The 71,943-nt window shown below is 40.7% G+C and overlaps 1 protein-coding gene across 1 annotated transcript; it reads right to left on the minus strand.

Moving 5' to 3' along the window:
• Positions 1-6,699: 6,699 nt before the first annotated feature.
• Nipa1 (NIPA magnesium transporter 1) lies at positions 6,700-56,932 on the minus strand. Its single transcript, XM_021652642.2, has 5 exons — positions 56,730-56,932; positions 32,194-32,241; positions 31,124-31,214; positions 13,690-13,850; positions 6,700-9,010 (listed from the first exon to the last, which is right to left on the minus strand). Exons 1-5 carry the CDS (start codon positions 56,887-56,889, stop codon positions 8,499-8,501), a joined length of 972 nt encoding a protein of 323 aa, XP_021508317.1. The 5' UTR covers positions 56,890-56,932; the 3' UTR covers positions 6,700-8,498.
• Between the last annotated feature and the right edge of the window lie 15,011 nt (positions 56,933-71,943).

A 71,943-nucleotide genomic window follows, 5' to 3' on the forward strand; every position in this document is an offset into this window, starting at 1 on the left:
GAGAGAGAGAGAGAGAAAAGGTAGAGGAGGAGGAGGAGAAATTGTTTCTGTTTGTCCTGTGCAGGTTAGATTTCTGCTGTAGTTAAAGAATAAGTTCCTATTTATCCTTGTGTTAGGTCCCTGAGAGTTAAGGTTTCTATTTGTAATTAAGAATAAGTTTTTGTTTCTTGGAGCTGATATAAACTGCTTACAGCTCCATTCACATGATGTACATCCTTACTTTTGTTCTTTCCCTTTTATTGTGTCTTTTTTTTAATAATTTATCTTATGTGTATTGGTGTTTTGCCTGCATGTATGACTATATGAAGATGTCAAATCACTTGGTGCTTGATTACAGACAGTTGTGAGCTGCCATATGGGTGCTAGTAATTGAATTCAGGTCCTCTGGAAGAGTAGCAGTGCTCTTAACCACTGAGCCATCTCTCTAGCCCCTCATTGTATCTTTCTAACAATATACAACAGCTCTCTTACCCCTGTGAACACCTTATCTCTCCTATAAAAGGGACTTCAAGGGGACAGCAGGAGCTGCTCTCTTAAGACCCAATTTAGGGTAAGACAGTGGCTAGTTAGCTAGTCCCAGATGCATACCAAAATACAGCTTGCTTTTTTGGACAACCATGGGTTTTGTCTTTTCTTCTCATGAATCAGGTTTAATGGTAAACAAATCTAGCAATGTTGTCCACATGGTACTGGGTTTAGAGATATGGAAGATAAAAAGTTGAGGGGTTTTAGGTTCTTCCTTCACATACTGAGAGACTCACTAAGGCCAAGCCATGTATGATAAGGTTGGAGTCCCTGAGAGGCCACTTAGTGAAGTTGTGATGATGAAGCCTATGTTAAGATAGAAATACCAAGATGTTGGGGATCCCACAACTGTTAGACATCTGCCAAGGAGAGCTACATACAAGGAGTAGGACCCGCCCAAGAGAGAAATTTGTGTTTTGGAGAACAAAACTGCACAGGTAGAATATCTAAGCTCTTTGAAACGGAAGACCCAGACACTGACATGCAGCTACAGAGTTGGTGCCCCCAGGGATCTCAGTCTGGCTTTGGTCCAGACTTCCCTCGCTATGTCTCCCTCCCACTTGTGCAATGGAGTGTGTATTCTCTCCCTTAATATTAGTTATACATATATGTAATTTCTTTTTAATTTTACTGGGGTAACAGTTAAGAGGTTGACTTGAGCCTGTAATCCCAGCATTCTGAGAGGCAGAGGCAGGAGGATCACTGTGAGTTCGAGGTCAGCCTGGTCTAAAAAGCAAGTCCAGGACAGCCAGAGCTACACAGAGAAACCTGTCATGAAAACAAAACAAAACAATAACAACAAAAAAAGAGAGTGCCTTGAGTTTCAGAAGAGACTTTGGACTTTTGAGCAGTGTTAAAACTCTTAACAAGAGAGTAAGGGAGCTTTTGAAGTTGGACTACATATGTGGAGATTTGAATGAGGAATGTTGGCTCATGTAGTTGTACATTTGCTCCATAAATGGTACTGTTTGGGAAAAATATAGAACTTTTAGGAGATGGAAACTTGCTGGAGCGAAATTATGTCACAGGGGGTAAGCTTAGAGAGTTTATAGCCTTGTCTTACTTCTGCACATTCTCCCTGCTTCCTATGTACGGATTTAAAAATGTGATCAAAATGGGTGGTGGTGCACACCTTTAATCACAGCACTGGAAGGCAGAGGCAAGTGGATCTCTGTGAGTTTGAGGCCAGCCTGGTCTAGAGTGAGTTCCAGGCCAGCCATGGCTACACAGAGAAACCCTGTCTCGAAAAAGCAAATAAAATAAAATAAAATAAAAATGTGATCAGCCAGCTCCCTGCTTTACTTACATTCCACACCCCCCCCCCCATGATGAGCTCTGTATCCCTCTGGAACTGTAAATTAAAATAAATTATTTCATTAAACCAAAATACACTTGCTGGTCCTTAACGTAATTGTATTTTATCACAGTAACAGAAAAGAAACAAATACATTCTCTAAGACAGATACATAAGTAATAAATATCAGGTTCAAGAGAAATTTTTTTTCCCCAAATTGTGGCAGTTAGACAAAAGCCAGTATCCCTCCAGAGCTGTTTTCTTACCCCTGGGAGAAGGGACATATGACTACCTGTCTTTTAGCATACCACAGAGCCTGCTGGCTTCCAGGCTCCTTCAGTATCACAGGTACCCAGCTCTTCTCACCTCCTCCCCTACCTTAAAATTCCTCCAGTTTAGGAGCTTCCCGCTCCCCAGCTACTCATTTCTCCCTATAACCCTGCGATTTCAGCTAGACACCCCTCTCTCTGGGTCTTCTCCTCCTCCTCCTTTATCTCTCACTCCCCAACCCATGGTCTAGGTTCAGTCTACTACTTTCTCTCTCTGCTCTGGACTTTTCCAGATGCCTCTGGCTTTTCTCCCTCAAAACTACAATAAAAAACCTTCTACTTAACCATACCTTGGAGCAGTCATATTGTCTGTGTATACAATAAATACTTGTTGCATTGTGGGCTGGAGTGATAGCTCAGTAATTAAGAGAACTTGCGGCTCTTGCAGAAAACCAAGGGTGACTCTCATCACTGACATTCAACAGTTCACAACTGCCTGAAACTGCAGTTCCAGGAGATCCAATTCCACTTTCTAGTCACCTTGGGCACGGAATGCGTGTAGCAGACCTAAGTATGGTTGGTTACTCACATATACACAAAATCTTTTGTTTGTTTTTGGAGATAAGTTCTCTGTCCTAGAACTCACTGTGAACTCACGTGTTGGCCTTGAACTCAGATACTTGCCTACTGAGCGCTGGGATTAAAGGCATACGGCACCATGTCCAGCTTGCACATAACTAAGACAACAAAAATGTGACACGTTGGTATGATTTTGAACCTGAATGTACATAAGAATTCCAAGCAATGGGAAAAGTCAACACATAACTCAGCTAGAAATTTTACTTTATTTTAAAACATATACAGAATAATAAATATTATTGTAAAACTTAAGAGCCTTTTTAATCTACATATGGCAATTATAACATGCTATGACTACATCTATGAAGCAAAACATAAGCAAGTCTTAGACACTGATAAATATGTATGTGTACAAACTAGAAACATTTTCCCCTACTACATTTATGTGAGAAAAAATTTTTATGCAACCAACACTTGGCATTCTTTTTAATCTGTTTCTTTCATTATATTCATATCATGAGGAAATAATTATCCTTTTAAAAAGCAAAAACAGGAATACAACTGAAAAGCTATACCTTTAAATTTCTGTAAAGTGCAAAAACACTGTTGGAGTGAAATGCAAGGTATTGTAGCAAATAAAAGAAATATTCTAGATTTTTTGAGGTGACTCTTTGGCATTAGTGTTTTGGGAGCTCCTGACATTCACCTGGTGTAAGAGAATTCAGTATCAGGGTTAAGGTACTTAGAAGCTGGAAGTTCAGTGTTTCTCATGACAAATTCAATGCAACAGAATGGATGGGTCACATAGATTATATATGCAGTAAAAAACCCAAAGTAGAACATAAAAGGAACTCATCATGCTATCATAATTTGCTCTTTCAATTTTTTAAGTCCATGTTTTATTTCCTCATTGTACAACAAAATATGTAAACCTTTAAAACAAAAGTTAAAGTCTTATGGAACCATGCAAACTTCATATCCAATGTTCCCTTTGCTTGTTTGGTGTTCAAGGCTACATGCTCTATAGCACAGTCTTGATCAGACTCCAAAGTCTGCAAACTGAGTTTCATCATGCCTCTTCCAGAGCCGATCTGAGCATGGTGCTCCTAACTGCAGTGTTTAGGGTGCTATGCAGTGTACTCCAAGTTTAGAATCAATCAATCTGGAGAACCCTTCCACAACTTTCGAGGTAGAAAAACTGAGGCACAGCAAGGTTAAAAAAAACTCACATAAAAAACTCATATTTTCACATATCAGGAGAAAATTCAGAAAATAAAATAAGTGCCTTGGGGCTAGAGAGATGCGATGGCTCAATGCTCCAAACCACTTGCTGTTTCCGCAGAGGACTCAAATTGGGTTTCCAGGCCCACATGGTGGCGCACAAGCCACAGTAGGTCCAGTTCCAGGGATCTTCTGTCCTCTTCAGGCCTTGGTGGTTACTGCATGCAGGTGGTACACATACATACATGCAGGAAAATGCCCATACAATATGAAATAAAAATCAATCTTTTAAAAATGGATAAATAAATAATTCCTGATTCCATGGGCCTATGACTACATTTTTAAATTACTTTGGGTACATTTGAAATAGATGTTTATTTACATGTTCATTTTTTCTACATAATATCAATTTTTTAAATGTCTTTTGCTGCAACAGCTATCACTTTTAAAAATATTCTTTTGTTGCATTTAATAGCATATGAGAAATGTGTATGACAAAAATGAGTAGTGATATTAGGCCAAATGCTCATTACTATTCCTATAACTCTTAATCTTCTTGATTGTATAATACATATATGAATATTGCCAGATGTGAAAAATCACTTATGAGATAAATAACAGACCCTTAAAATTCACCAGTGATAACTATCATGTGTAAATGAGAAATACAAAACATTTAGGCCTTCTATGTGGTAAACTGGCTTGTGGTGTGATTGCTGTACCAAGTGGCCTTTTGTCAACTCAACTTAACAGAATCTAGCAATGAGTATTAAGTAAGACATAAGAAAAATGTGGCTATGTCCTTAGAAAGTCTATGCTAAGGAGCTAATAATACAGTTTTGGTCCCTGAGAAGGCTTAACACCAAGATTCTGTGCTGTCATTCTTAACAGATGAACAAGCTCCTTGATGTCAGACACATTGAGAATACTTCCTTAGACCTAATTCATACAGTCATGAGGTCAGGAATACTGACCAAGACACAGTGGGCATCAGAGAGGAGCGCGTTTCTGCTAGATCAACCTGGAATAAAAGTATCACCGCTAACAAAAATTCTAATATGCAGGAGGCCCAGTGTCATGACTATGCCTGTAATCCTAGCACTGGCGAGGATGGGGAATGTAACTGGGAGTCCAAGGCCAGGCTAGGATACATGTTAAGACCCTGTTAGGGGATAAAGAGAAAAAAAATTATGCAGAAGAGCAGTAGTCTATGCTCATCAATATTTGTTTCCACAGACCATCTGTTTTTCTACATCTAAAAATCACTGCATCTGAGTACTTTACAGAAGCCTAGGGACCCGCTTCTAAACGTTCAGCACAGCACTGACCATGAGCTATGCTGTCAGAATCAAAGATAGCACACAGTTCTATCAAAAGTATACATAAACAGGTTAGGGATGTCGCTCAGAGGTAAAACTCTTCCCTGGCATGAATTATGCCCATGTTCAATTTCCTACTACCACAAAAAGATAAGAAAACATGTGAAATTCGATGAAGAGAAAAGATTAATTAATATATTATTTCTGTGATAAACTGGAAAGCAAATTAAGCAGAACAAAATGGCCTGAACAAGAGAAATAGACTCTTGTTGAACAAAATGTACTTTCCTGATATTTTATTAGAAACAATACAGTGATAGTGTCAGCGATCAGCAAGGACACTGGGAAAACAGTTCTTCTCCACAGGTCCCAGTGTGGGCAGTTATGCCTTCCTCCTCTAGAACGCCACAGACACAGCCTTTGTGCAGACCAGAAAAATGCTCCGCATAGTATCCTGGATCTGCGTTCCAGTAGGAGTCCCTAACTGACCCTATACTTGATCAGTACTTAAAACAGGAAACAACCTTCTTAAATGTAAAGATCTTTATGAGAAAAGGCATTATCCAAGAAGAAGAAGAAGAAAGAAGTGGCCTAAATGTCTTCCAAGAGTAATTCTCTAAATTGGTACCAAAATTTTTTATTTTGACGATTTTAAAGACTTGAAAAAAAAGAACATTAGTAGGCATGTTTTCTTAAGTTTTATCAGACATAAAAACCTAAAACTACATAATAATGAAAGTGTTTCTTATGCACCCACTTTTGGAGAGACCAATAAGAGAGTCATTTGTATTCTAGACTTCCCCCAAAGCTCTTATTTGGGAATTTTTATTTTCTATTGCATTTACAAGTGAATTCTGAAAAACCGAATTTGTAAAATAGTAGTAAGTATACACACATGTACACTACAGTAAATTTGAGAATGAGACCCTATTCATGATAGTTACTATCATGGAGCTTACTATCCACTTGAGAAACAGTGATAGCTTGTTCCTCTAGAACAAAAGCATGAAGCCTACTGATGCAATCTGCTGATCAGATGCAAGCTTGGGCCATCTCGCCTTTTCAGTACCTTAGGAGAACTATTAATACTATGAAATTTTGCTTTACACACAAAATATTAACACCTTTGGATATTCACGATGTAACTGTGGATTAAAACTTCAGACGCATCAACCAGTACATTTAAACTAAGCTTCATGGAAAATAGCAAAAATGAACAAGGTAATTTCCACAGTAATAAATTTCTTCACTGTATTTTTACCTCATAAACCTTTATATTAAAGTTACACTGCTTCTGCTGCATAACACGTTTCACTTATTATTCTGTTAAATAAATTAAGCTTAATATTCCTAAAGATACCGGTGATTAAAAAATTTCAAGAGTTGATACAAAGAAGAATGAACTTCAATATTTACTAACTACTACTTTATGCAAAACATTGTTTAGATCATTTTGTTGCTGTTCTTAACAAATCACTGACTGACACACACCAAAGTTATCATTCATTTATTTCAATTTATTAAACCTGACAAATGAGCCAGAAAACCAAATTCTTTTATGTTAAACTAGTATTTTATTTACCCTTTTTATTCTACAGGTCAGTGAACTATTCTTTGTGTCTTTTTTTCTGGACCAGGGAAATTAAGACAGGGTTTCTCTGTATAGTCTTGGCTGTCCTGGAGCTCACTCTGTAAACCAGGCTGGCCTCAATTCAGAGACACACCCGCCTCTGACTCTTAAATTCTGAGATTAAAGATGTGCTCCACCACCACCCAGCTATTCTCTGGCATTTTACTTTAGAAACGCCCTTTCTATGTGGAAAAGCACATTTTTTATCTTAGTAAGACGTTTAATTGGGTATTATTAAAATTTACCCAAATTATTTATTGAACCCCATTTTTTAAACCTGGCCTATTCCATTTAGATAAAACAAAACATGTGAAATATACAATATCATAATATGGTGCTATATTGTATCACCTTGTACCTTGCTCCAATTTAAAGCACAGGGAAGATTACTATGGATAGAAGAATCATTTCTGATCAAAATACTGCATGATTAACAGCTATTTTCCACTTAAGAAGGCTGTTTTGTTTTGTTGTTTCTCTTCAATGCTGGGTATAAAACCCAGGGCCTTGCATACAGTCAGAGGTTTAGTAAGAGGCTCAGTAAGAAACTTTAGAAGGCTATACCATTTCAAACAAGAAGGCTACATTGTTTTAATCTGTGCTAGAAACTGCCTCCGAAAGTAGGCCTTTGTAGAAACAGTCCTAAGCTGTGTTCCTTTGATCTATTCCTGTATTAAGGTGCTTTTAACTAAACTCCTGCAGTATGTACTAAAGAGACACTATCTAATGTAACAACCTCAGTGTCAAGTTTAATAGTTTATTTCTTCTGAATGGACATAATGCCTCCTGAAACAGAAAGCAGGTGTTTTTCCATAACAATCTAAGTAACACAGGTTAAATGAAAATAAATCATCTCTTCATACTTATTCTGTTGTTCTTAATCAGACTACAATACACAAATGGGTTACAAATGGGTCACTTTTCGTTTTTTTTCTGTATCTTTAGTTTTCACTATCTTCTACTTATTACAGTATTTTTTTCTAACTGCTTTACATATCTGTGATTAGAACATTTAACTTATACACAGTAATAGTTAAATTAAGTGAATAATTTAAATGATAAAGGCACTGAAATTGATTTGAGCTATTGGAAGGTCACCCTGTCAATGGAACTCTGAATTACTGTCATTACTGTCCTCTCTCTGCTTACTACTGTTTGGGGGTACATGTAGGAAAGTCAGGTTGCTAAAGGACTAAAAACAACTCAATTCATATACCTCTTATTTGTACAATACCTGAATGCTATACATGCTTAACACAAGCACAAAGTCAGTCATGTTTACTGTACAGAGCAGGATTTTACGACAGTTTCTTCCTTTTCCAAGGTACTTTAAGAACATCTGCTCCCCTACAAAGACTAACTAGAAAGACCTCATCCTTATTTTCTGGTTAAATCATGTTAAAATGTTTTAAACAAGTAGTTATGAATGCTTCTAGGTTAATGGAAATGAAAACAGGATTTGTCTCATTAGAGAGAGTTGACACCAAGACAACCATTGGGAGCCTTGTGCTGCAGAGGTCTGGACCCCACCCTGGTGCAAAGCCAGGCTCTCTATTATCCACAGGCAGCTCTCACCAAGAGTCTCTTCTGCTTGACATCTAGTAAGAACCACAGATTCCCTTCAATGCCTGTTCCTTAAGCCCCCACTCCTTAGTTGCATCTTAGTCTGTTTTCATATTGGATTTGTTCATCTCCCCAAGGTTGAAGTTGAATTCTTTGAACACTTGTATAAGGACAATTCCCACGGAGACAGTTGTAAATCCACAGGCCATGCCTAAGAAGTCCACCAGGCCCACATTGCTCCACTCCCGGAAGAGGATGGCTGAAGCCAGTAGGACCAGCGTGGTAAACACCACGTAGTAGATGGCCCCAAACACAGAGGAGTCGAAGCACTCCAGGGCCTTGTTGATGTACCTGAATTGGACAATGATGCTGCAGCCCAGGACAGCCAGGAGCACCAGACACAGGCAGAGGGCTCTCTGACTGGATGGATTGTTGTGCAAGATGTCTTGGGCTGCCAGCCCAATGCCCTTGGTGGAAGGCACAGTGAAACTCCCCAGCAAGGAGCAAATGCTGATGTAGACCATGATGTTGGTGGGCCCGTGGGCTGGTGCAATCCAGAAGATCAACAGCAGCAGCATAAGCAGCACAATGCATAGGTAGCCCACGAACACTGAAAGACAGACAGCACAGAGTGACCAGGGAAGCCATCCCACCAGACACCACCCAGAAGGCAGAGCTGAATGAGTGCCTGATCCCTTTCTACCACCCCTTCTCCCCTTAGGGGAGAGAAACCTAAGGGAGAACAGGCAGCCACTCAACAGCACACTCCACAGACTAGTTCAGTGGTAGAGTACATGCCCAACATACTCAAGGCCCTAGGTTTGAACCCAAGCATGGTAAAACAAAAATGTGTAGCTGCAAGCTACTGCAGCCACAAGGGTAACATTAGGCCAGAAGAGTTGTCTTCATTGGAATGCCTGTGCCAATAAGTCTTTGCCTTGCATCCTTTACCATTAAAGACCCCATTATAATTCTGCTTCTGGTTGGATACAGCCCCATCTAACCAGGCTACAAGTACCCACTGCCCCTCCAAATGGATGGACACATACTCTAATGAAAAAAGGCACTGCTAGGGCTCCTGCTAGGGCCAAGCCTGGAATAGCTGAAAAAATTGTGACCAACTCCATTGATGGGAAGCCCCCACCATGGCTCCCAATAAAAATGTGAAACCTTGCCCCAAAGTGTCTTAACTACTAATGTTTATTTCACCTACTCTATCAGTACCATTAAAAAACCCAACAAAAACCGTTTTTTAAAGGTTAAAAAAAAGGTTGGGGATTTAGCTCAGTGGTAGAGCGCTTGCCTAGCAAGCGCAAGGCCCTGGGTTTGGTCCTCAGCTCTGGAAAAAAAAAAAAAAATAATAATAATAATAATAAAGGTTAAAAAAAAAACCCAAAGCTAGTCACATGATGGACTTAATTTTTTCTTACAGACTGGGCCTGTTTTGTCATTCTGACTGGTCTGGAACACCTAAGTTTAAAGGATCTTCCCAACTCAGCCTTTTTAGTAGCTGAGACTGTAGGTACATGCCACCATTGTACATGGCCACAAGATGGATTTTCTTACTTCCAAGTCAATTTCAACAAATATTTATAGAACATCTACCACAGACGGATGATACTAAGGGCATAAGCAAAGCAAGGATAATCTTAAATGTGGCAGTGTCTAGGACCAACGCAACTTCTAGTTCAGTGGTTCTCAGTCTAAGTCCTACGACCTAAGACCGTCAGACAACATGGATACTTACATTAAGATTCATAACAGTAACAGAATTACAGTAGTGAAGTAGCAACAAAAATAACTTTATGATTGGGATCACCACACTATGAGGAACTGTGTTAAAGGGTCGCAGCACTAGGAAGTTAAGAACCACTGCTTTAGGGGATCCATACAATGGGTATGGGTAGGATACAAAGAGCACACAACCATAAATTATCTTATATTTTTCACAAGTTCTGAATGTCTCTGTGGACTTCTAGATGAAAAATCTGTTTATTAAATTATAAATTATCAGAGCTATAAATTATATAACAAAGAAGTCCTTGTGCATAAATTTTTTACAAATACAACTTCCATGTAGGCTGAAGGATGGCTATTCTTTTTCTGACTGGGACGTCAAGAGTTATCCTCCATTTCAGAGGGTCATACCACTGATGGCAAGTGCTCATGCTGATGGCATATACTCAGAGTAAGTCACGAACATGACATCATGTATCAGTTTGTATCTACAACATCTTTTTTCAGCACTCACACACTTTGTGTGGTCTGCCAACTTCATCATGCCTTTTCATATAGTTGTATTTGAGCATATAAATAAGAAGGTAGAGCTCTGCTATGGCTTGTTTATACAGTGAGGCATTATATTGATTGCTCTGAAATTCCATGTGCAAGGTTGATTTCACAGATCTAGAAAGCAGCTAGATATGCAAATCAGTCAGCAACAAGAGTGGACATGCAAACAAGCAAGCAGGCAGTGGGAGCTCAGGCCCTCAGGAATGAGAAAACAGAACTATTTTGCCCTGTACTAGACGCAGCCTCAGGAAAAGAGTCAAAGGAAGAATAGTTAAAAGCTGTGTGAGAGCCTCATCTACAAACAGGAAAAGTAGAAATGGAGAGCAGAGAGACTGGTACATGTAAGGTTTGGAGGGTATGGGTATAAAATCAGAGGAAGACTGAGTCCAAGTAAGCAGGCAGAGGGTCAGCAGCAGAGTGCGAATGTGGATCTATCTAGGCTTGCTCTTGTGGGAAGGGTGGATACAAAGAGCCTTGACACTGGAAGGGACAAAATCAAATGACATTTCAGAAAGGTCTCTAGAATAAAAAAGGCTGAAAGTAAGGCTAGTGGAGGTTAGCAAAATCGGGTCTCATCAAAGGCAGCAATGAGGAATGCAGAGGCAGCCAGCCTAGTTAGATAAAGAAGGGACAAGAACAGCAGCTACACGGGGGACTTGGCCAGCAGCCTCAGTAGCTATGTATGAGAACGAAGAATTCACAACCAGAAAACCTCTTTATTTTCCTCTCCTCAGCCAGAGTTTCTCATTTCTCAGATGTCCCCAGATGTATGACTTTTCAATCTGTGTGTCAAGCATGTTTTTCAACAGTCCTCTTTAAAGGATCCAGTTTACACTTTTTCTCACCAGTAACTTAACCTCATGAAACTTATGCCATGGATATTCTATCTATCCGTTCAGATTTTGTCTCTAAATCTGTCCTTCATACATTAAAAAAGATTTATGTTTTCTCCCCTGAGGATAAGCTCGTGCTTTCTGGAGTGATGCTGCCAGCACTGAGCATGTGCATGTCATAGCACACTCTGAGCATCTCCTTTTCTTTCTGTGGTGCAGTGTATCTCATCCAGGGTCTTGCTATTCTAACACTGAGATACAAATCCCTGTCTCACTATTCTCTCTCTGAATACCCTCACAGAACATTTTCTCCGACTTTCCATCTTTGAATATTAGGGGGGTTGGAAATATATTTAAGTGCTGGTTTAAATGCCCTCTGGGGCAACAGGTAATTGTGGTGTTTGTATGAAGAGAGAGACAAAGAGAGAGAGAGAGAGAGAGAGAGAGAGAGAGAGAGAGAGAGAGAGAGAGAGAGAGAGAAAGAAAGAGAGAGAGCTGTCTATGCATATACTAGCAGCCCTGAGTGGATTTTGTGGGTTAAAAAATGAGTACACATAGTTGAGAGGCTGAAGTGGGGCTATGGGAGGAGCTGTAGGAAAAAGAATGAGGGCAGCTTTTATCAAAATGCACTGCTTTCTTTTGTTTTGTTTTTTTTTTTTATGTGTTTGAGTATTTTACCTGCATGTATGCTTGTGTACTATTTGCATGGCTGTGCCTAAAGAGTTCAGAAGAGGGCATCAGATTCCTGCAACTAGAGTTACAGATGATTGTAAACTACCATGTGGATTCTGGGAATTAAAACTCACTCTTCTGGTAAAGCAGCAAGTGCTCTTAACCTCTGAGCCATCTTTCCAGTCCATCGAATTACACTGTGTATAGATGTATGCAATTCTAAATAAATAAATATATTTAAAAACATCTTAAAATCAACAAAACAAAGCTGGACATATGTCTGTAATCTGATCAGTTAAGAGGCTGAGGGAGGAGGACTGCTACAAGTTTGGGCCTAATGCGGGATACATAGCAAGCAGCCAAGCTACATATTGTGACGCTGACTAAGAAAAAGAAGTCTCAGTACTCAAACAGAGCAGCTCACAACTGAGGGTAGCAGCAAGTCAAGGAAGGTGTGACACCTCTGGCCTCCAAAGGCACCAGTACTCATGTGTACGTAGGCATGTACAAAATAAAAATAATAAAGTATAATTATACATACATAAATTACAAATGTATAAATAAGTTAAGATATGAACATATCAGAATCATTCACACTAGTCAAAATTAGGGGGACTGAAAATATGACTCAGAGGTACAATGTTTATTTAGCCCGCATAGGCCAAATGTCAATTCCTAGCATGTGGAAAATGTAACCTATAGATATGTTCCTCTGGAAATCATGTGAACCCTTCAGGGTACTCTTGCCTACTTCAGAGAGTTGTCTATTTTTTAATGCCTTTGTCTTTATCCTCATACTCAGAAAATACTTTGGATTTGTTAAGAATAAGTAAATATTAAAATGTGAAATGTTTACAGATGTGGTGGTTTTAATGAGAATGACCCCTACAGGTTTGTATGTTTCAATACTTGATCATCAGTAGGTGGAGCTGTTTGGGAAGGATTAAGACGTGTGCCTTGTTGGAGGAGGTGTATCACTGGGGCAAGCTTTGAGGTTTCAAAAGACTCATGCCATTCCCAGTGCTGTTTCTCTGCCTCCTACGTGTGGATCAAGATGTGAGCTCTCTGCTGTTCCAGCCAACATTCCTTTGCTCTACCATCATGGACTCTTAACCCTCTGAAACCATAAGCCCAAGTAAATGGCTTTATTTTATAAGTTGTCTTGGTCATGGTGTTTAGTTGCAGCAACAGAAAAGTAACTAAGACAATAGGCCTAAGTTGCCAAAGGGAAATAAAGTCCTACCTAACTTCATTATGAATTCTCTAGGTAATCAAGCCAAACATAAAGAACCTCTGAAAATTGGGTTAGGTTTTTACTCACAGCCAGCTGATGTACATACATAGAATGGACAGCTACTCAAGATTTGTGATGAAAAATCAGAGTAGACACTGCACATCTGTCCTGACAGAAAGTGTCAGGATGGAGTGGTACTGTTGAGATGTCTGGCTTCCTTGGGAAACACATTTGGCAATCCTGCTAAAAAGGAGTTACCTGGATTGGTCAGCTTCTCCTCCAACTCAGCCTGAGTTGTCACACTCTCAGACTTTGGGGAATGGATAATCAGCACGACAGAACCTGCACAGCTTAGCAGACACCCCAACTTGCCCAAGATGTTGAGTTTTTCCTTCAGAAGATAAGAAGCTAAAATGGACCTTCAATTAAATAAAAGAAATCATGACAGTTTAAATCAAAACTGATTTTACCATGTAAAGATACTTTATCTTCAAGACCCATACTTTCTTTATTTTCATTGAGGTTTTTAAAAATGTTTTTGTTTGTATTTTGGCACTGGGAATAAAATCCAGGGCCCTGCACATACTTTAACACTGAGCAACATGTACAGTCAGCCTATCATTTAGTTTTTGCAAATAGAAAAACTAGCTTTCCCAATAGAAATTTATTAAAGTTTTATTTCAATACAATCGGGTTTTTGTATCATTTTCATGCATAGCTAATATGTAGTTTATGACATCTTATCTCAGTTATCTTAAATGTAAAAAGAGACAGTTTTATGATTGACCAAAATATAAAAATATCCCTTCCTTATTTATAAAAACAAACAACATATGTATACACAAACCAGAACAAAAAAATGCTAATGGCAACTAAAGTATGGAAGAAGGAATAACGGTGGTTATTTTTCACTAATATTCAAAACTTTAAAAAATATAGTATTAGTTTTTTCATATAAAAATAATGTATGAGTTCATAAAATATCAATGTGTTCATGTCTTATTTCCCATTATAACATCAGCATACAACCTGAAGTGGAAAAACTGGGATTCCATTAGGTCATTCCTATTTTGTTATCTATGCTGAAGATATTCAGAGGACTTGAATATCTGGGAACAGGATGCAACAGGTTCATGGGTATACTGGATTGTTTTCTTTGACAAATAGGCCCTAGATAGGATGAGCACTGAAGCTAAGGCTACAAGGCTAATGAAGAGGCAGGAGAAATGAAGTGACAATAAACAGTTAACATGAAAAAAGTACCCCCCAGTATCATGTGTATTTTCTACAGAAAAGGAGACAATGAGACAGAATCTCACTGTGCAACCCCGGTTGGCCTGGAACTCATGGCAGTGCTCTGCCTTAGTCTCCCATGAAGCACTACACTCAGGTGATTCACATCATAAATATCTGTCAATGGCCTGTTAAAGCAGGTTCCAGCCTGTGGTATTACTGGGAAATTAAGTTATTGGAAAGGGAAGGAAGAGGTATAAAGCAAGTGAAGAGGGAGACAAGGGAAAGTAATGGAATAAATATTACAAAAGGGCAGAAGGAAAGGCTGTCTTGGGGGAAGGTGAGGGCAAGAGCAGGGTGGCCTGGAAAGGGCAGTAGGGGCTAGAAAAGAACAAAGTCACGTATGTATGAAAAGGCCATAATGAAACCCATTATTCTGGGTCCAACTAAAAATTTAATTAAAAATACTTAAGAACAAAACCTGGAAAAAAGTGAAAGAAAAATTAAGGCCAAATGGTTAGACTTAAATATTGCTTTCCCAAGGGAATGCGAAGAGGAGCATGTGGCTGCAGGTGAATAAGAGCATAAGAGGCTGGACAGGGCTCCTCTCGGCTCTGAAAGGAGATAGCCTGGGGTCACAGGAAGTGAGAGACAAAGAAAAACAAAACAAAACAAAACAAAAACGAAAAACAAACAGAGATTCAGTTCATCTTCTCAGCTGCCCTTGGAAAAGCAGATGAACAGGGCTTAAACTCTTTAAACTATGGTTCAGTGGCTATCCTTTCCTAGTTATTCAAATACTTGGGTGGAGCAGTTAAGACTATATTTATGTTGGAAGAAATGTCTCAGTGAACTGAGAAATCATTAACTTGTAGTTCGGCAAATAAGGAGAAGGAAAGATGACTATACAGACCAGGGGCAGGAAGGCATGGGTAAGAGACCTGAGTTTGAGGCTCACCATATCAATGTACCACTATCATTTTCTGAATGCATGAACATAAACATTCATAAGGCAAAAGTCCCCACCTCCTACCTTATGCTACTTTGTGTATAGTATACACAATATACTATACTGTATCTACAGTTTTGTCATGAAGGCCTAGCAGTCAAATTTGAAAAATCAACTGCATTGCTAACATAACATAATAAGGAAAACACGGTAAAATATGCCTAGAGCTTAAATCAGGGCCAGGGTGGCTTACATTTTTGACTAGTTGGTCCCTAGTTGGTAGAACTGGTTGGAAAGAGATTAGGTGGTATGACCTTGTTGGAGGAACTGTGACACTGTGGAGGATTTGGGGGTTCAAAGGGTTTGAGCCATTTCCAGTGCATTTCTCTGCCTCCTGCTTAATGGATCAATATATGAGATGTCCCTTTGTCCTGCAATTGTGGACTTTAACCTTTTGAAACCTTAAGCCACATTAAACACTTTGTTTTGTAAGTGGCCTTAATGAAGGTGTTTTGTCACAGCAATAGAAAAGTATAAGCCAATGTTGCTGCCCAAAGAATCAGGAACAAAAGTGGAGAGTGTCACAAAACAGAACTAGGTTCACCTGGGACAGCTGTCAGACTGGGCCATGGTTGAATGGGACTGCCATGAATAAAAGCAGGACAATGAGCCTGGACCACAAGGCCAGATCACCTCTCATCCCAGAATGCAATAGCCACTTGTAAAAGTTGGTTATTATAAGAGTTTGATATGCTGAAGTATACATTTCTTTATATATATTAATTTATTTTTATTTATTACAATTTATTCACTTTGAATCCCAGCTATAGCCTCCTCTTTTGTCCCCTCCTACTCCCGCCCTTCCCTCTTCTCCTCCTATGCCCCTACCCTAGGTCACTGATAGGGGAGGTCCTCTCCCCTTCCATCTGACCCTAGACTATCAGGTCTCATCAGGACTGGCTGCACTGTCTTCCTTTGTGGCCTGGTAAGGCTTTTCACCCCTCAGGGGGAGGTGGTCAAGGAGCCAGCCACTGAGTTCATGTCAGAGACAGTCCCTGTTCCCATTACTAGGGAACCCACTTGGACACTGAGCTGCCATGGCCTACATCTGTGCAAGGGATCTAGGTTATTTCCATGCATGGTCCTTGGTTGTATTATGGGTCTTAGAAAAGACCCCTGTGCCCAGATTTTTTTTTTTTCATACGTCCAGGTCTTTTATCTCTCCCTTCTTTCATAAGATTCCCTGCACTCTGCCCAAAGTTTGGCTATGTCTCAACATCTGCTTTGATACCTTGCTGGGTATAGTCTTTCAGAGGCCCTCTGTGGTAGACCCCTGTCCTGTTCCTGTTTTCTCCCTCTTCCAGTCTGATGTCTGTGTCGTTTGCCTTCCTGAGTGATGATTGATCATCTTACCCAGGGTCCTCCTTCTTGCTTAGCTTCTTTAAGTGTACAGATTTTAGTATGTTTGAAAGACTTTTCTCCTAATCTGAATTTTCCCTTCCTTCCTTCCTTCCTTCCTTCCTTCCTTCCTTCCTTCCTTCCTTCCTTCCTCCTTCCTCCCTCCCTACCCCTCCCTCCCCCCTTTCTTTCTTTCCTTCCTTCCTTCCTTCCTTCCTTCTTTCTTTCTTTCTTTCTATTTTACAGCATTCTCCTTGTATGTGTACCTATGCACCAGAAGAGGGCACCAGATCTTACTATAGATGGTTAAGAGCCACCATGTGGTTACTGAGAATTAAACTCAGGACCTTTGGAAGAACAGCCAGTGCTCTTAACCACTGAGCCATTTTTCCAGTCCTTACATTTCCTTGATAACAACCTCTGTAACATGGTTTTAAAACGTGTGTGTGTGTGTGCACGTATGCGTGTTTGTGTGCATTCTATAGCATGCATCTGGAAGTCACAGAACAAATTATAGGAGTCGGTTTTCTTCCTTTAACATGTAGACCACAGGACTGAACTTATGTCAGCCACCAGGTTTGACAGCAAACCTGAGGGCAATAAAGATTAAGTTTGTCTTTACCTGTTAAGCCATCTCGCTGGATCACTGCTTGTTTTAAATGTATTCTTTACTGAGAAGTGAGCTGTGAGTTGTTTCCTGAGCTCCACCATGCATCCCTCAGCTATTCCTGAGGTCTGCTGTGCCCCAGAAACATACAGGTTGGACCCCTCCATGCCAATCTCCTGCCTGCCAGGTCCCCCTGGGACATATCCAGCAACAGTGAGCTGCACTCTGTCCCCTGAGCTCCATCATCAGGCCCATGGCTCTGCCTGCCTTCCCAAAGATGCCTGCAAAGGTGGGGAGGGGGAGGACAGGAACATTCAGGTCCACCTGGAGAACAGCGAGCAGAGGTGAGCAGCATGCTATTCCCTGAGCTTCATTGTCGGGCCCACAGCTCTGACTGCCTCCCGAAGAGTCCTGGCAGCACCAGGAACATCCAGTCAACACCAGAAACAACCAGATGGCTAAAGACCAGTGGAAGAACACAATCAACAAGATCTAGGGCAATATGGTACCACCAGAGCCCAGTTTTCCTACGACAGCAAGCCCTGGATATCCTAACACAGCCAAAGCACAAGAAGATACAGTGCTATAAGAATGATAGAGGAAATTAATAAATCCCTTAAACAAATACAGAAAAACACAATCAAACAGGTGAAGGAAATGATAAAACTGCTTAAGACCTGAAAATGGAAATAGAAGCAACAAATAAAACACAAACTGAGGGAATCCTGAAGATGGAAAACCTAGGGAACTACAAACACAAGCATCACCAACAGAATTCAAGAAATAAAAGAAAGAATCTCAGGCATAGAAGATATGATTGAAGAAATTGATATACTGGTAAAAGAAAACATTAAATGTAAGTTCCTGACACAAAACACCCAAGGAATCTGGGACACTATGAAAAGACCAAAAGTAAGAATAATAAGAATAGAAGAAGAAGATTCCCAGCTCAAAGGACCAGAAAATATTTTCAACAAAATCATAAAAGAAAATTTCCCCAACCTAAAGAGATCCCTATAAACATACAAAAAGCTTACAGAACATCAAATAGATTGGACTAGAAAAGAAAATCCACCCACCACATAATAATCAAAACACTAAATATACAGAACAAAGAAAGAATATTAAAAGCTTCAAGGGGGAAATGCTAAGTTATATATAAAAACAGACCTATCAGAACTATACCTGACTTCTCAACAGAGACTCTAAAAGCCAAAAGGGCCTGGATGGATATCTGTTTTATTAATAATTATTTGTTACAATTTATTCACTTTGTATCTTGGCTGTGGCCCCCTCCCTTATCTCCTCCCAATTCTGCCCTCCCTCCCTCTTCTTCCCCTATGCCCCTCCCCTAGTCCACTGATATGGGAGGTCCTCCTCCCCTTCTATCTGACCCTGGCCTATCAGGTCTCATCAGAGCTGGCTGCATTGTCTTCCTCTGTGGCCTGCTAAGGCTGCACCCCCAGGGGGAGGTGATCAAAGAATAGGCCACTGAGTTCATGTCAGAGACAGTCCCTGTTCTCCTTACTAGGACACCGACGTGGAGACTGAGTCTATGGGTTACATCTGTGCAGGGGTTTTAGGTCCTTTCCATGCATGGTCCTTGGTTGGGCTATCAGTCTCTGCAGGGACCCCAGGACCCAGGTTTTGTTTTGTTGTTGTTTTTTTTTTTTTTTTTGGCTCTGTTGGTCTCCTTTTGACACTCCTCTGGACAGATATCTTGAAGACTCTAAGAGACCACAGATGTCATCCCAGACTACTATACCCAACAAAACTCTGAATCACCACAGATGGAGAAAACAAGATATTCCATGACAAAAAGAAATTTAAACAATATCTAGCCACAAATCCAGCCCTACAGAAGATACTAGGAGAAAAACTCCAACCCAAGGAGGCTAACTACACCAGCAAAATCAAAAGAAGGGAATCACGAGGTCATGTGCACACACAAATGCATGAGTGCACACACTCTACCACCACCAACATTAAAATAACAGGAATAAGCAATAATTGGTCATTAATATCTCTCAAAATCAATGGACTTAATTCCTCAATAAAAAGACATAGGCTAACAGAAAGGATCCATTCTTGTACTGCATACAAGAAACATAGCTCAGCAATAACAAGAGACATTACTTCAGAGTTAAGGGCTGAAAAAATATTTTCTAAACAAATGAACCCAAAAAGCAAGCTGAGGTAGCCAGCCTAATATCTAATAAAATAGACTTTCAATCAAAATAAATCAAAAGAGATGAAGAAGGACACTTCATATTCATCACAGGAAAAACCCACCAAGATGACATCTCAGTTCTGAACATCTAAGCCCCAAATGCAAGAGAACCTACATTTGCAAAAGACACATTACTAGAACTGAAATCACACATCGAACCCCATATATTAATTAGTGGGAAACTTCAACACCTCTCCTCACCAATGGACAGGCCATCAAGACAGAAACTATAGAGAAATAATGAAACAAACTTACGTTATGTATCAACTGGACCTAACAATATCGACAGAACATTTTACCCAAACACAAAAGAATATACCATCTTTTCAGCACCTCATGGAACCTTCTCCAAAATTGACCATGTAGTCGATCATAAAACAAGCCTCAACAGATACAAGAAAATTGAAATAATCCCATTTATTTTATCAGATTACCATGGATTAAAGTTGAACTTCAAGAACAAAGAATACAAACTCATGGAAACTGAACAATTCTCTACTTAATGACCACTGGGTCAGGGAGTAAACAAAGAAAGAAATTACAGAATTTCTAGAAGTCAATGAAAATTAAGGCATAACATATCCAAACTTAAGAGACACAATGAAAGCAGTGCTAAGAGGAAAGTTCATAGCACTAGGTACCTTTTAAAGAAACTGGAGAGATCTCATACTAGCAACACCTGACCTCATAACAGCACACCTGAAAGCTCTAGAACAAAAAAGAAGCAAACACACCCAAAAGGAGTAAAGGCAGGAAATAATCAAACTCAGGGCTGAAATCAGTGAATTTGAAACAAAGAGAACTATACAAAGAATCAATGAAATCAAGAGCTGGGTCTTTGAGAAAAGCAACAAGATAGACAAAGCCTTAGCCAAACTAACTGAAAGGCAGAGAAACAATATCCAAATAAACAAAATCAGAAATGAAAAGGGGGACATAACAACAGACACTGAGGAAATTCAAAGAACCATTAGGTCTTACTTCAAAAGCCTATACTCCATAAAATTGGAAAATCTAAATGAAATGGACTATTTTCTTGACAAATTTCACTTACCAAAGTTGAATCAAGATCAGGTAAACATTTTAAATAGTCCCTAACCCTTAAGAAAATAAAAGCAGTCATTAAAAGTCTGGCAACCAAAAAAAGCTGAAACCAGATGATCAAGCAGGCTTCATTCCAGGGATACAGGAGTGGTTCAATATACGAATATCTAGCAATGTAATCCATGATATAAGCAAATTAAAAGAAACACACAGAGACACAATCATCTTATTAGATACTGAAAAAGTCTTTGACAAAATCCAACATGTTAAAAGTCTTGGAGAGATGAGGGATATAGGCACATACATAAACACAATAAAGGCAATAGACAGCGGCCTATAGCCAACTCCAAAATAAATTGAGAGAAACTTAAATCAATTCCACTGAAATCAGGGCAAGAAAAGGCTGCTCACTATTTCCCTATCTGTTCAATATAGTACTTGAAGTTTTAGCTACAGTAACAAGACAACTAAAAGAAAGGAGAAACAAATTAAAAAGGAAGAAGTTAAAGTATCACTATTCACAGATGATTTGATAGTATACATAAGTGACCCCAAAACTTCTACCAGACAACTCATATAGCTGAGAAATACCTTCAGCAAAGTAGCTAGATACAAAATTACCTAAAAACAAAACAAAAACAAAAAAGAACCCCCCTAAAAAAACCCACAAAAAACAGTAGCCCTACTTTATGCAAATGATAAATGGACCAAGAAAGAAATTAGGGAAATAACACCCCTCCTAATAGCTAAAAATAATATAAAATATCTTGGTGTAACTCTGGCCAAACAAGTGAAACACTTTTATGACAAGAACTTCAAGTCTCTTAAAAAAGAAATTGAAGAAGATATCGGAAGATGGAAAGATCTCCCATGCTCATGGATTAGTAGGATTAACATAGTAAAAATGGCCATTTTACCAAAGTCAATCTACAGATTCAATTCAATTTCCATCAAATTTCCAACACAATTCTTTACAGACCTTGAAACAGCAATTCTCAACTTCATATAGAAAAATAAAAAAACACAGAATAGCTAAAATAATCCTGTACAATAAAAGAACTTCTGGGGGTATCCCTGATTTCACATTGTACTACAGAGCAATAGTAATAAAAACATGGTACTGGTATAAAAACAGACAGGTTGATCTAACTGAATCAAATTGAAAACCCAGAACACACACCTATGAACACTTGATTTTTTTTTTGTTTTTGTTTTTGTTTTTGTTTTTTTGTTTTTGTTTTGAAGCCAGAACCATACAATGGAAATCGTAACTCTCGCTGATCGAACTGGACATCTGTATGTAGAAGAATGCAAATAGATCCACATTTATCAGCCTGCATACAAATCAAATGTAGTGGATCAAAGACCTCAACTTAAGGTCAGGCACACTAAATCTAATAGAAAAGAAAGCAGGAAATAGCTTTGAACACATTTGTGAGTAGACAACTTCCTGAACAGAACACTAACAGCTCAGGCTCTAAAACCAACAATTAATAAATGGGACCTCATGAAACAAAAAAGCTTCTATAAGGCAAAGGACAAGGTCAACAGAACAAAATGGCAGCCTACAGAATGGGAAAAGATCTTCACCAACCCAACATCTGACAGAGGGCTAATATCCAAAATATATAAAGAACTTAAGAAATTAAACACCAACAAACCAAATAATCCAATTAAAAATGTGGTACAGAGCTAAACAGAGGAATCTCAACAGAAAAATATCAAATGGCAGAGAAATACTTAAAGAAATGCTCAATGTCCTTAGTCATCAGGGAAACACAATTCAAAATGACTCTGAGATTCCATCTTACACATATCAGAATGGCTAAGATCAAAAACTCAAGTGACATCACATGCTGGAGAGGATGTGGAGAAAGGGGAACCCTCCTCCATTGCTGGTGGGAGTGCAAACTTGTATAACAACTTTGGAAATCAATTTGGCACTTCTCAGAAATTGGGAATAGTGATACCTCAAGACCCAGCTATACCAATCCTAAGCATATACCCAAGAGATGTTCCACTATACTACAAGGACACTTGCTCAACTATGTCCATAGCAGTTTTATATTTGTAATAGCAAGAAACTGAAAACAACCTAGATATCCCTCAACAAAAGAATGGATATAGAAAATGTGGTATATTTACACAATGGAATATTACTCAGGTATTAAAAACAAAGAGATCATGAAATTTGCAGGCAAATAGATGGAACTAGAAAAGATCCCTGAGGGGCTAATAGAGACCCAGCGAGACACATGTTATGTCTCACTTATTAGTGGACATTAGACATAAAGTACAGGATATCCATGCTACAATCCACAGACCCAAAGAAGCTAAGTAACAAGGAAGGCCCAAGGGATAAAGCTTGAATCCCACTCAGAAGGGGAAATAAAATCGACACTAAATGTGGATGGAGGGAGGGAACTCAGTGGGGAAGGAGGTAGGAAGGAGAGCAGGGATGGAGATTAGGAGTAGGGAAGGGGGAGAAGGCTAGGGAGAGAACAGAAATTGGAGGTGGGTTTTTCTCTGAGCCATGCCAGAAACCTAGGACAAGAAAAATCCCAACAAGAAGGAATATGGAACCTGAAATGGCTACCTCCTGTAACTGGGCAAGACTTTCAATGGAGGGATGAGGACACCAATCCACCCACAAAAACCTTTGATCCCAAATTTTTCTTGCCTATAAGATCTACAGGGATGAAGATGGAACAGAAGTTGAGGGAATGCCCAATCAAGTTGGGACTGGCCCAACTTGAGACCTATCCCATGAAAGAAGCCAAACCTTGACACGACTAATGATATTCTGCTGTACTCACAGACAGGAAGCTAGCATAACTGTCCTCTGAGAGGCTTCACACAGCAGCTAATGGAAACAGATACAGAGACCCACAGCCAAACATTAGATGGAGCTTGGAGGATCCTGTGGAAGAGGGCAAAGAAGGACTGAAGGAGCCAGAGAGGTCAAGGACACTACAAGAAAACCTACAGAGTCAACTAACCTGGGCCCATAGGGGCTCTCAGAGACCGAACCACCAACCAAAACATGCATACCTGTCCTTAACCCAGTATCAAGTTTTGATTACTATGGTGTTTATTTTATTTTATTTGAGACGAAGGCTCAGTGTGAAGTCAAGTCTCATCTCAATCTTGATGTCTCCTATTGTCAGCCTTCTACGTGCTAGGCTTATAGGTCAGACCGCAGGGCTCAGCTTCAGCTTTCCACATGCTGGGCTTACAGGCATACACCACAACACCCAGTTCAGCCTTCTAGCTGCTGGGTTTACTGGTATTTACCACAATACCCAGCTTGATTACTGGTTTTGAAATAAGCTTTGAAGTTAGAAAGTGTAATTCCTCTACCTTTCTTTATATTTCAAGATTGTCCATCTACTTAAATTTTCCCCATCTGCATATAAATTTTAGGGACAGCATACCAATTTCTATGAAGAATTAAGATAGAATTTTGAGAGAATTGTACTGAACCTACAGATTAATCTGAGAATACTACCATAGTAATAATATTATCTTTTCCTTGCCTGTAAATATGGGCCATTTACTATGTCTCCTTTAAATGCACTCAGAAATATGTGTTGGCACTAGCACCTGCTTGAAGACTGAGAAATACTTCCATAGTTTTCAGAGTGTGACTGCCTTTTTTTTTTTTTTTGTAAAATTTATTCCTATTTCATTTACTTTGGTGCTACTGGATAGGAAACTTTTATTTTTATTAAACATTTTGTTTAATATCCATACATGTATATAATGTATTTGGATCCACTATACTCCCTGTTCGCTCCTCTCTAATTCCAATGCCCCCTACTTTTCTCTCCCAACGTCATATTATCATTCTCCCACCTACACACTCCCTCTCTTGCTCCCCTCCCTTTAACTTAATACCAATTGAGTACATTTAACTTTGTATGAGCATAGGGATGAGCTCTTCTACATGGATATTCTCTCAGGGCTATTCTCTCTGAAGAAAAGTGGTTCTACCTCTCCCAGTAGCCATTAACACTGGAAAAAGCTATGCATCCTATAGGAAAAGAAAAATAATAAATAGTCTTACTCAGAACTGAACCCTTGAGCTACAATAATGACTGATCTGGCAGGATATGTTCACTGGTATAATAGTGGCAAAGATGGTAATTAACCACTTTCTATACCACAAGATGAAACTCAAGCCTGGAAGAGTTAACTGAGAAAAACAGAACAAAACAAAATAAACAAACCATCAAACAGGAACAACAAAACCCGTGTGTGGCTAAAACATAGTACTATCATTCTACTAAATGAACATAGTAAATAAACCAACTCCTAAGTTCTCGGCTTCATAACCATAAATGAGTGCATCTCCCAATTCTTGGAGGAGAAGTTACTTTTTCAGTAGATGGTGATTACAACAGAGACCTACAACTGATCAATGTGCAGAGAGGAAGAGACTGTGGAGTACTCAGATCTAAATGGATATGATATCCCTTCCTTCAGCGATCAATGCAAAAGGGAGCGTGGGCAGAAAGATACGAAGAGCCAGAGGGGTTGGATGTCTGTTTATTACCTGATATAATAGTATAGTTAAGAGCATGTATGAACTCCAGTGGTGTGACTGCTCGCACAAGACTTGCACAAAATCAAGCCAGCTAAAATCCCAACATTAAGTCTAATCCAGTTTTCTTCAGGGACGCTGTTCCTAGGAGGCTACTCATGCTCCAAGTTGGTCCTACACCTGAGCATATACAGAAGCACTAAGTGGACTTGGTGGGTGTTTTAAATTTTTTTCTAAAGAGTATATATGTAGGTTGGAGAAAATCATTGGAGAGTATAGGAAAGGAACTACAGGGGAAGGAAAGGGAGTAGATTTAATCAAAATGAATTATATGCACATATAAATTTCCCAGATAATAGAATCATAATATTTGTTCCTTGCCTTTTCTTTTTTTGAAGCTTTTAATTTTTTTTTAAATTAAGAATTAGAAACTTGTACATTCTTCTTAAAACAGTTTCAGTAAGCTCTCTAGGATTGTGTTGTTTCTCCTAAATTACCTAACCTGGTGCCATATAACTATTTTCATTTCTGCATAGCTGTAGAAATGTTCTAACTTTTTTCTCTAGTTTTAGTAATTAGTCTTGTCTTAGTCCATTTTCTCTATAAGTAAGTTGCTGTAAGTAAGTATCCCAAACTAGGTAATTCACAGAGAACAGAGGTTTATCCATATCAGTTCTGTAGGTTGAGGGCACAAGGGAATAGCACTTGAATCTGTGTAGCACCTTACACAGCACAGTGGAAGAAATCACAAGGCAGGATGAAGCAAGTGCCTGAGTTCACGTCTTTCCTTCTTAAAAAGTCACTGATGTAGTCACTAGAACTGTCCTCCAGACACCATCTATGTAACATGCTTTTATCTAATATCGTCGTGGACTTAAGGAATGTTTTACCTATTTGTTTTTCTGTAAGTGGTTTTATGCCTGTATGTGAATCTGTGCATCACACACATCCCAGTGGCTGTGGAGGCCAAACAAGGGAGTCAGATCCCTGGGACTAGAGTTATGGACTGCTGTGAGTCATCATGTGGGTGCTGGGAACCAAGCTGAGTCCTCTGGAGGAGCAGCCAGTGCTCTCAACCATAGAACCATCTTTATTATCTCTCACTTTTTTTTCCTGTTAAAATTGGCTACATGGATTCTGGAAGCTGTTTTCTGTACATTGAACTGTTTATATTTTCCAGATGGGCTAACCATTTTATCATAAAATATCCTTCAGTAGCATTTTTTTTTTTTTTTTGGTTTTTGTTGTACAGTTTGTTTTGTCTGGTAGGTAGCTTTTCTAACACCTTTACAGTTACTATTTAGATAATATACTTTGTTCTCCTTTTTAAGTTTTTAAAAACATTTGGTGCAGGGACTCTACATGTGAAATATGGGTGCCAGGGGTTGAACTTGGGTCATTTGGCTTTGTGACAAGCGCCTTCACCAGCCCCCGTGTCTTCCAATATCAACCTGTTTGTATTGCTGAACATATCACTTGTTTACGTCTAGAGATACTTTAAGGAGGGGAATCAATGCTAATGGCATGAGGTAGAGAGGCCAAGGATGCTGTCAAACAAGCTATGGTATACAGAACTCTGCTCAACATGTTCAACAAAGAAATATCTGACCTCAAATGGCAATAGTGTCAAGGTTAAGAAGCCCTGTTTAAAGAATGTCAAGGACAGAGAAAGGAAGCTAAAACATCCACAAAGTTACGTCTGGGTGAGGTCCTTTGGCATTAATTAAGATGATTCTTAACCCTATACCCCTTTCTGTAATTTGGAAATTATTTCCGAATAAGTTTTTTTTAACCCATGATAAAGTATATTGTGATGATTACTTTTATCATATATTAAACTGTTGTGTATTATAGTGGACCTAATTGAGGGGGCTCTCTGTTCTATTTAAAAATATAAACTGATTTTCTGTCCAGTGTCATGTTCTTTTATCATACACATATATACTTTGCCATCTTTGCTTTTTTTCCAATTTAATTTGATTTGCTTATTATCTTTTTTTCAGAAAGTTCCATTGCTTAAAGCATACACATAGTTCTGTGTTTGAGGCCTAAGACCACAGCAGGGACAAGTCCTATACTTCACTGGGTGAATAACACTTCTTGTGAATAGTGGGTCACTTAAATTATAAAATGGCATGAGAGCTGACATACATGTCAAATGTGCCATGTTCAAAGACCATGGAAACAAATGGGGAAAGCAGAGGGGTGATTCCAAGCATAAGCACCATTCCTGCCCTCCCAGATTTCTGGGGCGTCTAAAACACAAAGTGACATTAATAGCCAGCATATGTTTGGAAAAGATCAATGTGGTAAAAGATATTTTCAAAGTTACATGTGAAAAAAACAGTTGAGCTTTTTATTGAGATTTTTAAAGTTTTATTTTCTGTGTGTAAATGTTTGCCTGAATGTACACCTATGCACCATGTGAGTACAGTGTCATCAGAGAGCAGAACAGGGCTAAAGATACCCTGAAACTGAAGTAGCAGGTAGACCTGAACTGCCATGTGGTTGCCCAGAATCGAACTCAAGTACTCTGAAAGGGCAGCAAGTGTGTTAACTGCTGAGCCATCTCTCCAGCCCCTAGATCACAGAATCTTAAAGTGAATTTAAGACAAAAAAAACACACACACACACACAAAAAAAAGAAAAATGGAGAGAGGAAGAGAAAAGAAGGGGAAGTTGGGGGACTGGGAGGAGGAGAGGGAAGGGGCACCCTCGGGATGTAAAGTAAATGGACTAATATAAAGTTTAAAATAAAGTTATCACATTGGCCTCTGCAAGGATTGGGGTCTGTCTGGAATAAAACTACAGCCATATACTCATGAAATAAAACAGCTATTCCTCTTCTCTCCTAGTCTGTTTATTAATAGTGTCTTCAAAGGTAAAACAGAACATCAATATCTTTGTAGTCATGAAGGTCTCATAAAAAAACATTTTTCTCCTCAAGATCCAGCCATATACCACTCCTAGGCATATATCCAAAAGAGGCTCAAGTACACAATAAGGACATTTGCTCAAGCATGTTTGTAGCAGCTTTATTTGTAATAGCCAGAAGCTGGAAACAACCCAGATGCCCCTCAACTGAAGAATGGATACAGAAATTGTGGTACATCTACACAATGGAATTAAAAACAAGGAAATCATGAAATTTGCAGGTAAATGGTGGGATCTAGAAACTCAGCAATTAAAAACAAGGAAATCATGAAATTTGCAGGTAAACGGTAGGATCTAGAAAGGATCATCCTGAGTGAGCTATCCCAGAAGCAGAAAGACACACACGGAATATACTCACTCATATAGACATATAATATAGGATAAACCTACTAAAATCTGTACACCTAAAGAAACTAATCAAGAGGGAGGACTCTGGCTAATATGCTCAATCCCCACTCCGAAAGGCAAAGAGGATGGACACCAGAAGAAGAAGAAAACAGGAAACAAGTTAGGACCCTCCCACAGAGGGCCTCTGAAAGGCTCTGCCCTGCAGACTATCAAAGCAGATGTTGAGACTTATAGCCAAACTTTGGGCAGAATGCAGGGAATCTTATGAAAGAAGTGGGAGATAATAGTAAGAGCTGGAGAGGACAGGAGGCCTACAAGGAGAGCAACAGAACCAGAAAATTTGAGCACAGGGGTCTTTCCTGAGACTCATACTCCAACCAAGTACCATGCATGGAGATAACCTAGAACCCCTGCACAGATGTAGCCCATGGCAGTTCAGTGTCCAAGTGGGTTCCATAGTAATGGGAACAGGGACAGCTTCTGACATGAACTGATTGGCCTGCTCTTTGATCACCTCCCCCTGAGGCGGGAGCAGCCTTGCCAGGCCACAGAAGAAGACAATGCAGCCACTTCTGATGAGACCTAACAGACTAGGGTCAGAAGGAAGAAAAAAAACCCCTCTCCTACCAGTGGACTTGGGGAGGGGAGTGTGTGGAGAAGAGGGAGGAAGGGAGGGGTTGGGAGGGGAGGAAGGAGGGAACTAGAGGGGGAATACAAAGTAAATAAAGTATAATTAAAAATAAAAAATAAATAAAAAAAAAACATTTTCTAGCAAGCCACATGTTTGGATGGGGTTTGTTCCTACAGATACTAATGTTGAAATTTGGTTTGCAATTTTAAAAGGTGATCACATCTCTAAAGAGATTACCGGGCAGGGGTGCTGAACATCCTTAATTGTAGCACTTGGGAAGCAGAGGCAGGCAGATATCTAAGTTAGAGGCCAGCCTGGTCTACAGGGCTACACAGAGAAATGAAGAAAAAGAAAAAGAAGAACAGGAGGAGGAGAGAAAGAGAGAGAATGAGAGAGAGAGAGAGAGAGAAAGAAAGAGTTTTGCAGCTCTCACAGGACTCAATTTGTTGCCACCTGTTATAACGTGGGAGTTCCCTCTGGGTTGCCCACTTTGCTTTTTGCCAAGGAATGAAGTAGTCTGTGAGCCTCACAGATGGGGTTGCCTGGGTCTGGAGAGACAGAGCTCAGTAGGTAAGAGCATATGTGGTTTGCCTAGAGAGCATAAGTTCAGTTCCCGGCCCTGACTTAGTCAGCTCATTACAGCCAGTAACTCTAGCTCCAGGGGTTTAACGTCCTCTTCTGAACTTCCAGAGCACCTGTACATACATGTACACATAGCCACACACAGACCACACATATACACATAACTAAAGATAAAAATAATTGTTTCAAAAATATAAGTAAAATAAAATAAAAATAAACAAATCTTTATCCAGATGTGGTGCTAAATAACTTTAATCTTAGCAGTTGAGAGACAGAAACAGGTAGACCTGTAAATTCAAGAACGGGCCTGGTCTACATAACGAGTTTCAGGACAGCCAGGGCTACATAGTCAAAAGATTAAAAAGAAAGAAAGAAAAATGGGCTGTCCAATATTGTACTTTGAGGCTTCTAGAACTATGAACCAAAATTAAAACCTTGTTTATTAAAAAAAAAAAAAAAAAAGAGCCATTCCCATCACTTTGTTACAGCAAGAGAAAATGATCTAGTCATCAATTTAATAGAAAGGGTGATCTTTGACAGCTGTCACTCTTTAAATCTTTATTTATGTCCACATCTGGGTAACTGGAGAATAAGCCTGGTCATATTCCTAGTCCAGGAGACCTGGTTCCTTGTCACAGGCAGGTATTTCAAACCATGAAACTCCAACTTGAGAGTGTGTAAGATCCCAGTTGGATCATCCCTAACACAGTCAAACTCAAAGCTCACCCAGAGTATCTATTTGCTGGACTATATGATAACAAACCCTCTTCAACATGCATTGATGCCCAAATGTCATGTACCCCGCTTCAGTAGCTTGCTGGAATAAGGTGGGAGAAGGCCTGTCTAGCACAGAATGCTAAGCACCCACATAAAATACAAACTGACATTATACACCAAGGTTTCTAAGAATAACATGCCATGGTATTAGGAAGACTCTAGGTTCTAAGAAGTTTCCCAGAGCAAAGCCCTGGGGAGTAGACAGTGGCAGACTCAATAAGTATGAATAAACTAGAATACAAAATACAATGAAGTGAGTCCTAAGAGAAGTATTAGTAATGGAAATATGAACTCTAGGTACAAAAGACCTATCTTCATCAACAATTTTATTTTTAAAACAGAAACATTTATAATGGAAGGGTTTTTTTCTTATGTAAATTGAATATTAAATATCAAAACAGAATGTCAGTTCTCACCCAAATGGTACTCCAAGGGCACCCAAGGGAGTCACCAGGACTGTAGGGACTGCAGTGTAAGCTAGGAAGTTTCCAATCTGGCCAACAGCCACTGTCAAAGAGAATCACAAGGATAGCACTTGCCATTACCAGCCACCCTTTTTATCACCAATCAACATTTTACAAGACTGTTCTGAAGAGGCTTCTTTTGCACCATTTCTGAGGAAGCAAATCTACATGTTCACAGATCCCAGTGGCTGAAGTTCACTGGTCTGGGGAGTAGTCTCAACTCTCATATTGTGATATGACCAGCATTATCACAATGAGAAGTGCAACACTGAATATATTTTTTATTGCTTTACGGTGCCAACACTCAAAGTAGTTTATCCTACTTTTAATATATACACAGTGGTTTCGGTATTTGTACACACTGCAGTAGTGAGCCGAGGCACCACACTGCTTTTGACTACAACTTCATACCCAGTGACCAATCTCGCCTCAACAAGTTGGGCAGAGCTTCTCAACTGCCTTCACGTGACCTCAGACCCACTCTAGTGGAGAAGCGGGCCAGAGCTGGGCTGCACAGGACTGCTGGGTGCACCACTCACACAGCCTAAAGGAGGCTCCCAACGAGCACAATTAGCCTCAGCTAGGTAGCATTTTGTTTAAAAGGCAATATATGACAGACCATGTAACTTTAAAAAACGTTGATCTTTAAGTTATAGCATGTGATCTTTGATCTGTTCTTTGAGTCAAGAATCTTCTTTGTTACGTCAAGAGTGCTCAGAAAGCGAGTCAGCCTGAACAACCAAAAGCGACAGCGCTGTGACAAAGGAAGGAGAAACTGCTTGATTTCTCCACATCCAGTGTGACACCCAGCAAGGAGCCTATGCCTCCTCCCAGGTCAGCATTCTAAACTTTCTCATCTCCTTTCTTCCAACAAAGGGGAGGACAACAGGAAGAGAGAGTGAATGTGGAGTGCAGAGAGTGGGATGTATGGGAGACCTTCAAAGCCCTCCCCAGCCCTGCCCAGGTGAATGGCTTTACAAAGAAATAAAAAGACCAGAATCTTGACTCTAGAAGCTACTTACTTGCAATTGTGCCAGCCCACCATACAATGTCTGTTAGGTAGGAAGTACCTATAAAAAAGAAATGAGAAGAATATCAGGAAAGCAGGTTTATTTAGTGGTGTGTGTGTTATACGTACATGTCTGTAGGGGTATGCAGTATGCACACCTGTGCACCCACGTGTGCAGAAGCCAGAAAGGGAACCAAGTATCCAGCTCTATTGCTTTCTTGTTTGCCTTATTTCTTTGAAAGAGGGTCTCTCCCCAAACCTGGACTTTTGGTTTTTTTGTCCCTGCTCTGGAGTTATAGATACTCATGAAGCCATTTCCAGATTTCTGCATGGATGCTAGGATATGAACTCAGAGCCTCAATAATTATACATCAAGTATTCTTACCAACTGAGCATCTTCCCAGCCTTATCTAGTAGATTTACTTACCATATATGGGTGCTGGAGAGATGGCTCAGAAATTAAGAGCACTTACTACTCCTGCAGAGGACCCAAATTCAATTCCTAGCACCCACATCAGGCAGCTGACAACTGTCTGTAACTCAAGCTTCACCCTCCGAAGACATGTGTACAAGCTATATCATTCCCCCCAACATGTATAATTTAAAATGTTTTAATATTTTTAAAAGGTATACACGTCAACAAGTAAGAGATTTACAATGACACTTAAGAGAAACCTTCACATAAAAACTAAATTAAAAAAAAAAAGTGTGTTATCTTGCTTATCCAGATCATAAATAATCTTTAGTCTACCAATGAGAAGGCACTAAAAATAGTAAAGTTGGGTTTGAGCAGGTTTTTGTTGTTGTTGTTTTGGTTTTTTGTTTGTTTGTTTCTCAACCGACGCAGGCTGACCCAAAAGACAAATAACTTGCTCATAGATTTGTTTTCTTTGGCCAAACGAGTCACTACCTAAAACATAAATATTCTTGGGAGTCTCTACTATTCTCCTGCCTCACAGGGTTTTTTAATTTTTAAATTGTATTTATTATTGCTATGTATATGTAGGGTTATTTTTACCTTACCCCCAATCTTAAGGTGATTGTAAGGTCCAGAGGAAACACCATTTCCCCAAATTCTGGCAATTAGACAAAAGCCAGCATTCCTCAGGAACTCTGAAGCCAGTTCCCCTCTACCAAAATGGACCACTTCCCTTATGACTGGCAGAAGGGCAAATGGCTGTCTGGTGTTTCTAACAAAGTGCATGCTGGCCTCCGGGCTCCCTCGGTATCACGAGTACCTGTTACACATTTCAGGGCCCATGGGCATAGATGCTCTCTTCTCCTCCCTGCCCTAAACTCCCCCAGCTCCTGCCCCCTCCCTCGCTATTCATTCTCCTTATAACCCTGCTCTTTTGGCTATGTTCCCTCTTTGGCCTGTGCTCTCTGTCTTCCTCTCTCAGTCTCCCTCACTCCCACTCTCTCCCTCTCTGCTCTTCTTCTACCTCTCTCCTGGCCATATTAAGTCTACTACTCTCTTTCTCTGCTCTGGGCTCTTCCAAATGCCTCTGGCTGTTCTCCCCCTCATATCTACAATAAAAGCTTTACCCCAAACCACACCATTGAGCGGTCATGTTGTCAGTTTATACAATGATGTCTGGGGAATTATCTCTGCAACTTTAGGTTCATGTGTTGCCTACAGTAAATGGTCTGGTATATTTCAGAAAGGTAGCCTACAACACAGCAAAAATAAATAAGGTCTAATGGTAGGGAAGCAGCGAGTAAGGTTAGTTAGGAGTCACTACGTGGTGTCAGCAAGCAGGTATTGGGAACCTGCAGGACCCTGAGCAAGGAGAAAATGTGTATGTGTGTGTGTGTGTGTGTGTGTGTGTGTGTGTGTATTTAGAGGTGAGTAGATAACTTCTGGAAGCCAGTGTCTTCTCCAACCGTAAGTTCCACTGATTAAACTCAGGTCTTTAGGCTTGCACTCAGTGTGCAACAATGATTGAATGACTCAGCATGAGCACTCCATGAGGACTGCTGAAGTGGAGCAAATGCATCTTTCATGATGAAATGGCCAGGGATGGAATGCTGTGGTTTGAATATGAAATGTCCCCCAAAAGATCACGTGTTTGGACATATGGTCCCAAGCTTCTAGTGCTGTTGGGAAGGTTATGAAACTTGAAGTAGACGCCTGCTGGAGGAAGTGTGTCACCAGCTGTGTCTTGATGTGTGATAGCCTGGCTCTCTGCTTCCTGGCTGCAGACACAAAGTGACCAGCTACCTCATGCACCTGCAGCCATGTCTTTTGTTACATAAAGGATGGATTCCTTCTTAATCTGTAGGGCTTATGAAATAATCTTTCCATTGAGTTGTTTCTTGAGAGGAATTTGGTGAGATCAAGTAGCAAAGCAGCTAACAGCAAGGATCACTCACAGTACAACTGTTGCCCGCAGCAAGAATCCTGTGAATTAACAAGAAGCATGACTGAAGTTAGAGAAACAGATTCCCAGAGGCAGCAGGACAAACACGTGAAAGCAGCCAAGATTAAGGAAAAACTGGAAACGTTCCCGAACACTGGGTACATATGTGATAAAACCACATTGTCAGAAAGAATGCACAATATGTAAGTGGCCCATAATGGTAACAGGAGCCCAACCTTATCTCTTCTGGAACCTGGACCTCATCCAGCTGTGCCTCATTTTAAAGTTCATTTGTTTCTTTCATCTAATGAACCATCACTTTTCCCATTCCATGTGTCTTTGTCCAAATCACTGTTTGCAGACACAAGAACCTGGCAATTTCAGCAGGTGTGCTCTAAACTCAGATGTGCACCTGTAACTGCTGTCAATTAGCCAGCCAGTAGGGAAGCAGGAAAGGCTTTTGAATGCTGTCATCCCTAACCACAGCACTATTCTCTTCTTCCTCAAATACTTGGAGACGATGGGAAAGTTCCCATGGAATGCCTGATCAAAGCCTAGGGAATCCAGATTCAAACTCTTTTTTCTCATCTTTCCTTTTACTGGTGCCCAAGTTTGACTCCTATTGCAAAGAAAACCAACATGAAAAAAAAAAAAAGCTTATTTGGCTTACATTTTCCAATCACACACAGTTCATCTTTGAGAAAAGTCAAAGCAGAAACTCAGACAGGAGCCATGGAGTAACAGTGCTTACAGGCTTAGTCTTTATGGCTTACTCACCCTGCTCTTATACAACTCAGGACCATTTGTCCAGGGATGGTCCCCCACCCCCACGATGGACCGGGACATCCCACATTAATCATTAATCGAGAAAATGTTCCACAGATTTCCTTACAGGTCAATGATGGAAGCATTTTCTAAAATTAAACTGATAAATGGTTATCTGGGAGAGTCTACCTTTAAAGCAGAAGTTCACAAGAACCCACATGGACCCCAGACAATCTATAAGACACCCTCCCAAGGACTTCTGCACACATGACCTGTCACCCATAGGCATTTAATAGGTCACATGGACATCAACAATGCCAATGTCAGACGACCAATCAAAGTGGTAGCACTTAGATGGGTGCGCGTAGTGTTGATAGCCTGCAGGTGCTATCTTCTGAGTACCACTCCATACAGCCCCAGACTTTCTCTGACACCACTGACATTCTCTTGTTCACATCCACTCTTTCTTCCTTCCAGCTTCCTAGGAAGGCCCACTAGGAATGACAAGGACTGGCATACTCATGAAACACTTGGCCAGAACACAGCAGCTCTCACCCGTACCTTCCACTTGCCATAACTCTTTAGGATCTTCCCCAATGATCCTACAATGTAGGATCGTTAGGGAAGAGGGTGGACTCAACCCTGGCACCTGCAGGTTCTCAACACTTGCCTGCTTCAACACTACTGGTGACTCCTAACTGCCTTTGCTCCCTATGTTCCTCCCATTGGGCTTTATTTACTTGTGTTGTCACAAGCTACCTTTCTCAAATTCTCCTGACAGTTCACTCTCGGCAACACTAGCCTAAGGATATGGAGATAATTTCCCAAGAAAAAGACATCACCGTAGGGGTGAGGCCTAAGGAAAACTTTAAACAGCATTAAATAGCAACCTAAAAGCACAAACCATAGTCATGCATTTGCATTTAAGCAAGCTTTTTCTCTGAAACTAGTCATCTAATAACTCAGGAGCTGGAGAGTATCCCATCTAGATAAAAGAATCTCAGAGCAAGGACATTCCAAGACTTAATCCCAAGAGACAGAAACAAATTAAGCAAATGGTTCAACCCTTTGACAAAGAAATGAGGAAAAACCAGAAAAACTGGAGATTAAAACTGGTGTTTCTAACTGCACCACAACTATTGTCAAGCTAACCCAGAGATGCCAGGGTTCACAAGATGAGAAAGAGGATACTCTAGCCCCTCAGATCTCCTTGAGGACTCTTGTAGACAAAAGGGACATTATTTTTCTATTTCAAAAGCTCTGCTACTTGTCTCTCTCTCCTCAGGATCTTTATGGGAAATCTGCTTTCATTTCACTTAGACATTACAACACACCTTCAATGTGAAATAAGTTTAATCCTGAGAACCTAAAAAAAAAAAAAAGGTTACTGTAACACCACAGGCCTCAAAACCAGCTCGGTGATGGGGAAATTCAGCCAAAAGACATATGTGTATACTGCAGCAAAACCTATTTTGCAGGAGTCAAGGAAAATGGTCTGAACTGTCATATGTTCATGCACCCATGGTTCTCTATTAGAAAAGGAGACTATGTAATGCAAAAACAAATGATAATCTCTGCTGGTGCCCAAACTCTGCTTTTCCAAAAGAACACCATGGGATACATAGAGACCCTGCCTCAAAAACAAAAACAAAAACAAAAACAATGGGTAATTGTTCCCATTCCATAAAGGGCCAGCATCCATATTTTTCTACTTACCCCAAGTTACCAGAAAAATGGAACCCAGCCCTTCAGTCCATTCAAAGAGTGGAGCTTCCTATCAACCATCCTGTGGCACTCCCCTTAAGAGAAATGTCTAGACTACTGGTGATGATTTAAGTCCTTTTTCACTTACAGATTTTCAATAATACAAGAGCTAGGAAGCATTTCTGAGGAATATCCTATTTACTAATTATTTCTGGACCTTAACTTTAGCTTATGACCTCACAAGGTAAGACTTATACTTATGCCTGCTTACTTCTTACATCCCTGGAGGAAAACAGAATCTTAGAGGAAACTTTAAAAATGCATACAAACAATTCTGTTCTAATGAGTACCTCTCAGATCAGGTAACCACTAACTAATGGGGATTCTAACTCCTTATCAGAGAATCATAGGTATGGGCAGATTAGAAAGCCTTATTGCAGGAATAAAAAAAAATTACATTTAAATGATTCTGAGAACATCAGAGAATATACTTTCAGAAAGGAAGAAAATCCTCCCCTATTTCCCAACAGGCTAATTGAGGCTTTCATTAATTCATCAACATGGATCCTACATTCTCCAAAGTATAAGCTCTTCAGGTTAATATTTTACTATCCAGTAAGCACCAGAGATTAAAGAACACCTCAGGACATGGTATACACTCACTTATAAGTGGGTATTAGCCTTATAATATAGGATAGCCATACTAAACTCTACAGACCTAAAGAAGCTAAACAATAAGGAGGACCTTATGGAGGATGCTTAATCTCATTCAGAATGGCAAACAGGATAGACACCAGAAGAGGTGGCAGAGAGGAAACAGGATGGGAGCCTACTGTAGAGGGTCCTCTGAAAGGCTCCACCCAACAGGGGATCTAAGCAGATAGTGAGAGTCATAGCCAAACTTTGGGCAGAGTGCAAGGAGTCTCATGGAAGACGGGGTGGGGGAGAATAGAAGGACCTAGAGGGGACAGGAGCCCCACAAGGAGACCAACAAAGCTAAAAAGTCTGAGCCCAGGGGCCCCTGCAGAGACTGTACCAACCAAAGACCATGCACAGAGAGGACCTGGACCCCCCCCTGCTCAGAAGTAACTGATTGGCAACTCAGTGTCCATGTCCGAGTAAGGGGAGCAGAGGCCACCTCAGTCATGAACTCAATTGCCTGCTCTTTGATCAGTTGTTCCTGGGGATACGGTCTTGCCAGGCCACAGAGGGAGAGGATTCAGGCAGTCCTCATGATACTTGATAAGCTATGGGCAGATGGCAGGGGAGGAGAACTCCCCCTTTTATTGGACTAGGGGAAGGGGATGGGGGGAAGAAGGAGGGAGGGTGGGAATGGGAGGAGTTGAAGGAGGGAAAGTTCAATCAGGATATATAATGAATAAATTGTGAAAAAATTAAAATAAAAAAAAAACCAATGCCTTGGGAACTAAAGATAAGACCACAGAACCTTCACACTTAGCTGCTGGACACTGCTCTCTTAATGTTTAACAGTTAAGATCTAGTCGAAGACCAAAAGGAACAGAAATGATCATATTTGCCCTTAAAGACAGTGGCTAGACCTATCTAAAAGATCCACATAAACCTCAGAGATTCCAGAGAGAAAAGGGGGGGGGGGGGCCTGGTTTCAGGACATTGGGCATGTAAAAGCACCAACCACTACCTCCCCATCCTGAGTGTTCAACATGTAAGGACCTGGAAGTCCAGCATTTGGACTGATGCTGTCTCTGAGAAGAAAGGACTCAACTCCCAACATCATGCCCACCTTACAGGGCTCGAGGGTGCTGAGGGAACAGGCTAGCTCCTGATCCCTGTTGAAGTACACTGAATTATCCTTGAAGTAGTGGGTAAGAAAACTAATCTGTTATAAAGAGAAGCCACTCACTTGCTTTCCTTGCAAACCTATTTTCCTGATAGTTTGGGGTGGGGGTGGGGTGGCAGGCATCCCCTCCAAGACAGTATTTTACTACCTCAAGCATCTGCCAATTTGAAAATCAGGTTTGTTTGTTTGTTTTTTAATTTTTGTTTTTTTCTTATTAGTTACATTTTATTAACTCTGTATCCCAGCTGTATCCCACTCCCTCATTCCCTTCCAATCCCACCCTCCCTCCCTCTTCTCCGCCCTTCCCCTTTCCAAGTCCACTGATGGGGGGGACCTCCTCCCTATTCATCTGACCCTGTTTTATCAGGTCTGCAAAGTCCTCCTCTGTGGCCTAACAGGACTGTTCCTCCCTTGGTGGGTGGGGAGGTCAAAGAGCCAGCCACTGAGTTCCTGTTAGAAATAGTCCTTGTTCCCCTTACTATGGGAAACCAATTGGTTACTGAGCTACCACGGGCTACATCCGAGCAGAGGTTCTAGGTTATATCCATACATGGTCCTTGGTTGAATGTCAGTATCAGAAAAGACCCTGTGCCCAGATATATTTGGTCCTTGGAAGATCAGGTTTTTAATTATATATTCCTGACAATTCCTCAATGCCCTTCTCCCACCTTGGAAAGAGACCTGTTGCAATTTCTAGGGACAATCTTCTAATTCTCTAGGAGCTCTAGAGCTTTGATAACTCTAGCCTCCAAAGTACCCCCAAGAAAGTACCCCACAAAAATGGACCTGACTGTTACGGGTACAAGTATCCCTGAATGAGCTAAAACATCTTGCCCCAGTTCAAAATCCATTCAAAACCTGGGATAAGTTATTCAATCAAAACAGATACATAAAAGAGGGAAGTTGAATTAGAAATATAGTCTATCATTAAAACTTCGATACAACATGTCTTGCTGGTCATGTCAGTTTCCCTGTAAAACCCTAATCCTCCTGGTACATAAGGTGAGTGGATAAAGCCAACTGGTCCAAGGCTCTGTGCTTGTCAATGAGTGGTAATTCTACAGAATCCTCTGATGGCATGATGGCCATTACACTCCCTAAGTCTACTAAGTGGTATACAGCTGTGTACCCCTTAGGGTTTATGTTAACTGTAAACCTGACAGGATCTGCAGTCTCCTTGGAGACAATGTGAATGGTCTTTCACATTATGTTAATTGGTCTGGGAAGTCCCACCCTAACTTCTGTACTAAATAAAAAAGGAAAAAGGGAACTGAGTACCAGCATTCATTGCTCTCTGCCTTCTGACTGCAGACACCACATGATCAGCTACCTCCCCCTTCTGCCACCATGACTTCCCAGCTGTGATGGACTGACTGGATCCTAAAATTCGGAGCCAAAACAAACCTTCCTGAAGTTACTTTTGACAGGCATTTTTTTTTTTCCACAGCAAGAAGACAACTGATAGAACAGTGGCAGAGCCAAAAGATATTCTTTTCTGCATTCCTTTACACCCTGAACCTTGGTTGGTTACTTTGTTTTGTTTTGCTTTTGCATGAAGACAACCAATCACTGGACCGTCCCATCAGTGCATGTGGACAACCTCCTCTCAAGGTTTCAGAGACAGACACCATATTTTGCTGCATCATTAAAAACAGACCTTAGGTAGAGTCTTTCAGAGGCCCTCTGTGGTAGACTCCTGTCGTGTTCACTGTTTTCTCCCTTTTCTGATGTCCATCCCATTTGCCTTTCTGAATGAAGATTGAGCATTTTAGCCAGGGTCCTCCTTGATTAGCTTCTTTACGTGTACAGATTTTAGTATGTTTATCTGATATTATATGTCTAATATCCACTTATAAATGAGAATATACCCTGTGTGTCTTTCTGCTTCTGGGATACCTCACTCAGGATGATCTTCTCTGGTTCCTACCATTTGCCTGCAACTTTGATGATTTTCTTGTTTTCAATTGCTGTAAACGTACCACAATTTCTGTATCCATTCCTCAGTTGAGGAACATCTGGGCTGTTTTCAGCTTCTGCTATTACAAATAAAGCTGCTATGGCCTCTGAAAGACACTACCCAGGGTATCAAAGCAGATGCTGAGACTCATAGCCAAACTTTGGGCCAAGTGCAGGGAATCTTATAAAAGAAGGGAGAGACAGAAAGACCTGGAGGGAACAGGAGCTCCACAAGGAGAGCAACAGAACCAAAACATCTGGGCACAGGGGTCTTTTCTGAGACTGATACTCCGACCAAGGACCAAGAATGAAGATAACCTAGAACCCCTGCACAGATGTAGCCTATGGCAGCTCAGTATCCAAGTACCTAGTACCCTAGTAAGGGGAGCAGGGACTGTTCTCTGACATGTCTCTGTCATGAACTCAGTGGTTGACTCTTTGATCACCTCCCCCTGAGGGGGGAACAGCCTTACCAGTCCCAGAGGAAGACAATGCAGCCAGTCCTGATGAGACCTAATAGACTAGGGTCAGATAGAAGGGCAGGAGGAACTCCCCTATCAGTGGACTTGGGGAGGGGCATGGGAGGAGATGAGGGAGGGAAGGTGCGATTGGGAGGGGGTTACAGCTAGGATACAAAGTGAATAAACTGTAATTAATAAAACAATAAATAAATTTTTAAAAAGAGAAAAAAAAACAGACCTTAGGGCCTAGTTTTGGCACAAGGAGCCATTCTACAATATGTAGGTGATGATTTAATAACTACAAGAGAAAGCTCAGATAAAAATACCATCAAAATCCTAAACTTTCTGACACTTCAAAGCCACCAGATTTAGGGGGGAGAAAAAGCCAAATAACTCTGCAGGAAGTACAACCACACAACCACAGCCACATCAAATTAGGGATAATGGAACTACTTCAACCAAAAACAAGACAGCTACTTGAACATGGATGGATTTTGTCAAATTTGGATGTCCAAGTTTGGATTAATGACAAAACCTCTGTATGCAGCTATTAAAAGCCTAGATTCTGAGACCTTCAACCAGGATGCTCAATCAAACCAATTTTTTAATCAGATAAAGTGGGCTCTCATGGAAGCCACAGCTCTCGACATGCTTGATCTCCAAAATCCCTCTGTGTTATTTGTTGCAGAAAAGCAATTTTGTTATATTGATTAAATATTTAGGACAGATCTGAGACATATGGCCTAATTTTCAAAGAAACTAAATGTCCAAGCATCAGAACAGCAACCCTATCTAGAAGTTATGGTAACTGCAGCACTATTAATTGAAAGAACTTCTACACTATCTCTGTGTGAAGCATTAGAAGTTCTCATGCCCCAGCAGGAAAAGGATGCATTTGAACTAAAGGGCACCTATAATTAACCAGAAGTAGACTTAAAATAATACCAAGCAATGTTAATTCAGAGTAACTACTAAAATGGTAACAGTCTAAAACTCTTCTAATCTGGCATACCTGTATATTGAAATTACATCACCTTTGTCAACTGGATTTATTTCAATGACCAGCTGCTGGACAATTCAGAAGAAATATAGTTACGTTACATTTCAAATGGAGAGTTTAAGACAGGATATGCAGTGGTCAGCTAGAGAGGAGTAATTGATGCCTCCCCATTATCACCTTCCACCCAAGCTCCAAAGGCAGAAATAATAGTCCCAACAAGGAGACTGATTCTGGGGAAAGGGAAAAGGAAAGGAAAATTGAAATAACATCTACACTGATTCAAAGAATGCCTTCATGACCTTACATGTCATTGCTGTATTTGGAGAGAGTAAATATTGTTAGCAGCCAACAACTTGTCCATACTATATAAACAATAGATACTAAATCTACTGTAAATCATGCAACTCCTAAACAAATGGCATTCATCCACTGTAAGAGCCATCAGAAGGACATGACTAATGATGCCCAAGGAAATAGGCTGACCAAAAGAGAGGCAAAAAGTTAGTCTTATAAATCCCTCAAGAATTAACATTGTTCCTTCCTAACACAGACGTGTAGGAGTTGGAGTAGGCTCTGTAAGAGAACAACCAAAAGGAAACCTGATTCTCTGTGAGGAATAAGCTACTACTACCCCAGACCCTACAGCTGAAAAGAATTAAGGGAATACGTGATTCAAGGAGAGATGCTACTTTAGACATCATAATTTAATTGTTCTAAAGACAATGATTAGCCATGATGGTGTGTGAAGCCCACACTGGTACACATAGAACAATTTTAGTCGACCTTGTCCTCTGGACTCCTTGAGCCAATCCTCATATGAAGCACTTACACAGAAAAGGTCTAGAAAACAGATGTGCCCTCTTGCACCAACTTCAAGAATCTATTGGTGTTTATACACACCATCTCTGGCAGGACCCAAGTTTCCCCACTAGGACTGAAAAAGCTACTAAAGTTACAAAAGGCCTCTGTGGTGGTTGGAATAGAAATGGCCCACATAGTCTCATGTGTTTGAATGCTTGGCCTTACGGAGTTGCACTATTAGGAGGTGTGGCCTTGTTGAAGGAAGTGTCACTATGGAGGCAGGCTTTGAGGTCAGACATAATCAAGCTACGACCAGTGTGGCATACAGTTGCTTCTGCTGCCTGCAGATCAAGGTGTAGAACTCTCTGTTCCTCCAGCCCCGTGTCTGCCTGCATGCTGCCTTGCTTCCCATGATGACAATAATGAATTAAACCTCTGAAACTATAAGCTACCCCCAATTAAATGTTTTCCTTTGTAAGAGTTGTTATGGTCATGGTGGCTCTTCATAGCAATAAAATCCTAACAAAGACAGCCTCTTCAAGGAAATTACCAAAGGTCAAAACCTTTTTGCATTCATATTCATCATAGAGCACAATGGAGTGTTTTTTACGTAAAAGAAGACACAGTTTATGTTGAATTCCCTGGGAACAGAAAATTATCTATATTCCACTTGACGGCCATAGTTCTTTGGCAAATTTAAAAGACCTGAATATTAAACTGATCCTAACAAAGCCTTGCCAATAAACCTCTAAAAAAACCGACTAAAGCTGTTGTCCATTGCCTTCATGAGAACAACTCCAAATTCTTCTTTTGCTTGTCTGTTTTTTCAAGTCAGAGTTTCACTGTGTAGCTTTGGCTGTCACGGAACTCACTCTGTACACCAGGATGGCCTCGAACTCACAGAGATCCATCTGCCAAGTGCTGGGATTAAAGGTGTATGCCACCACCTTCCAGCAGCTCCAAACTTTTAAGGTGTGGTTCAGTCCCTATGAATGACAGGGAAGGACTTCCTCACAACTAGATCTAGTTTTATATGCTGGGGAAATCAGGTGCTATACTCTAAAATAAACCTAAGGAAAGTCATAGGGACTACAGGAAAGTAGAAACAAAATTACTCCCTGCTCCAAGGACTGTAGCTCCCAAGGACCAGATCCTTCATTGAACCTGGAAAAAAAGAGCCAATAAAATTATTGGTTCCTCAATAGAAGGGACCTTGCCAAATGGTCCTAAGTACTCCATGGCTGTCAGAATGCTACATGTCAACAGTTAGGATCAGTGTCTCCTGGATAGAATAAGTAATCTCAACCAAGAAGTCCCATATGAAGACCCGGAGCCAATCAAATATCTCAAGCTTTCTTCAAAGAACAAAGATAAGTAAGATCCTAGTAACTATTCGCTCAGACACTCTGAAATGCCCCTCTTCTCTCTTTATAGGAATCATGACCCTTAACCAATCATAAGAGTTTGTATGCTTTAAGACAATCATCCAGTCATTTGTCCTACTCCCCTTTTTACAGGAATAAGTCACCTACTAGTTTTCGTTTTAAATAAAGTGGCCAGCCTCACCAACTCCTCTAATTTCTGGCTTTGTCCTGCCAAAAAATAACTACCCTTTAAAAGCCTACCAATTGGTACAGAGGAAGCGGCCCTCTATATACTCTGTAGACACTGTATATATAAATATACTCAGTAAGCAGCCATTAACGAAAGGGTAGTAGCTGCCAAAGTACCCAACCCTCCCTCAAAGACTCAGCAACAGCCACCAACATTTCCACTAGGCACTAGGAAAAAACCATAGAGATCTAATTTGGTCACAAGGAGCCACTGTACAATAGGTAGATATTTCAATATGTAGCCTAACCAGAGAAAGCTCAGACCAAAATATCACTGGAATCCTAAACTTTCTGACCTTTTGAGGCTCACAGGTCTCCTCCTAAAAAGGTCCAAATCAGCCTTCTATGAGTGAAGTGCTGCCCTCAAAGCACTTTTTATCCTGGTGCGGAGTACCAGGTTTCTCTTTACTGATGTTAATCTCAAACAACTACAGATGCTTTCAAACATAACCTTCCTTGGCTTTAAACTCATACCCTCTCATAGCCAAACTACACATCATCTTCTGCCTTACTTTTTGCTCGCTATAGACCTCGAAAAGAACACTCATCAGTAAGTCTTACAGCCTAAATAATTAAATTTATTTAATTTAAATTTATTATTAAATTATAAACAAACAAATTATTCCATTACTTTTTCATTCTGCCACATTCAAATTCTTAGGACATGGGCAGAATGTGGTCTGTTTCTTTGCCTGAATGTAACACAAATTGTTTCTAGCTCAGTTGCCAGGAGAGTATATTCCCCTCCAAAACCTCATGAGCTAGCTCTCCACTGCATATGTTTTTATTTTTTATTTTTCCAGCATCTTGGGCTTCCAAACCATCATTAAAAGTGATCTGTTGAGCTCTACCCATAGCATTCTAGAGCTCCACTGGCCTGAAGTCTCAAACTCCTCAACATTCCACATGCAAAGCAGTTCTAAAGGCTTACGAACTGAGTGGCCCTGTTTATCACAGAAACAGACACAAACCGAGGAAAGGTTTATTCTGGCTCTTGGTTTAAGAACAGATATAGTCCACATAGATAGGAAAGCATGGCAGCAGTAGTTAGAGCTAGCTGGCCACACTGTGTCAGAATGCAGGGTGTGGACAGAAGTGGGACAAGGCTATTAAACCACAAGACATGCTCATATTGGCCCCTGCCAGCAAGTGTCCACTTCCTAAAGGTTTCACAATATTCCAAAATGGGACTAAAAGCTGGTGACCAAGTGTCCAAATACAGGAATTGATAGGGGACATTTCATATTCATACCACAATATCCTTCTATAATAAAAACTAGCCCAATGTTGTCAGTGGCCAGGGAAAGGGTTCCCTGGGCTCTCTCTTTTCTCTACCCTGGTATTCTCAGTATCAATGACCTTCAGAGAACAAATGCTGTTAATGATTCAAAAATAGTATGATCACCAACGTAGGGAGAAAACTGGGCTACCAAGTACCTAGAAATAAGGAAGTGACAGTCTTTTGCTGTCCTTTTAACAAAGGGTTCTACTAAATTCCCAGCATTCCAGGCCCTTCTACTTATTTTTTCTCAGTAGGAGCTTTCATTGTTATTTAGGTCATTCTCACCTTTTAAGCTAAGATCATATTTACATGGTTTTTTTTTCTTTTTACTGCACATAAGCATTATGACAGACTCCCCCTGAGTATGAAGCTTTTTTGCATCTGATACACATCCTATACTCATAGTTGGTAAAGCCCCTGCACAGATCCCAGAGACACCCAACCTAAGAGCAAAACATATGCTCAGCTTTGTACATCCACCCATCTGTGCTGAGTTCCCTAAGCCATTACCCAGATTCCTTCCCCCTCCATCAAAGGGTTGCAGGGAGCCTGCATTCCTTATCTTGTTCTAAAACTACTGGGTTTCTTCAGTTTCACCCTCTCATGTAACTGTCTATAAAGTTCCTCTTCACAGGAGTAACACCCTCAGGAAGCACCTGTTGAAGCCTTACCCACTTTTCTCTTTTGTCCCCTATCACTCTACACATTCTCTGGCCAGGACAAGAATAGAAAGCCACAGAAATAAACATTTAAGATTCTCTGTTTGTTTCAACTTAGTCATTGTCCTAGGTGTTGTTTGTTTGTTTTGTTTTGTCAACTGGACACAGGATAGAGTCATCTGGGAAGAGGTAGCTCAATTAAGACAAATACCTCCATCAGATTGCCTGTAGGTAAATCTGTAGGGCACATTCTTGACTAATGACTGATGTGGGAGGGCCCAGTCCATTGTGGGTGGTGCCACCCCTGGGCACGCAGTCCTTGGTAAGAAAACAAGCTGAGCAAGCCAGTAAGCCATAATCTTCAATGGCGCCTGCGTCAGTTCCTGTCTCCATCTCTTTGTTGTGACAGTCCTATGACCATGTTTAGAAAAGATTGTGGATAGATTTTGGAACTTTGGGCTGGGAAAGCCATTGAGGGCTCATGAGCTTAATGGGCTAATGTGGAAAAACAAGAATGCTGAAAGAGATGCACATGATTAAATCCCTGGCTTTTGAAGTTGCAGAAGGAAGCAAAGACTGTAAGAAGGCATGCATGTGATATTCTGAATTAAGAATTTGTGGTTCTATTAAGCAGGGACTGAAGAATCAGCAGCAGTTAGGAAGAAACCAGAACCACTGAAGTGAAACTTTTGCTTTACTGGGATAATTCCAGATGCTATTCACCTGGAACTGAAAAATGAGCAGTGATCAAGAAGATACTAACACCGTTGAGGATCATTAAGTCTGGGAGTATCAGCATGGGCTGAGGGTGAAGATCATGGTAGACCATTTGTCTGTGATCCACCATACACAAGGCTCTGTGTTAGCTTTTGAGACCCACAAAATTATTTCAAAACAAACAAAAAAAAATGTAGGTTGCCTGAATCCACCAAACAATTTGCCACTGTCCTTTACTAAAACATTCAAATGACACTATTTTTTTTTTTTTTTTTTAGTGCTGTCTTCCCAAATTCTCCATTGCATCCCAACTAACTTACATTATAACAAGTGCCTAGCAGGGTATGGGAACATTGCAACTCTCTCATGTGGGCTGGGGGTTAGCTGTGTGTGTGTGTGTTTCTCTCTCAAGAGAGAGGATGCAAGGAACTGGGCACAATACAAAGGAATTCATCCTGTGCTTTTGACCTTTGCTAGCCCTTCCTCCACGTAGGCTAGTATGTGAAGAAGAAAGAGAAGAAGCAAAGGAGGCAAGAGGAGGATAACAGAGGAAAGTTGGAAGGAAGGATGGTTGAACAAATAAGGAGCTGAGCAAATGGATGGATGATGAGTGGGTGGCTGGCTGGCTGGGTGGACAGATGCCTCTGATGTTTCATGAAGACACGATTTGAAAGGTAGCATGGTGGCACTGAAGGAGCAGCGGATGAAGACTAAAAGGTCCTGGGTTTGGACTGAATGAACTGTTAAGGCTTGTCTCACTGTCTGAAATTTTCTTTACCCTCTTGTGCCCAAGTTTCCAATGGATGAAGTAAGAAAATAAAATTGAGTTCTAAAAAAAAAAAAAAGTCTGGGAGTATTTCCTCAGGACCAGCACACAAAAGCTGTGGTTTAGAGGAAGCCAAAGCTGCTTCTCATACTGACAGCCGAACATATAAGATGGCACTGGTTTTGAAGGCATGAAAGGGTCATGAAGAACAGCTGAGGCATGGCACTGTGTGCCAGGTCTGATATCCCTCAAAAGAAGCTAGGAAAGGCCACTGGAGAAGGTGAGGCCTCAGTTGCAGCAAAGGCCCAGGACTGGAGTGGCTGCGGAGAGAAACTAGGCTTGGCACCAGGTGGCAGGTTCAGCATCCCTGAAGACAGCCCAGGAGAAGCTACAAGTAGAATTGTAGCCCAGCCGCAGTAGGAGACCCCAGCATTTCAAAAATGAGTGTACCAGGCTTGGAGAGATGGGTCAGTGGTTACAAGCACTGGTTGCTCTTCCAGAGGATCTGGGTTTAATTCCTGGTACCCACATGGCAGCTCATAGTGGTCTATAACTCTAGTTCCAAAGGATCTGACACCCTCACACAGATATATTGTCAAGCAAAACATCAATGTACATAAAATAAATAATTAAAAAATAAGCCTGGGGTAAAAAAGAAAGACATTACCATTTTATGACCACCAAGGACAGCAGCAGCTGTGAGTGGGCCTGGCAAGAGCTTAGGAGACAAGTTGCCTGTACTGCAGAGGACGAAGAGGGAGAAGTAGCCTAAGGTTTCTGGAGTAGCGCAGAAAGTCCAGAATAAAGCCCAGATATTGAACAACAAACTATTTACATCATTGGAGTTTGATTTTGCTTTGATTGAATATGGCTGTGTCCTGGTTATTTAATTTTGTTTGTTTTAATGAGTCCACAATTAAGAGACTTTGGGTGTTTTTAGAGGAACTCTGGATATCCTGGAGAAACTATGACTATTTTGGAGTAGCTCTGAATGTTGAAGGTGACTCTGAATGTTGTGAAGTTTTTGTTTTTTTGCTTTTTCAAGACAGGGTGTATTTGTGTAGCCCTGGCTGGCCTGGGACTTGCTGTGTGGACCAGGTTGTACTCAAACTCAAGAGATCCATCTGCCTCTGCCTGCTAATGGAAAGCTGGGATTAAAAGTGTGACCCCCACCCACCCAGCTGACTCTGAATGTCCTAAAGAGACTAAACTATGGAACTTTTAAAGTTTGAAATATGTTTTATATTGTGATACAGATACTAATGTAACATCTTGAGAACAAGAAGGAAAAGGCTATGGTTTAACAGTGATGTGTTTGTGAGTATCAGGTTAAGAAGGGGTTGTTGTGTTGGCTAGTTTTATGTCAACTCCACCCAAGATGGTAATTGTGGAAGAGGAAACTGCAATTAATAAAATGCCCCACCAGACTGGTCTGTGGGAAGCCTGTGGTGCATTTTCTCGATTTCTCAGACTCCCTGAAAGAACTCTGAGAGGTTACACTTTACTGTGTAAAGATGAGAGGTTGCAATGAAGACTCCAGAATGTCAGAAATGCCAGGACTATGGAATGCCAAAGAAAGCTGTAGGTACCAAGCAAATGCCGTACAAAGGAGAAGTCACATGTGCTTCGGGGGCAGAGCCAAAGGGGCAGTCCTGCTAAAGTCATCGGGTCTGAGTGGTTCTATTACAAGGCTCAGAAGTTCATGGAGCTGCAGAACTTGCTATTTGGCCCATCCGCTATGAATCTTGCTCTGCGCCCAACCTTTTCTTGCTATGCCTCTACACCTTCCTTTTAGAAAGGGAATAGGAAACATTTATTGTGACATTGTGTGTTGGAATTATGAACCTTGGTTTTTATTTTATAGCATTGTATGTGTGTATTTGTTTGTATGTGATGGGAAGGGTTGGACATGTGTCGCAACATGCATTCGGATCTGTGGGGCTGGATCAAACTTTCTATCTTTGCATAGGTTCCAGGGATCAAATTCAGGCCACCAGTCCTGTGAAGCAAGCACCTTTCCCTGACGAGCCACATCACTGAACTCTCCCTCTCTTTCTTCCTTCCTTTCTTTAAATGCTTAAAGTTTAACAAATTGTCCTGAGTTTTAGAAGACAATGTAAGAAAAAATAAAGACTATGGAGTAAGCCAGGTGTGATGGCACTAATTAGGTAGAAGTAGGAGAATCAGAAGTTCAAAACCAGCCTTAACTTCATATTCAGTTTTATATATATGAATGAGACCTTGACTGTCTCAAAAAAAATTTAAAAGACAATAGGAATTTATATTGTTGGGACAATATATATATGTGTGTGTGTGTGTGTATGTGTGTGTGTGTGTGTATTTACATTCATATTGTTTGCACACTGCAAACAACAGCTCCACTTCAATTCCGATTTTCTTTCTTTCTTTCCTTCCTTCCTTCCTTCCTTCCTTCCTTCCTTCCTTCCTTCCTTCCTTCCTTCCTTCTTTCCTTCCTTCCTTTTCTGTTTGTTTTTTTTTCGAGAGAGGGTTTCTCCGTGCAGCCGTGGCTGCCCTGGAACTTGCTCTGTAGACCAGGCTGGCCTCAGAGATCCACCTGGCTCTGCCTCCCGGGCTCTGCACCACCACTGCTGACTCAGTACCAGTTTTCTTAGTTCTTCTTCTAATTCCTGTGATAAAACACCCCGTCAATGCAGCTTAAGGGAGAAAGGGGCTCTTGTGGCTCACAGTATGAGGATGCAGTTCATCACAGTGCGAAGCCACTGGCAGCAGGAGCTTAGTATGTTTTCTCATTATTGTGACCATACACCTGGCAAGAAGCAACTCAAGGAGGAGAAGTTTATTCTGGCTGACAGTTATAGTTCAATAGGATACAGTAGCTCATAGCAGGGAAGACTCCCAAGAACAGGAGGCCAGCTAGTCACATCCCATCCAAAATCACAAAGTGAGAGTGAACAGAAAATAGGCTATACTACAAAATGTCAAGGCTTGCCCTTAGCAGCTTACTTCCCCCAGAGAGGCTCTACCTTCAAAAGGGTCCACAAACCTCCCTGTGCCACCATCTTTGACCAAGTGAACACAGGTGACTACAGTGGGACATTTCACATTCAAACTTCAACACAGCTGATATACACTTCTGGTGCTAAGTAGCCTAGCCTTCCCTGGGACAACATACTATCTCCTTAAAGTGTGAGCCAAAACAAAACTGTCCTCCCTCATGATGCTTCCTGTCACACAGATGCTCACAGTACAAGAAAAGTAATAATAATAACTCATCTCTAAAATGCTATTGCCCTCAAAATGTTCAGCTCTGGGTCTTAAAACACTGTTCTCCATTCCTCTCTTACTCCACTCTAGGGGGTCACCATTAGTACACTTTCTAGTGGTCCATAAATTTGAACTGCTCTGGGGACCTCATGTAAAGGGCATCACACAGTACTGTCCTTTCAGGACAGGCTTATTTCACTTAGCAGAATGTCCTCAAGATTCATTTATGTTATAATGCATCATTATTTAAGGGCAGAATGATAGCCATCTGCTAACATGTGATCTAGAATATCCTCCAAAGGGCCACGTGCTCAAAGCTTAGTTCCTAGCTTATGGCACAGCTGGGGATGGCAGAACTTGTAACACCCAGGGCTAGCAGACAGTCTTAGGTCATTCAGGTCATGTACTTGAAGGAGAATATGGAACTCTGAGTCCTTCCTTTTTCTACCTTTTTCTTCCTAGCTCCTGCTCGAGGTAAGTGTAAGGGTACTTCCAAAATCATGAGTCAAAGTAAACTTTTTCTTATTAATTCATCACAGGTATTTGTTACAGTAACAGAAAACTCAGCATACTGTCACTCCTCCCATCTGTTGGTTCTGTGAATAATGCCTTTATAACCAAAAGTGCAAAATCTCTTGATTCCCTGCTGTCAATTCTTTTAGTTATGGCCAGAATATTTCAGGTCTTTGCATAATCCAAGAAGTCGAACTGCTGGGTCAAATGGTATTTCTATACTTAACACTTTGAGGAACAAACATACTATTTTCCAAAGCAGCTGCATCAATTTACTTACCTGCTAGCACCACATAAGAGTTTTAAATTCTCCAATTCCCTACTAATACTTGTTCTATATTTCCTCATTGACAGTTATTCTTATAAGGCAGAATTTTATTGTGGTCTTGATTTTAAAAAGGGAAAACTGTAAAAGATCAACCAGTTCTTCCTGGTCTACAGTATCCTGCTTAGAGTTCAGTAACTAATCATGAAACACCATCAGCCAGTTCTGTATAACCAATTTTTCTGAGCCTGGTCTCCAGGCAGCTCTGGTCCCTCTTTATCACCATCCATGAACGGCCTCTCAGCAACAGTTGGCCTCTGTCCCTCCTCTAACTGGCTATCTTCAAGAAAGCTATGGCTACCAAGAAGAATGTGTTCTTATCAGACTCAAACAGAGCTGGAGCTGGCTTATACTTATCTGCCTGAGGTAAGAGCTTTCTCAAGGACTGTCTAAAATTCCACTAAAGATTTCTCCTCACAAACTTGGACACTACAACTCCTTTTCTTAATCATTTATGTTTTTGGATTTTTGAGACAGGTCCTGCTACACCGCCTAGGCTAGCCTTGAACTATGTAGCACAGGCTGGCTTCAGATATTCTCTCCGGTCAGCCTCCTAAGTTCTAAGACTACAAGCATGCACCACCATACAGTGAATACAGATTGTTTCAACGCTCTTTCAGACCACCTCAATTCAGAGAAGATCCTCCAGGCAGAACACTGCCACTCAACTATAGAACCCCTCTACAGTTGAGCTGATGACACCTGTCCAAGTCCCCAAGACCAGTGAACTCTGTGCTATGTGTAAATGTCCCCTTTCTGCTTTACCTGGCCCACTTCTTGCCTCACATATCATTGAATATTCTCAGGGTTTACTATGGGACACCCAGTCCTATTATCATGCTCTTTAACACTCAAATAAATCTCATTATATTTGGTGAATGTCTGGTTACTATTTAAATAGTCTTATAGTCTGGACCTTAAATATGTGCCAAAGGACCACATGCTGAAAGTCTGGTTTAGTGCAAGTAGGAAAAAACAGCCTTTAGCAGGAGGGGCTTAGTAAAGGAAGTTGGACTATTTAACACATGCCTTTAGAGAGACTGTGGGACTCTTCCTCCTCTGTTTCCCAGCTCTCTAAGATAAACAGTCACCTAAGGCTCCAGTTACCACAGGTCCTAACGTCATATTCCCATAATATGCTTTGCTGACACAGGCTCAAAGCAAAAGAGAAACTTCCAAAACGGTGAGTTAAAATAAACCTTTCCTCCTCTTAAGTTGTTGATCTCAGCTAATTTCACAGCAGCAAAAAGCTAGCAAAGGTTGGTACCACACATGCCTTCCCACTGCAGGTCACCTATTCCTCTGCAGGCAACCCACTTCCGCAGGGCTCTAACTCTGGATGTTTGGGGCAGCTGCCCCTCTACATACAATGATCAAACAAGTCTTTTGAAGAATACACATGCAGAGCCAGGGATATAGCTCAACTGATAGAGTGCTTGCCTAGCATGCATAAAACCTCAATTTCATCTCCCAACACTGCTTACACTGGGCATTATAGTGAATATTTGTAATCCTGGTCTTTGGAGAGTAGAGGCAGGAGGAGTAGAAGTTCAAGGTTATCCTCAGCTACCAGGCGAAGGCCGGCCTGGGATGATAACTTGTCTCAAAAACAAACAAAAAGCCCATACTGAATAGGTATGAACTTTTTCCTTGTCATCATTCCCTTAAACCATAAAGTGTAACAGCTATTTATATAACATTTACTTTAAGTTTTATAAGTCATTAACAGATTATTAAAAGTATAAATATACAGTATAAAATATAAATAGAGGATGTTGTCAGTTATATGCAAATACCATATCATATAAAGCAAGGCAGTTGAACATATGCAGTTGTGGTCTCTTCTGAGGTCCTGAACAAATGCCCTGTGAAATATATTATGAGTGAGAGCTCTTGCCCAAGTCTCACTCACATGTCATTCAAAGGCACAATAAAGAAGCTAGGTAGTTGAATCCTGAGCCTGTACTTCAGAAGACTCTCTCCAGCCCTCCAGTGAGTCCATTCATTGAGAATGTCCTTTAAAGGTGACACTTAAAGCCACTAGGTCCCCAAACCTCTCCTTTGAAGAACTATAATTATAATTTAGCTTCCCTGAGCTTTCTAGAAATGCTACCACCTGTCAAATAAATAATAAATAAAGGTCAAATCTTCTAGGTAAGCATAGTTAGTTCTACTATAAGAAACCATAAGGTTTAATCTCTCTTAATGTAAGAACTTGGCCTTCCAATTTTTTGTTTGTTTGTTTTTTGAGACAGGGTTTCTCTGTGTAGCCTTGGCTCTCCTAGATTTGATTTGTAGACCAAGATGGCCTCAAACTCATAGAGATCTGCCTGCCTCTGGCCTCCCCAAGTGCTGAGATTACAGGTGTGTGCCACTGTACCTGGTGGCCATCCAATTCTCACCTATCACCTTTTTCTCTCCTCTTCCATTTCAGTTATTTGATGGTTATCAGTTCTGTTGGTTGTTAAGCAGATATGGTAAAAAAGTTTATGGGAAGTTTGTTTTACTTTTTTTTATGGGGTCTTGGAGTCTCAGCCTGGGATTATAGGCACATGCCATCATATTTGGCCTGAGAATAGATTTTAAAACTGTTCTAGCTTCAATATTTATAATAATATATAACATAAGAGTTTCAAAAAATCTGTTAAGGTAGATTTACTAATTAAAGCAAGACTGGATGCCTTCCACTACCATCTCAACCTATAGCAGCTGGTAAACGGTAAGAAAAATTAAAAATTAATGAATATTGCATTTTTACTTTATTAATTTAAAGGCATAGTACGAACCCATGTGTGGTAGCACACACTTGTAATCCCAGCTACCCAGGATGTTGAGGCAGAAAGATCATGAGTTTGAGAGCAGCCTGGGCTACATAATAAGAGACTATTTTCTAAAGTAATACATACATACATACAATAAAATATACAGTATGTAGGTATAAATAAAAGCATCTACATATTTGGATTTTGGCTTTTTAAAATGTGGTGCTTGAGATTAGACCCAGGACCTCAAAACAATTAGTTAGTTAGGTTAGTTTTTTTAATTTAGCAGTCCCCGGGAACACAAAAACTGAACTAAAATAATACAGTTATTCTTGCTAACAAATTGCTTTATCTTATCTAAGGTCTGTATTCAGATTTTTTTTGCTTTCCTCTAATGTCTTACATTTGATGGTGTGATTCCTTCTGGACATGAGGGTTTCTCAGATTTCATGGCCTTGATTAGAAGACCAGTCAGGTATTTTTGTACGATGTTTCTCAGCTGAGGTTTGTGTGTTTTGTGTCATGCTTATTTCAGAGTTATCTTGGAATCGCTGGATTTGCAAGAATACCACACAAGTGCCCATCTCATTCAATCCTATAAAAGGCACATGTAGTTTTCAATTTTTAGTTACAACAAACACCTCTGCCCAAACTTGATGCCTGCCCAAACTGACAGACAGTCCCTAAGTGTGGTTGTTAGATGTGTACTAGATATGTTTGCACATTAATGACACATCTGTAGTCTTGGGAAATCACACTTGGTTTGACTTAGGTTTTACATTTGATTTGCAATGTTTTCATTTTGAAATTAATTTCTTTAAATAAACATTGCTGGGTTTGTACTTTCACTCAAGATTGTCAGTTCTTTGTCTCTTTTCTGAAGGCTCTTGACTCCCTGGCCAGGTTAGACAAACTTTCAAATGTGCTCTGGAATTGCAACTATTAAGTGTATTTACTTCCTATATGCTGGCTGCCGGGGGTCCTTATCCATAGAGCTCTTGATGTTGTGGCTCCAACCACAAGCCTTTCTTGGTCTCTGAAAGCAATGTTTACTTTCCCCTTCAAAGTATTCTGCCTCTTGTGTTCAGTGCCTGTCACAGGCCTCTCAGCACAATGGCGTGGCAGGGACAAAGAAGGGCTCTGTGCCTCATCCCATTTCTAGATCACTAAGAAGTAGTGTCTGGTGACCTGTCGACCCGGGGCACACTCAGCAGGCCCATTTGCACGCCTGTTTTACGTTTTCTTCACGCTTCAGATGGTTGAGATGTCAACCAGAGGTAACTCAACTAAGGACCCCAGGGCAAAAGCCGCTGGGAAGAACAGACCTTGCGCTGAAGGTGAGAGTGGGAACCTCAGTGCCGCCTGCATATCCTGCAGGCCCACCACACACCCTTACTTCCTCGAACCACCAAGTGCTCTCCCAAGTGCACCCCAGGCCCAGTCCAAGGCAAAGGCAGGCCTGGCTCCACCCACCTCTGGATCCTAAGAAAAGGAAGCCCTGCCTGACAGGGGGGGAGTGCGGGCCTCTGGGCAGCAGGGCTCCAAGCTGAGCACCTGTCAGGATGCTCCGCCACGGGGTAGGGATTGCAGGACTGGATGGGTATAGGAACAGGGCAAGAAGTCCGGTGAAGGGCTCCTGAATGAGTGCAGAAGGCCTCCCTTGCCGCTGAAAGAGAGACCGCTTGGGACGCAGAGGTGATGCCTGCTGGGTTGCCGGGAATGGGGAGCCCGCCTGTGTGATGAGCACAGGCTCCCGCAGCCGCGTGGCGCGGACCCCGGCCCGGCCTCGGCCCGCCCTACCTCGCCTCTTAGCGCGCACAATGCCCTTCTTCTGCAGCACGAACGTGGACCCGTTCACTAGGCTGGATACCACGGCCACGCCCAGGCCGAGCGACACGGCGGCGGGGCTCGGGCCGCGCGCCCCCTCCCCGGCCGCCGCAGCCGCCGCCGCAGTCCCCATGCCGCCCGCGCCGCCCTCCGCTGCGCGTGCGCGCGACGCGCCCCACCGGCTAGCAGAGGAGCCGCGCGGGGCGGGGCGGGGCCGGAGCCGGAGTCTAGGGGTCTGGCTTTCGGAGCAAGGCGCGCGTGGGAGCGGGGTTAGCGGACGTGGGAAGCATGCTGCGGGGACAGAAGGCAGAGAGGTCTGCGTGGAAGCTGAGAGATAATTCAGTAGAGTGCGCTGACGCCTGGGGCAGGAAGAACTCTGCCCAAAGACTTCTAGGGCCTCGGACAGAGACTCCCCAGACCTGCACAGGTCCTCTAGGAACTTCTATCTGTGCTAGAAAAAAGATGCTTTCTTCTCGCTGCTCGGCTCCCTGAGAAGTCCACTGCCTTCTCTTTGGATCACTGACCTTGTGATCATAGTATTGTTATTTCATTTTAATTCTTAATAAAGTATATCAAGATTATAGGAGAAAGTTATTTTGACTCCCTTCTACAACTCTCACCTAAGTATTGTGGGCGTTTCCCACGTGTTCAAAGGCAATGCACAATTTTTCTCTGATTGAGTGTTACATAGAAATCTGTTTCCATGTTATCACACAATTACTGTTTTATTACCTGTGCAATGTCCATGAAAATAAAATGTATCAAACCATTCAGCTGTTTGTTGGTTGTTAAGTTACTTCAAATGCATTTCCCTTCCCTCCTATTTTAAATTAAACTTTAATGAAAACCTCTTTTCTCAGTACTGGGAATTAAACTCAGGACCTTGCATATGAAAACTTTATTCTTTATTAAAGATGTATGTCTTTTTGAAACTCTATAAAGCAGCATTATTCTGAAGCAATATAAAATTGAACTATTTATGCATCAGAACTACTGAATGATTAGCCTGGCCATGGTGGTGGACACCTTTACTCCCAGCATCCGGGAGCCAGACTGATTTTTGTGAGTTCGAGGTCAGCCCGATGTATTAGAGTGAGCCCAACAACAGCTAGGACTACACAGAGAAACCCTGTCTTGAAAACAAACAAACATACAAACAAACAAAAAACTGCTGAGTGAGTCTATCAGGTTGTGTCCTTCCAGATGATAAAAGTTGCTATCTTTGTGGCGAGGCACAATGAAACCACTGAACCAGGGTATGAAAGTCAGTGGGAGGGTACAAACTGCCAGGCTGACTCAGAGACCAGAGAACAGCACCCTGCCAAATAAGCTTTGTCAGTTGTATTGGGAAGAGGCCGGCCACCGCAGCCTGGGAGTTAGTGTAGGCGCTTGAATCTGTTGCAGGCTTCACTGATCAGAAACCAGACAACTTTTCCCTGAGGTGGTTCGGGGACGAGAAAGAAAATTTCTGACAAACAGAAATTGAAGAATGCTGGCTTTAGGTTTCTGTTTACTCAGTAATAATTCTTCTGCTTACTTGTTAAGAATCTGGCATGGGAGTACTCCGGATGCAGAGGTAGGCACATCTCTGTGAGTTCAAGGCCAGCCTGGTCTACAGAGCAAGTGTTCCAGGACAGCAGAACTACACAGAGAAATCCTGTCTCAAAAAAAAAAAAAAAAAAAAAAAAAAGCTTGGAAGGCCAGCGAGCATGATGGAAATCAAACACCCTGGGGAATGCCTACCATAGATGTCTTCTGAAAGACTCCACCCAACAGGGGATTGAAGAAAGTGCAGAGACTGACAGGCAAACTTTGGGCAGAGGGCAGGGAGTCTTATGGAAGAAGGGGAGGGTGGATAGAAGGACCTGGAGGGGACAGGAGTGTAAAACATGAAATTAAAAAAAAAAAGGAAAAAGAACCATAGAGAGTAAAAGGAAGTCAGGAGGAAGGATAGAGAATGCACAGAAAGTGGAAGGGAGGGACATTTGGTTTGAGGTTTCTGTTTGTTTGTTTTTTGAGATGGTGTGGGGAAGAAGCATTCCCGTTATGGGACTGGGAAAGGAGCATCCTGCTGTGACATCAACTAAAAAGGAAGGTCAACTGGGTGATTTCTCTGCCCCTCTGACCTAGGAGGCTTTCACCCTAGTGTCTGGCTCCCTAATCTTTATTGGTAAAATCAACCAATTGATATTTTATAAAAAAACAACATTTGGTGCCCAATGTTGTATGGCCATGACCATACAGACAGAGAAATCATGTCAGCTGCGGAGAAAATGAGAAGCCATCAGATTTACAAGACACCTGGGAAATCCTCAAGGAGAGTTGGGATGGTAAATACCATAATACAAAGTGTTAGAACCCTGTACAGTGCTACTTTAGATGACTTGAAAATAGAAGCAGGAAATGAAAAGATAAATGACTTAACTGAGATTGGCATAATGTTGTATTTTACTATCAGTCTGATAATTTATATTTTATCCTTTAGAGCCATAGTGGATTTTTTTGTGCCAAATATGAAAAGTGGATTCATAAGATACAAGTCTCAGAAAGATTTATAAATGAAAATAAGAAAAATATCAGTCACAGACAAAGAAATTTAGGCAAGAAACTACCACACCACTGCATGATGAAACTGAATAGGGGTTGTTAGAAAATCAACCTTATGACAGGAGAGTGGCACATGCACTCTGGGAGACAGAGGCAGGTGGACCTCTGTGGATTTGAGGCCACAATGATCTACAAAGCGAGTCTAGGACAGCCAAGGCTACACAGAGAAATCCTGTCTCAAAGAAACAAACAAACAAACAAACAAACAAAAGAGCAAAGAAAACCAATCCTTACTTTATCCAGTTACTATACAAGACCTTCCAGGAGAGAATACACACCCACTAAGGTTATGAAGAAGTTAAATAGACTCCTATAGACATATTAGATTTGAAAAGAGTTTAGGAAGCGATTGTTTCATGTCATATGCATTCAACCTATGTGAAGCAGATATTAAATTCATGGCAACTCAGAGCAGATTTGTCCCCCAAAACCGGAAAGATTTTACAACAGCTGGTCCTCATTTACAATGGCGAACACAGTGGAAAGAGGAAGCTAGGGCCATAGAACAATGACATAGGGCTAGAGTTATTACTGTTTCCCAATAATCAGATGTTAGGCACATCTATTGAACTGTGAGGACCAACAGAATGGTCATAACATTTGGCTAACACATGGTTTACTGATGGTTCATCAACCACTGATGGAACCAAAATGAATGGAAATGGCGGCCTGTAGACCAGGGGATGGAATGGCCAATACTGAGAAAGGAGCCACAAAATCAGTACAGCACTATTGGCTATAAGACAAGCAACTAGAAAAGCAAAAGGAAAAATTTCCATCCTCTCCAATACCTGGTGAGTGTACAATGGTATTGCTATATGGTCTTCAAGAAAGAATACCATTAACTGGCAGATAAATGACAAAGATATCTGGTCACGGGAGGCATGAATAGAAATGGTAAATCCTAGTAAAACTTAGCAAAGATATCAAATTCTATGTAGTTCATACAGGCAAGACAAATAATGAAATAGTGAAAACAGTGAAATAGTGGACATATTGGCATCATTTTTAATTAAGACTACATATTAAAAATTTTCATGGAATAAATTCAGAATAAATTAGCAAGAGCAATAAATTAGACACTTGGAAAACTTGAAAGCTTAACACTAACACTAAAAAATGAGGGGAAATGGAGAACCAAATTAAACCAGGACAACCCTATAACTATTCTAAGGAATCTATAACCAGGCAGTGGCTCACACTTTTATCCCAGCTCCAGGGAGGAACACACTTTTAATCCCAATACTTGGGAGGCAGAGGCAAGCACATAAGAATTACAGTGATTTAAATTTAAAAGCCAATTGCAAAAGGCAGGCTGAAATTCAAAGTGAATGTCCTTTGTGATCTAAAAATAAGTACACTTAAACCTTGAGTTTATATATAAAGAGAAAGGGGAATGAATATAGGTATATTTAGTATCTACACATACTAAAGTATATTTAGTTTCACATTTTCAAAATATTTTTAAAAATTTCACTTGAAATAATACCGTGGGTTTTTTGTTGTTGTTGTTGTTGCCAAAGTCATTTTGCTTTAAGATAAAACCTGCCAAAAAAGAAATCCCACCCTCCAGAGTTAGGATTGGGACAAGGCTTTGTTTTTATCTTTCCAGAAGAATAAAAGTATCCAACCAAGGAATCCTGAGTCTACTGGACAAATGAAACATTTGAAGAAAAATGACGAATCAGCCAGACAAAATGTACCAAGAAAAAGAGTAAAATGGCCAAGTGGTACCACTGCCTTCTACATATGTAAGTGGCAAATGGTCTTTACGTGGTTCCAATTTAATTAAAAGTTAAAGCTGGCTTTGGGGTTGGAACATGCTCTCTCCTTCTCTAAACCTGTGTATGCTTGTTAAATGTAAATCCAAAATCTCTCATATCAGAGGACCCACCTAGTATGGGACAAAGGAAAACAAAAAATAAGGAACTATTCTATTGCCACTAATCTCATAATCTTTTGATTTTCATTTGACTCTTTAAAACTTTTCTTAAGGATAAATATTATCTCAAAATCTATAAGATTATTATGCATTTATAACTTTCTGTTGTGATACTAGCAGCCATACAGAGTACTAACTAATTCTAGAAATAAGCTTCATCTATCCTGTACGTGTTTTAATGTTTGAGTCTGAAGCAGGTAACTAGGAACAAAGTTTACGTGCCTCGGATGTACTTAATAGATTGTAGTCCTGAAAGCTTGATTATTGTAAACAGAATCAAATAAAGTCAACCATAGGTCAAGAGGCAGACCGAGCAACCAGTTGACAGGGAGTAAACATAGGCAAAAGAATCATAGAGAGTAAGAGGAAGTGAGCAGACAGATAGAAACACAGGAAGTAGACAGGAGGGACATGATGTTTGAGGGGTTATTGAGACTGTGGAAAAGGGCAGCTTCCTTTGGGGACACTGGCTCAGGTGGAAGGTCAGCTGGGTGCTTTCTCTGCTTGTCTGAGCTAGCAGGCTTTCACCCTAACATCTGGCTCCAGAATCTTTATTGGTAAAATCAACCAATCAAGATTTTGTTAAAAACAACAGCTATGTGCACTAAGAAAAACAAAGTACCATTTGGGGAAGTCAGATTCTGGTCTCTTTCTGCCTTTTCTTTATACTGCCATAGAAATCTACTAGTTAGGGGTTTTGTTGTTGTTTCTTTCTAAATATTTATTTATTTACTTACGTGTTTATTTATTTTTATCAAAGGTAGTTAGCCCCACACAAACTTGTATTTCCTGAACTGTTCTCTTCCCTTTTGAGCTGATTAATCAACTGAATCAGTGAGATTGCTTGAGCAGGTATGGCCTCCACACACTCATGAGTTTGACTGCTTGGCCCACAGGGAGGTCACTATTAGGAGGTGTGTCTTTAGTAAAGTAGGTGTGGCCTTTGTTGGAGAAAGTGTGTCATTGTGCAGGCAGACTTTGAGGTCTCATGTGTTTAACTTACACACTGTGGAACAGTCTTCTGCTGCCTGTGGATCCAGATGTAGAACTCTTAGCTCCTTCTCTAGCACCATGTATGTCTGAATGCTGCCAAGTTTCCTGCCATGACAATAGTGTACTAAACCTCTGAAACTGTAAAGTAGCTCCAATGAAATGATTTCTGTGGTTTTTTTACTAGGAGTTGCTGTAGTCATGGTGACTCTTCACAGCAATAAAACCCAAACTACAACAGAGTGTAAAGTTCTGCTCCAACAAGCTGAATGAGCCAAAATCACCATCTTTAAAACACAGATAAAACAGAGAAACCTCTTGAGCATGAAGTTCAAATTCTGATGCATGCTTTTTACAAAAAGGATTTCCTTGTCAAGCTACTTTCATTTGGTTTGTGTGTTCCTTTATGGAACATTAGAATTATTTGTTTTTAATGGGCAAGAAGGATTGTGTTTCTACTGGAGGGTCATTCTCATTTTGGCTTAAATAAACTGTTCTTAAATTCAATATGCTTTGTGCTGGGGAGATGGCTCAGAGGTTAAGAGCACTGGTTGTTTTTCTAGAGGTCCTGAGTTCAATTCCCAGCAACAACATGATGGCTCATAACCATCTATAATGAGATCTGGTGCCCTCTTCTGGCATGCAGGCATACATGCAGGCAGAATATTGTATACATAACAAATTTTAAAAAAATCAATATGTTTCAACTTGCCTCTTAGACATTTTCTAAAACATGTGTCTAAAATTAAAGTCAGTAAAAACATAATGTTGTGAGTTATATGTCTGTTAAGTCTGTTTCAATGTTAGATGACATCATTTGACTCCTTGGGAAGAGAAAAAAAAGACATAATATCACTTCCTAGCTCACTGTCCTTCTTACTTAGGTTTCTGTTGCTAGAATAAAACAATATGACCAAAAACAACTTGGGGAGGAAATGGTTAATTTCAGTTTACAGTTTGTAATCCGTCATCCAGGGAAGGCAGGGCAAGCACTAAAGGTAGGAGCTGAAGCAGAAGCCACAGAGAAGTACTGCTTACTGATTTCCTATCTGTGTCTTGCTCAGCCTGCTTTCTTATAGCACCTAGGCCTCAGCCTAGGGTTTGTATGAGTCACAGTAAACTGGCCCCTCCTGTGGCAATCATCAATCAAGAAAACGCACCACAACACTGCCCAGAGGCCAGTCATTTGGGGCATTTTCTCATTATAGAAGAGGTTTCCTCTTCTATAATGGGCTCCTTTTTATCTTGACACACAAACACATCACTATTCAACTAAAAACTTCATTTTCTCATTTGTTTCCATGATGGCTTGTTAATATTATTGTCACAGTATCACACATTCTAACACTGAAAAGTCTGAGATCTTTAAAGTTTCATACTTTCTTATTCCAAGAGGGAAGAGCCAGAGCAGCATAGTCACAATCAGATCAAAGCAAAACTAAAGTGCAACAGTGTAAAGCTCAGACTCACTCAACAATCTTCTGAGTTTCTCAAAAGGGTTGAGATGGACATCCACAGTACATACTGCTCATCTCCTAAGCTTAAATAGGACCAGCCATTGGTTGGCCACTCCCACAAATTCTGTGCCACCATTACCCTAGCACATCTTGACAGGCAGGACAAATTGAGGGTCAAAGGGTTTGTGGTTAGAATGATGTCTCAGTCACTCTACTGGAAGCCTTGCCTAGTAACAGAAGATGGCTGCCTCAGGCCCTGTATCCTCCATTACTAGGAGGAGCGAAATCTATTTATTCTATTTCCCCTTCTCAGGAAGATCCATGCATCCCCCGTTGAGACCTCTTTATTACTTAACCTCTCTGGGTCTGTGGATTTTAGCGTGGTTATCCTTTTCTTTACAGCTAATATCAACTTATAAGTGAATGCATACCATGTTTGTCATTCTGGCTCTGGGTTACCTCACTCGGGATGATTTTTTTCTAAATCTTTCCATTTGCCTGCAAATTTCATGATGCTATTTTTTTTTTTTTTTTTGACAACTGAGAAATACTCCATTGTCTTTATCTATTCTTTAGCTGAGGAACGTCTAGGTTGTTCTTGGTTTCTGGCTATTAAACTAAAGCTGCTATGAACATAGTTGAGCAAGTGCTTTGAGGTAGGATGGGACATCTTTTGGGTGTATGTCCAGTGTTTCCTAATGTACTAATGTTACTAAATTGGGTTTTATGTATCTTATGTTATACCTTTGCTTTTATTTTTTTTCACTGATTTATTTTTATGCATGTATGTCTATATGAGGGTGGCAGATCCCTTGGAACTGGAGCTGCAGATAATTGTGAGCTTCCTTCTGGGTGCAGACTTGAACCCAGGTCCTCTAGAAGAACAGTCAGTGTCGAGCCATCTCTCCAACTCCATTCAGGTTTACTTTTTTAATTAACTACATTATCTCAGTTGAAATATTTGCAATGTTTAAGTAGTGATGTTGACTATGTAATTCATAAAATAATTCCTCTTGGGTCTGAAGAGATGGCTCAGCAATCAATAACCTTATTCTTGCAGAGGACCCAGGTTCAGTTCCCTATACTTACCTGGTGGCTTACTTACACCAGTAACTCTAGTTTCACGGAATTCAATGCCTTCTTTTGACATCCACTGGCTCTTGATTACATGTGGTACACATAAACTCACACTCACACACAAACACACTCAGTACAAACAAACATACAAACAAACAGATGTTTTTAAAAACCAAGAAGAAAATAATTGCTCAGACTTTAAAAAATAAAACCAAAACAGTTTCAGTATCTCTAACTGGGTCTAGTAAGTATGTATAGGACTGATCCTATTAGATAGGTGTGCCAGCATTCATTCGTCATCATACCACTCAGTATACTGGGCTGTGTCATGACTTCCTTCCTCAACAAAAATATAAACATTTTAAGATACTTTGGAAAATTGTTTTAAGGAACAGGTTAGCTATATAAGTAGAGTGGTGTTTAAGTGTTAAAAAAGTAACACATGTGATATGCTTTATTTGTGTATATATATTTATGTATAAAATATAACTGAAAGACACATGAAATTATGTCTTTGAAGAATAGTACTAAGGGAGAAAGGAATAAAGAGCTTACATTTAATTAAAAAAAAATAATTGCTCAGACCAGGGCTTCTGGGTCCCTGGTGTAAGCCCTATATTAGTCCCTCAGTAGGATATTATTAACCAGGAGAACAACTACGGCTGTTTTGCTATTAGCGCAACAGTGTCCACTTGACTTCAGTTAGTATTGGAGTATAAACAATCAAGGACATTACAGAGAGCACTCGAATTGTAGTTAATAAAATTAGGAGTGGGAGAGAAGCAGAGTGAATAAGGATTAAATATCAGATTGACTTTAAAGGAAAAAAAATCAAGGTAAGTAAATAGCTAAGAGAGGAAAGTTGTACTGTTATGGTACACAGATTTTAGAGTTTGCTAAAGCTGTGCAAGGTTATAATTAGCAAGTAAAAAGAAAAAAGGAATAAAAAGAGGGAATAATGATGAGGAAAAGAAGTAAACATGTAAGAATAAAAGGGGGATATTGAGATATGGATGAAGCATACAGTACAGAATCCCTTATAGTAAATTAGATGGAGAAAAATAACAGTTCTAAAACCCAACTGAGAACTATAGAAACAAAAGCAAAAAAAAAAAAAAAATCACCATGAGACATATTTTCAAGATCGCAGATTAAATAACAGAAAATAGATAGAAAGAAAGAAAGGACAGAAAGAGCAAGGAAAGCATGAATTTCTGGAATAGGTGGGCTAAGCTGAAAGGCTAAGTTCTCACATTCTTGTTTTAGTCTTGTGTTGGCCCTATGTAGGCAATCACTGCACAATGAGTTCTTGAGTGCCAGAGCCATGCCATAAGACAGCCTTCCACAGCCATTTCCTTTTTCATAATGTTTTCCAAGCCTTGGATTCGTGTGTGCATGCGTGTGTGCGTGTGTGCGAGCGTGTATGTGTGTGTGTGTGTGTGTGTGTGTGTGTGTGTAGTATGGATGTCTTCTTTAAGGCTTAACACTCAACACTCACTTTTTCTCAGCACGTTGACAAGCTGTAAGTCTGTGCCATGGAAGAATGCTGCTTTCTGTTGGCTTGCTCATCATGGATGGCTCAGCATGCTTTCTTATACAACCCAGTCAGAACGGTTATTATCAAGGGAAAAAGTGACAATAAATGCTGGCGAGGATGTGGGAACGGGGGAAAGCTTACCGCTGTTAGTGGGATTTTATATCAGTGGAGTCGCTATGAAAATGTGGAGGTTTCTCAAAAGACTAAAAATAGAACTATCGTATACTCCAGGTATAACCTAACCTGGGATCACCTGCCCAGGGAGGAGAGCTGACCCCTCCACATCAATCATAGACTTTCTATACACAGGTTCTCCCCTCTTTCCCTCTTTCCCATGTTCCCTCAGAGAGCTTGGATGCTTTGGTCAGGCTTGGAGAAGGGAGACCAGGTGGCTTGCTATGAGTAGGTATGACATCACTTATGACATGTGGTCCTTGGGCAGTTGCTTTTCTAACTGGGTAAAAGCACCACACAAAATTAATACCAAGGTTTAAAATCAAGATAATTTTTTTTTCTTTCTTTAGTTTTTCCAGGCAGGGTTTCTCTGTTTAGCCCTGACTGACCTGGAACTGCTCTGAGGACCAGGCTGGTCTGACCTAGAGAGAGATCCACCTGCCTCAAGTGCTGAAATTACAGGCGTGCACCACCACGCCCAGCTTGAATTAACTACTTTTAATGCGTCATCTTCTGGTTTTAAATTCCAGTTAAAACAGAGGGTCACAGGTCACCCATTCTGTTCTCAGATGTGACAAGATGGCACAAAGGTCAAAGTCTTTCTCCATGTGCTCTAGGGCAACAGTGCCACCTATGGGCCTAGGGCAACTACCTCATTACTTCTCTTTTCATGGATTCTAGAAGCTGAAGGGAGATAACAAGTGATCCAGATGACACTGCTTGATACAGTTACAATCTGTATGGTAAGACATATGGGCTCATCTTTCTTTGGTTGAGACCTTGAACTCCTTTCTCTATTTCTTTGCTTTGCTGTTTTGGACCTACACACGGCAAAGTAATTTCTCCTCCTTTAGCCAAGCTAACCTAACCCAAGTGTTTGGTTAGTGATGTCATCGAGATGGCAATAGCCATGTGACTTGACTTCTATCTTGGAAAGTGACATTAAGACACTGACAACCATGTTACTTCAATGGCATCTTGGTTAATGAAGACACATGACACGAACCAAAGTGGTGGCATCCATAAAAAGTCTCAGTAGCACCGAGCCTTCCGGGCATGACTATACCCCTAGAAGGGCCTGCACTTCAAGCTTTCAATTACATATCTAAATCCTCTTCTCACATCTCCTCTCCCCTTTTTGGTTTTTACCTTCCTGAATGCCCAAAGAGATCATAGAAATGGGAGGTCCAAAGAAGACTCCAATGTGGCCTCTACTGCCAAGTGATGAAGCCAAAGGGTTTTAAATATCAGAGTCAGGAGGTATTCTGGACCCCCATGGTGATCATATGTGTGTCTGTGTAATATATACTCACTTTAAAAAAAATCTTGACACGTCTGTATATTTACTGGTTTCTAGAGGAGTCTCAAGGGTTTTCTGAGCCTCATGCCCTCACACTGTTCAGTTACTAAAGAAAGTTGACTGACAGAGAAGTTTGGTGTGGATTTTCAGCAGCCCTAGGGAAAACGTGGGAGAGCATACATCTCAGCTGAAATAGCAGGTGGTTAAAGAGTAGAAGGCAAAGCAAAAATCAGCCTTCTTGGGTGGGATGCTGGGAATGTAGGCTATGCTGGGTCTTAATGTCTGCACTTTCTACCTAGTGTCTCCAACCCTCATTTTCTCCAGTTGAGATGAAATTTTCTTCCCCTCCTTGAGACTTCTTGTTTCATGTCTGTTTCTTCCCTGAAGGGCCTTCTGCTTTTGCTTTTACTTTCCAGTTATAGTGACATGGGCAGACTGTGGAAAAAGAACCAGCTAATGCCATCCTTTTCCAAGTTCTTTAACTCCAGCATCATAGTTTTACCAGGCTGTCCTTGATTGAGTTCTGCTAGATGCTGTACACATCAATTTGATGGTGTTTTACTCTGTGTTTCAGCTTCTCTATATCTACTACTTGAACTCATTCAAAAGAGAATGGTTATAAGAGATAATTCTCTGAACTGTACCAAGAACAAAAAGAGAGTTATTGTTTTTTGTTTTTCCTGTCTTGTGTTTTCTTTGAGGTTTACTTGGGACCTGACAAAGGCCCACAGTTGAACAGTATGTACACATTATCCTATTGTGGATTTTGGATTCAACTTCTTGTACAACACTATCATGTAAGCCAAATAACTACCAGGTTTATAAGAACATCTGTGTCTGCTTATCAACGATTGTCACAGCTGGACTCATTGATTATTGATAAAGATTAAGATGGCTGAATGTTTTTTTTTTCTCCCCAGAATTGAATATAGCAAGTCACGTAAAGGTATGCCAGAATCCTTATGGAAGACAGAAAGACCTGGAGGGGACAAGAACTCCACAAGGAGAACAATAGAGCCAAAATACTTAGGCCCAGGGGACCCTGCAGAGACTGATACTCCAACCAAGGACCATTCATGGAGAGGACCTAGACACCCTGTTCAAAGGAAGCCTATAGGCTGCTCAGTTTCCAAGTGGGTTCCCTAGTAAGGGGTACAGGGGCTGTCTCTGATATGAACTCAGTAGCCAGCTCTTTGATCACCTCCCCCTGGGGGGTGCAGCCTTGCCAGGCCACAGAGAAGGAGGATGCAGCCAGTCCTGATGAGACCTGATAGGCTAGGGTCAGATAGAAGAGGAGGAGGTCCTCTCCTATCAGTAGACTAGGGAAAGGGCATAGGAGGAGAAGAGGGAGGGTGGAAGAGACTGGAAGAAGATGAGGGAAGGGCCTGCAGAGGGGATACAAAGTGAATAAATTGTAATAAATAAATAAAATTTAAAAAGGTATATAAAAACTCAGAATTTGTGTATCATACTAAAATTTCCAATACATCCATGTCAATACATGTCAGAACTCTGCTTTAGAGTTTATTTAAACGTGTTTTGTTTTTGCCCTAGCTTTAGCTGCACAGTAGTTAACAGTACTGGACTGGGGGCTGAAGAGATGACTGAGCAGTCATGAGCATGTGCTACTCTTCCAGAGGACCCAGGTTCAGTTCCCAGCATCCATACCAGGCAACTCACAACTGCTTGTGGCTCCAGCTCTAGAGAGATCTAATGCCCCTGGCTACCTCACATGTATGCACCAACATGCATATATCACCGCACTGACACACAGATATGCACATAATTTTAAAAATTCTTTTAAAAAGCACCAGACTGGTGTAATAACTGATCTTCTGGGTGTTCAACAACCATATATAGAGGCCTATACTGATGTCTTCAGAGGGACTAATAAGGGAGAGTATTTTCTTCCTGTGTTCCAAAGTCAACTATGTAATGGAAATTTGGTTTCTTTGCAAACTCAGTTATGTTATGTAAATATGTTGTTGTTTTAATCCCAAGTGTGGGATTTCAGGTGGGTTTTAGTTTGTCTGCAGCTGACAATTGTCTCATGCTGGGCTCAGCCTTTGACAGCTGGTAACAGCTTGCCTTGTGTGGCACAAAGAGGAGAGAAGGGGTGTCTAGGACTCTGAGGATATAAATATGAGAGCCCAGAAAGAGAAGGTGTGGCATGTGGCAGTTTGGAGAGACCAGAGACAGACAGTGTGGTGGTTTGGAACAGACAGATGGAGATGCTGGTCTGACTGGATGTCTACATGTAGAAAAATGCAAATAGATGCATATTTATTACCCTGCATGAAACAAAAGTTCAAGTGGATCAAAGACCTCAACATAAAACCAGACACACTAAACCTGTTAGAAGAAAAAGTGGGGAAGAGCCTTGAACTCACTGGCACAGGAGACAACTTCCTGAACAGAACACAAACAGCACAGGCTCTAAGAGCAACAATCAATAAATGGGACCTCATGAAACTGAAAAGCTTCTGTACAGCAAAGGACACTGCCATCAGAACAAAATGACAGCCTACAGATTGGGAAAGGATTTTGTTTGTTTTTAAACAGTAGTGGCTTTGTATAGGAAAGTATAACCAAATTAAATTGATTGATATGTTTCCTCAATAGTCTTAGTTCATTTTCTCTGGTGGTGATAAATGCTATGACCAAAAGCTTTACAGCTTACAGTCCAGTGGGTAGAGAAGTCAGGGCAGGAGCTCAAGGCTGGAACCTGGAGGCAGGAACTGAAGCAGAGATGACAGAGGAGTGCTGCTTACTGGTTTGCTCTCCTTGGCTTACTCAGCCTGCTTTCTTATACAGCCCCCAAATATGGTACTGAGCCCCAGAAGGCTGAGCTGTCCCATAAAATCATGAAACAAAAAATGCACAAATGAACTTGCCTGCACAAGATTATGTACCACTGACAGTCTTTGACTTATGAGATGTTTTTTTTTAATGCAGCTATTTCTCGATAATGATTTTCTTCTTGATAAGAAAAATGCTGCCCAGATATAGTACTTCAGATACTGAATATTGAATACTGTTGGCACCTATCTACAGCCACTGTTGTTTTAATTTAAAAATTAAAAGTTGGCTATATTTCTTTCCTCCTCTTATTTAGAAGCCACTGGGGGTAATTCCAGCTGTTTCTAGCTACTCCAAAAGCTATCAAAGGCCTGAAAGCAGATCCTGGGTTTAACACTCTGAAGACCAGTCTTATAAGACCAAAGTGAAAAACCATGAGGCAGATTCAACACATGGGTGTTCTTGTGATCCCATCAAGAGATTCTATTTAATTTTGGCTTGGCCATTAAAAAAAATATCCTCTCTTCTTGCCTCTCCTGGTCCCCTTCCTAGGACATTAATGCTAATAACTTTTGCCTTTACTTTTCCGTCACATCAATTTCCAGGCAACAGTGAAGGACTTCCTTTTCTCCCCACACCTGGCTGTTATATAAGTGAAACTAGCAACAACACACTTGGGATCTTCTAAATAGACCCACTGGAGGTGTGCCCTGACTGCCATGTCTGCTTGAAGCAGTCAAGGTAGACACGGTACCAATTTCATCAGGGCAAGGTCACTTCTTCAGAGGGAGGGTGGGTAATTTAAAAGGAAGATTCAAAAAAAATTGACAAGGCAGTCCTGGGTAAAAAGAATACAAAAACAAAAATAAAACAAAACAAAAACTCCCAAGTTTCTCTCTTGGAAGAAAGCATGAACTGTCTTTGGATCTCTTGGCAACTTGATCCTGGCTAGCATCCAGAGACGTCAAAAAAGTGTGGGTAGGTGGAAGGGTGGGAAACAGGGGAGGGAAGAATAGTAAAAGAGCAGCAGTAAAGCTCCATTGGGAGAAAACAACTGGTCAGGACAATAGAACTTTGGCCAGAGTGAAACCATTACATTCCAGTTTGGATACATCTTGGGATGCCGTAGGAAGGTTGGTTCACCTTAAGCTATGTTTGAGCCATCACTTATCATAACAATAATTTACTGTTAATAAAGACATCATAAAGTCAACATATGCTGGCTAACTTTGAAAAAAAGTGTAATAAAGGGGAGTTGTGAAAAAATATAGATATTTTTGGATCAAAGATAGTTAACCTGACAA

The sequence above is a fragment of the Meriones unguiculatus genome, chromosome 14, assembly GCF_030254825.1.
Source record: "Meriones unguiculatus strain TT.TT164.6M chromosome 14, Bangor_MerUng_6.1, whole genome shotgun sequence".
NCBI classification, from domain to species: domain Eukaryota; kingdom Metazoa; phylum Chordata; class Mammalia; order Rodentia; family Muridae; genus Meriones; species Meriones unguiculatus.

Excerpts from the sequence above, each read along its gene's own strand:
- Nipa1 (XM_021652642.2), bottom strand. The coding sequence starts at position 56,889 with ATGGGGACTGCGGCGGCGGCTGCGGCGGCCGGGGAGGGGGCGCGCGGC. Across the intron at positions 32,242-56,729 it reads TGTGCGCGCTAAGAGGCGAG|GTACTTCCTACCTAACAGAC; the intron begins GTAGGGCGGGCC and ends TCTTTTTTATAG. Across the intron at positions 9,011-13,689 it reads GGAGAAGCTGACCAATCCAG|TGTTCGTGGGCTACCTATGC; the intron begins GTAACTCCTTTT and ends TCTGTCTTTCAG.